The 72,089-nt window shown below is 39.9% G+C and overlaps 2 protein-coding genes across 8 annotated transcripts; one reads left to right on the top strand and one right to left on the bottom strand.

Moving 5' to 3' along the window:
- The first annotated feature begins 2,555 nt into the window (after positions 1–2,555).
- dusp14 (dual specificity phosphatase 14) lies at positions 2,556–12,095 on the top strand. The gene is made up of 2 exons (XM_053646459.1): positions 2,556–2,805; positions 9,901–12,095. Exon 2 carries the CDS (start codon positions 9,997–9,999, stop codon positions 10,639–10,641), a length of 645 nt encoding a protein of 214 aa, XP_053502434.1. The 5' UTR covers positions 2,556–2,805; positions 9,901–9,996; the 3' UTR covers positions 10,642–12,095.
- Positions 12,096–13,523: 1,428 nt separating this feature from the next.
- synrg (synergin, gamma) lies at positions 13,524–57,348 on the bottom strand. Of its 7 annotated transcripts, none has more exons than XM_053646454.1 (24): positions 57,310–57,348; positions 52,572–52,612; positions 51,952–52,082; positions 50,563–50,690; positions 50,361–50,466; positions 50,110–50,221; positions 48,003–48,293; positions 47,093–47,368; positions 45,336–45,410; positions 45,006–45,202; positions 43,123–43,332; positions 42,759–42,886; positions 39,263–39,381; positions 38,943–39,005; positions 35,429–36,223; positions 26,395–26,919; positions 25,204–25,364; positions 24,980–25,033; positions 22,215–22,311; positions 20,775–20,923; positions 20,108–20,218; positions 19,885–19,923; positions 16,817–16,849; positions 13,524–15,003 (listed from the first exon to the last, which is right to left on the bottom strand). In XM_053646454.1, exons 1-24 carry the CDS (start codon positions 57,342–57,344, stop codon positions 14,872–14,874), a joined length of 4,008 nt encoding a protein of 1,335 aa, XP_053502429.1. In that variant the 5' UTR covers positions 57,345–57,348; the 3' UTR covers positions 13,524–14,871. The 7 variants fall into 7 exon arrangements, with proteins under 7 accessions (XP_053502429.1, XP_053502427.1, XP_053502428.1 ...); XM_053646452.1 differs by having other exon boundaries at positions 26,395–26,937; XM_053646453.1 differs by having other exon boundaries at positions 45,336–45,413.
- Positions 57,349–72,089: the final 14,741 nt, after the last annotated feature.

Raw genomic sequence — 72,089 nt, forward strand, 5'->3', positions numbered from 1 at the left:
AAAGACACTAAGACAACTCGGCAAAATACTGTGGCTAAGGCTAAACATAAACTATGAAATAAAACATGGTACAGGGACACACGTCAAGATAGACAATACGTAAGATGAGGAACCAGTGCAACCAGTGACTATATATATATATATATATATATATGAGTGCTCATTAAACAGAAACGTGATACAGGTACAGGTGGTCATGTGACAATGTAGTATGGTGCAGTGGCTGCTGGGAAATGAAGTCCAGAGTTACCTCCTTGATGTATGACAATAGTAAAAGACTACAGTATACAAATCTGACATCTAATTTTTGCAATTCTCTATTGAATAGTTTAACCTCAGTTGGCACCAAAGAATTTTTGCAGCGATTTGATTCGCACATCAAAATCCTCAATCGTCTCCCCGAGGGTAACGTTAAAATTCTCATGCAAAATGTTTGAGTCATCAGCAACAATTTTCTTAGCTTGTCTTAAAACAGATACCTCATACAGGTCTTGTATAGGTCGTTTCTCTTCCCACCCTACAATTTTTTTTGAGCAGTATGTACAAGTCATGCAAGTTTCAATTTTGATTGGACAGTCAGGTTTTCATACCATGCTGTAATACCATATCTTATCACACTCTCAAAAACAGACTGATAACACAGAAACAAATTCTTCTGATTTACCCCAAATACTTTTAAACTTCACAAAAAATATAGCCTCTGCTGCAATCTAGAACACAGACTGTTGATGTGAGAAGACCGACATAACGAATTATCTATGTAAACACCCAAGTATTTTTATGATGAACCCTGTTCAATAATATTACCATGTATTATTACAGGGCTATGCTCCCTCACAGATCTGGGGTCGAAGATCATTTCAACAGTCTTCTATGGGGCTCTGGGGTAGGGTGGTTAATGGAAGTCCTTTCTCACGAGGAAAAAAAACTTCCAAGCCTGCCTAAATCACCCAAACCATGTGGAAAAATGTGTTAGGGTCTTGTGAGACCAAGGTAAAACCTTTCGAGGATAATTCTAAAAGATATGTTTGGCACAAAAAACAAGACAGCTTATCACCTAAATATCACTAAACCTACAATGAAGCATGGTGGTGGCAGCATCATGCTATGTGGTTGCTTCTATTCAGCTGGGACTGGGGCTCTAGTCAAGATAGAGGGAATCATTGATAGCGCCAAATTGCAGTCTATTTAGGCACAAAAACTGCAGGCTTCTGTTAGACAGCTAAAGATGATGAAAGATTTCACCTTCCAGCACAATAATGACATAAAAGCACAGGATGATCTTTCAGACTTCAGTCAAGGACTAGATTTTAGTAGTTTACTTTGAAATGTATTAGCTATGCTTACTCCAGGCCAAAGCAAAGCTTTCCTTCTTTCCTCTCAAGCGGGAAACTCAACTCTTCCTATTGGTCTCTTGGGGTGCTCTCTTAAGGCAAAAGCACTGGGTGAGCCATTGACCCTTTTAGGCTATTTTCTCCTCCCTCATATTACCTCGAAGTCAAAACAGTAAAGGCTTTTATGTTCTCTGGCCAGATAAAATACCTGTGATGAATACGCTTCTTATGAGCTCTACACATAAAGGTAAAGCCTGGCATGGGAACAAGCATTTTTGCACTCATTCAGAATGGCACTTTACAGGAAGACCTGTGAGAATGCAGGTAAACTGAGAAGATATCTCAATTGCCTTTATGTCTAAGAGAATTTTTTTATATGTCTAACAGAATTGCTTTTTCAGCAATTTGTGCTACAGTAGCTCTTCTGTAGGATCGGACCAGACGGGATACCCTTTGCTCCCCACGCGCATCAGTAAGCCTTGGGTGCTACTGACCCTGTCTCCAGGTCACGGGTTGTCTTTCCTTGGACCACTTTTGGCAGGTACTAACCACTGCATACACCCCACAAGACCTGCCGTTTTGGAGATGCTCTGACCCAGTCGTTTAGCCATCACAATTTGGCCCTTGGCTCTTGCCCAATTTTCCTGCTTCCAACACATCAACTTTGAGAACTGACTGTTCACTTGCTGCCTAATAAATATACCCCACCCGTTGACAGGTTAGGACTGATCGGTGTACACTCACTTGGCCCTGGTCTCTTAATCAGACATGCTGACATGTTTGTCATAGCTTTTCCATTCACAATTTGTTTTGATAGTATCAGTTTCTGACCAGGGCATCACTGTCACCTGGATATTTTTGGTTGGTGGACTGTTCTGAACCCAGCAGTGCCATACACTCATACATATGCAACACGCACTTCCATGTCAGTGTTAGTGCTGTGCTGAGAATGATTCACGGCTCACTGGGAGTCTTCAGTTGAAGTGAAGCTGACTGTATATGGAAAGAGATGGGATATAATACCTATATGTGTGTGTGTGTGTGTGTGTGGTCTACACTACACCGTCTGTTTGCCCCACTGACGCAACAAGTAGGCTAATGGCGGACTAAAAACCGAGATTGTCTCACTTTTACAGAATCACTGAAGTGTTTTCTTCTGTGTGTGTGTGTGTGTGTGAGAGAGAGAGAGAGAGAGAGAGAGAGAGAGAGAGCGCGCATTATCATGTGGAGGGGAGGGCGCCCCGTTCTGGTTGCTGAAGCGTTGGCTCTGTTTGCAGAATCGGACATTTCTTGTTGTCACACTACACCTCGTCTCCTCAGCAGGCAGCGCCTCCTCTCCGGATGGAGTTGGTCACAGTGATCAGTCCTGAAGAGAGTAACCTGAGGCTCATACACGCTCACGTCTCGCGCGGTGTTTTCAGGCTTCACGCGGAATCTCGTCCTTTTACCTCAGCGCTTTAAACTGATTCAGGTAAGTTGCGCGCGCTGACAGAAAGATCTGGAATCAAGCTGAGTAGCACGTAACAAGTCGTATTTCTTTGTTTTGTCGCGCGAATTATGTGAAATATTCAACCTTTCTGTCGCAAACAAGTGGAATATATATATATATATATATATATATATATATATATATATATATATATTCCCCTCGAGAATAGACAGCACATCACGGTGTTTAATTCGGTGCCAAATGTGAACCCGTTTCACACCGAATACTGCTTTAACTCTAACCCTGATGCCTGTCTGTTTCCATAATTCCATAACAATTCCATTTGTTCAGCTTTTATAAGTTTCTTGCTCACGCTAGTATTTAAACAGCGCTTAGTTTGTAGTAGGTCGTGGCTACGTGCAGCACCGCATACCGCTGGTGTGGTAACTATGGTAACCACTGGTGTTGTACTTACATTCTGGTTAGTAGCCTGTGGTAGTGTGTGTGGTAGTGTAGCTATGCGGTTGTGACTCATAACCAGTGACTTTTGAATATGAATATTCAATTGACTTTGGAATGTGTTTTATTATTATTATTATTATTATTATTATTATTATAAATGTTTCAGTCATGAGGTCACGGTGGCTTAACACGGTGGTTGGCCCGTTTGCCTCGCACCTCCGTGGTTGGAGGACTGATTCCCGTCTCTCTCCTGTGTGCGTGGAGGTTGCGTGTTCTCCCCGTGCTTCGGAGGTTTCCTCCAGGTACTCTGGTTTCCTCCCCAGTCCAAAGACTGCGTTATAGGCCGATTGGCATTTCCGAATTATCCGTAGTGTGTGTGCGATTGTGCCCTGCGATGTGTTGGCACCTCGTCCAGGGAGTCCCCCACCTTGTGCCCCGAGTCCCCTGGGATAGGCTCCAGGCTCCAAGTGACCCTGTGTAGGATAAGCAGTACGGAAAATGGATGGATGTTTCAGTCATGGGTTCACACACACACTATGATACCTAAGTTATAATCTGGCTGCGGGCATTTATAATCGGTTACATACATATAACACACATTCATTCCTGACACGTGAGACTGCCTCGAGCAAACCAGATCATCACCACATCCATTCACTTTCTTCTAGTTCACCATATTGCAATAACCGGTCTATTGTAAGACTCAGATTCCAGTGGACACTTCATGTCTCATATTAGACTGATGAGAACAAGATGGGGATTAATAGTAAGGCATGTGGAACAGGTACAAGGAGAACCACTTGTGGAAGAAAGAATGGACTGGACTGTGTATAGCCTGTTTTCCATGTTTGGTGTGGAAGAAAGGCTGCCATTTTGCCACAAGCTCAGGTTCCTCCACAGGCCTCTCTTGTTGCCATTCGTGCCTGCACAGAGGGAATTGGACTCCCCAAGAACATACAAACACACACACACATAGCCAGTGTATGCTTGGGTCTCTGATTGAATGATAACATTGACAGCTTAAGGAGTATAACCTGAGTGATGTGCTTGTGTGTGTGTGTGTGTGTGTGTGTGTGTGTGTGTGTGTGTGTTCATAGCTGGGCGTCATGACGCACTCATACTCATATACTCACATACTCGGCATTCTCATCCAGCAGACCTGAGGTAACCTTAGTGGGTAGTGGGTTTGTTCACTGTGAGCTTCACTAATTACATTGCAGCTCCCAACATGCATACTGGGATACATGAATATATTTTGAATTGTTAGAAGACGGAGGTTGAAATTAGGGCTCAGTGCACTGTGTGCATAAATACCATATTCCAAGTTCACGATCCAAATCTTTACATTTCTGGTTGCAGGTTGATCTGTTCGATTTATGATCATGTAAAACTTTCATAGTGTATTTTCATAAATGTTGAAACCAAAGTACAAAAAAAAATCTCTCATAGTCCTTGTTTCTTTGGCCTATGGGCAATTCCAGTATTATGGAAACAACGCCTTTGAACTCGCTTTAACTTGTAAAGTGTCTCATTTTCTGCACAAGCTTCATGTGTCTTGCCATGTGGCCATTCATGTAGACCAAGGTTAAAAGAAGTCATTTAGATATTACAGATATATAGAAATCAATCAGTTTTATGGATATGACCTTACATGGATAGCTGTTGATTTTAAGGACTTTTACAGAAAATATAGTGGGCACGGTGGCTTAGTGGTTAGCGTGTTTGCACCTCCGGGGTTAGGGGCGTGAATCCCGCCTTCGCCGTGCGTGCACAGAGTTGGCGTGTTCTCCCCGTGCTTCGGGGGATTCCTCCGGGTACTCTGGTTTCCTTCCCCAGTGCAAAGACATGCGCTATAGGCTGATTGGCGTTTCTAAATTGTCCGTAGTGTGTGAATGTGTGTGCGATTGCACCCCATCCAGGATGTTCCCCGTCTTGTGCCCCGAGTTCACTGGGATAGGCTCCAGGTTCCCTGCGACCCTGTGTAGGATAAGCAGTACAGAAAATGGATGGATTATATATAATATGAGGGAAACCTGAATGAGGTTTATTGTGGTTTGGTGTATACGCTGCTAAAGAAAATCCAGTGTTACGGATAGTGATGTGATTGTAGAGATCACATGTGTGGGTGGTTAGACAACTTAAAACAACTAAAATGGGAATTAAAAATAAACTAGGTATTAAATCAGATCCCCCTCCAGCGTGAACTTCTGCTGCACTGATGATATTAAACCAAAAAAAAAAGTGTCCCTCTTGATCTCTCTCCTGAAACATGCTGAAACTTGCTGTTTTTTGTGAAAACACTGCTCATAGCTGATGGATTAGGAGATGCACTTTAATTAAACATTCAGTCAAGTAGTAAAATAGAGCCAAGTAAGCCATTTAAAACGCTTTTACTTTATTGTGAACATTTAGAGAGAAAACGAATCATTCGGATAATTTCATTGTATATTGATTCTGTATTGTATTGTCAATAAGCCAAAGGTTCATCACCACCCAACATTGTTAAGAAAAAAACAAAAGTGGCTGATGTGCTCTCTTCTGCTAGAGCTAGATCTGGGAAAGGTTGTTTTGTTCATGCTTTTGACCCAGTTTCACTGTGGTTTCAAGCTGACATGCACGGATCTGCCTGGCCACTGGGTCACAGCAGTACAAACAACACTAAAATTTGTTTGTCACTTAGATAGAGTCAGTATTATGTTTCTCTCAAGGTTCCCATGCCTACCTCGGCTTTCAACTCTACACACAGGCGCCATAGCAACACTTCCATAACATACAGTGGTGTTTGTGAACCCTTTAGAATTTTCTGTATATCAGCATAAATATGACCTAAAACATCATCAGATTTTCACACAAGTCCTATAAATAGATAAAGAGAAACCAATTAAACAAATGAAACAAAAATATTATACTTGGTCATTTATTTATTGAGGAAAATGATCCAATATTACATATCTATGAGTGGCAAGAGTGTGTGAATCTCTAGGATTAACAGTTAATTTGAAGGTGAAATTAGAGTCAGGTGTTTTCAATCAATGGGATGACAATCAGGTGTGAGTGAGGGAGCACCCTGTTATATTTAAAGAACAGGGATCTATCAGAGTCTGATCTTTTCAACACGTGTGTGGAAGTGTATCATGGTATGAACAAAGGAGATTTCTGAGGACCTTAGAAAAATAGTTGATGATGCTCATCAGGCTGGAGAAGGTTACAAAACCATCTCTAAAGAGTTTAGACTCCAACAATCCACAGTCAGACAGATTGTGTACAAATGGAGGAAATTCAAGACCAGTGTTACCCTCCCCAGGAGTGGAGACCAACAAAGATCACTCCAAGAGCAAGACGTGTAATAGTCCGAGAGGTGACAAAAAGGACCCCAGGGTAACTTCTAACCAACTAAAGGCCTCTTACACATTGGCTAATGTTAATGTTCATGAGTCCACCATCAGGAGAACACTGAACAACACTGGTGTGCATGGCAGGATTGCAAGGAGATGTGGTGGAAATTTAGACAAACGCCAGTAGACTCGTCCTCTCAGGTGAAAAAGGTTTATTACAGAAGGATGAATACAAGATAGAAGAATACAGGATAGAAGAATGCAGGATAGAAGAATGCAGGATAGAAGAAAGCAGGATAGAAGATGAGAGCAGTCTGTAGCACTTGTCTCTCACATGCCCTATATAAGTTTAAGATAAGGAGAGCTGGACATCTGCGAGTCTCGAAAAGGGAGTTCTAGGAGGTTTGAGCCAGTTTGGTGGTTTCAAGGACTTAGCAGATGTGCAGACATTCCTGAACTCAATAACATGTTTGTGTCAATGTAAGAGGAAAGAATGTTCTGTACTAATCTCCATGATATAACCACAAGCGGCATTATTCATTGATGAACTTGAACAGAGCTATTACAAAGTAAGAAATTAATCATTTCCCTCACAGAGAAAACCACTGATCTCCAAAAAGAACATTGCTGCCTGTCTGCATTTCATAGTTCATGTGGACCAGCCAGAAGGCTAATGGAAAAATGTTTTGTTGATGGATGAGACCAAAATAGAACGTTTTGGTTTAAATGAGAAGGATTATATTTGGAGAAAGGAAAACACTGCATTCCAGCATAAGAACTGTATCCCATCTGTGAAGCATGGTGGTGGTAGTATCATGGTTTGGGTCTGTTTTGCTGCATCTGGACCAGGACGACTCGCCATCATTGATGGAACAATGAATTCTGAATTATACCAGAGAATTATAAAGGATAATGTCAGGACATCTGTCCATGAACTGAAACTCAAGAGAAAGTGGGTCATGCAGCAAGACAATGAGCCTAAACACACAAGTCGTTCTTCCAAAGAACAGTTAAAGAAGACTAAAGTTAATGTTTTGAAATGGCCAAGTAAAAGTCCTGACCTTAATCCAATAGAAATGTTGTGGAAGGACCTGAAGCAAGCAGTTCATGTGAGGAAACACACCAACATCCCAGAGTTGAAGCTGTTCTGTACTGAGGAACGGGATAAAATTCCTCCAAGCCGATGTGCAGGACTGATCAACAGTTACCGCAAATGTTTAGTTGCAGTTATTGCTGCACAAGGGGGTCACACCACATACTGAAAGCAAAAGTTCACATACTTTTGCCACTCACAGATATGTAATATTGGATCATTTCCCTCAATATATAAGTGACCAAGTATAATATTTCTGTCTCATTTGTTTACTTGGGTTCTCTTTGTCTACTTTTAGGACTTGTGTGAAAATCTGATGTTGTTTTAGGTCATGTTTATGCAGAAATGTAGAAAATTCTAAAGGGTTCCCAAACTTTCAAGCACAAGTGTATGGGGCGAATAATGATTGGCAGGACAGTGACTAATGTATCGTCTGCCCTCATTCAAAAAAAAACAGGCATTACTGCAAGTAGAATCCTTGCAGAATTTGTAATAGGCTGATTTACAAAACAAAAATGTTCAAAGATTCTCACAGCGACTGAACACACAGATTGTGACTGACACAACGATTCCCAACACACCCAAGAAAACAGATGGGATGAGATTATTAAAGTACGTATACATCAGATTGTCTGTGACTAAACATATTTAGAGGAGGATGTTGTGGCAGAGAGGACAGCTAAGACAGCCACATGTTGCTCCTGACACCGCTGTGGAGAGCATGACGGTGACAGCAGGCGCTCAGGTGCAGCCTGCACAGCCATCAGATTTGATTCATATTTAATGTTTCTGCTCTGATATTTCTTGCCTGATAATCAAGGTTAGAAAGCCTTCATCAGAGTGCAGTGGATGCTGTCCAGCACACCTTGCAGGTGAAGTGATGAGGTGTGATATATTACATTTGCAGAGAGAGTTTAATTAAAAAACAAAACAGAGAGAGAGAGAGAGAAGGCAGTTGATCTACATGCAGCTGCAAGCACCCCATCCTCCCTAAGCAGCAGGTGAAAGCACAGGTCGGCGTAGCAAGCTCAGGGCAACGCGTGATGCTAAGCTGCCTTAAGGGACATCTTTATCTAACATAAAGATGGTGGTATCAGCATTTTGCAAATTGTTTGGGATACATTTGGCCAAGTCAGTCAGCTCAAGCACAGAATAAATCATCTGAGATCTCAAAGTGATCTCAAAGCAGAAACACACAGAAGTGCTGTAAAAGCAGTGAGAGGTGCAGGTAAATCCAAGGAATTGAATACCCAGGTTGCCCAGTGGGATACTAGGGAATGATAAATATTAGACTGAGGGAATCAGTGCCTGTTAGAAGCACCCAAAGTTAAGATTATTCTAAAGCAAAGCTCTGTTAACATTAATTAACATTTTCTGTACCGCTTATCCTACACAGTGTTACAGGGGAGCCTGGAGCCTATCCCAGGGAACTCTGGGCAAAAGCCAGGGGACATCCTGGACGGGGTTCTAACCCATCGCAGAGCGCAATCGCACACACACTCATTCACACACTACGGACAATCAGCCTACAGTACAATGCGTGTCTTTAGACTGGGGGAGGAAACCGGAGTACACGGAGGAAACCTCCTAAGCACAGGGAGAACATGCAAACTGCACCCACACAGGGCGGAGGTAGGATTCAAATCCCCAGTCCTGGAGGTTCAAGGCAAACGTGTTAACCACTAAGCCACCATGCCCCTATTCATCCATAACCGATTGCAAAATTTATTTAACTTTTGAAACAGTCAGAAGTTGAAACCAAAGGAATATTCATAAAAGCCCTGGTTAAGTCGTGAAAATAACATTTTCCGGCTGTTCTATGTATTGTGGTCACTGTGTAACACTTTTTTCTTTAGTCTGTGATATCTGATTTCATGATCACTTCCAGATCTTTTGTTAACGAGCCTCCTCCTGGTCCATGAGTAAACAGCACCCAGGCGCGCTAATGATATTGTCTCAGCCCTGTGGAGAGAAGCTGAGTCATTTCGTCATCTAGCATAAAGAGCATGTCAACAGTTTCTGTTTGATATTATGCTGTGGACAAATAGTCCACGTTTATTTCCATTTTTCATTTCCACTTTTAAAGGAAATTAAAATAAAATGGGATTGTTTACTTCGATCAGTACTTCTTGTAATATGTATCCTCAAGATACCTTTGGAGACCTTAGGAGTCAGTAGGTCCTTGTAAGTGGACATTTGATTATTTTCACTTCTAAATTAAACTGCATCCTGTTTGGTTTGTTTCAGATCCACCCGACGGTGAAATACTGCTCAGGATGATGGAGGATCTCTGAAGAACAATTTTAGTTACACTTGAATTGCATATTCTCTATCCCTTCCTCAATGGGCTCCCGCAGCCAAGGTTTCTTCCACAACCAGCATCACCACCATCACCACCACCGCAGCTCCACGATGCCCAGTCCGGCTGTGCCCAGACTGATGGCTGAACCGGGCAGCCTGCTCGGTGGCATTGCCCAAATCACTCCCACGTTGTTCCTCAGTCGTGGTGCCGTAGCATCCAATCGTGGCCTGCTGCTGTCCAAGGGAATCACATGTGTAGTGAATGCCACCATCGAGCTGCCCAATTTCAACTGGCCACATGTGGAGTATGTAAAGGTTCCACTGGCTGATGCACCACACTCGCCTATAGCGCTGTACTTTGACAGCGTAGCAGACAAGATCCACAGCGTGGGGCGGAAGCGCGGCGCTGTGCTGGTGCACTGCGCCGCTGGTGTGAGCCGCTCTGCCTCGCTCTGCCTTGCCTACCTCATGAAGTATCATGGTGTGTCGTTAGCTGAGGCACACGCCTGGGTAAAGGCCCGACGGCCGGTCATCCGGCCCAATGGTGGCTTCTGGCGCCAGCTTATTGACTACGAGCGCAAACTCTTTGGCAAGACCTCAGTGAAGATGGTTCAGACGCCGTACGGAGTCATTCCCGATGTTTACGAGCGCGATCGTAGGAACCTGGCACCTTACTGGGGCATGTAAAGAAAGCAGTGGGGGCTTTTTCAGGAAAAAAAAAATGGAAGGTGAGCAGATTTGATCATTGAACTTTGGTGATTGGTGACTCATCCTGTATCCAGCCACAAAATGCTGTTGATGATTCCCAAACACTGAGACAAATGTCAATGTTGAGTGTCGAACACTGAGACGCATATCAATGTGTTTTTCTCCAGCGGTGAGAGGGAGGAAGACAGACCGAGTTGAGATTCCAGGTGACATCAGCAGTGACCGACCCTGAGCTATTCCTGATTAGGAAGATGAACTGGAAGTGGGAGGCTGAATCAAAGCCTTTAGGGCACTGTAGGAAAGTGATGCAGGTTTCTTAATCTGCTCGATAGTGTGATGACGTGCCGGTTCTTCTGGCATTTTCTTTTTTTTTTTTTCTGATGCAGCAATCTGTTCTCGATTACTGGTAGCATTTTCGAGCATATTTTTGAACAGGATTGGTTACTGAAAGTAACTAAAAGCCTCAAAAAGTTAGACTAGGTAAAATAGTAAACCAGGGGTTCTCAAAGATTTAAATGAATAAATTAACTAATAAAAATATTAGACTCATTATTTAAATGTGTACAGTAACATTTTGGCTATTTATTAAAGCCATAGAACTTTTTATTCCTGAACTTTCCACCAACACATAAGGTCCAAGTGAACATTATTTATAGGCTACTTGTTTTTGCGTTGTTGAGGTTTGGATTAAACCCATTTAAGTGAAAAGTCAAACCAGTCTAAAATAACTATAAGAACTCAATAGCCAAATGTAACAACTTGATGGGTGGCTTGATGATTGATGGTGGGTTGTGATTTTCATGACTGTAACAAACGAAAGAAATCACAGACCGCACTAAAAGAGAAGCTACTAAAAGAGCGATCTGCTTTATGAAATGATTTTAAAGGGAATAAATAAGCATCATCGTGGATTAGAGAGTTTTGGGAATCAGAACTATGGTGCTGCTAAAAAAATACTACTAATAATAATAATTTTAATTATTATTAATTTTAAATAATTCATAAAAAAGACATTTGGGAGCAGTGTAGTTGTCTTGGTATATTTTCTAATTCAATTAATAAAGTCTTTTTTTTTTCAGCTACAAATTATTAGATCCTTTTGATACTTTTGCAGTTTTATTCTTAGTTTACAAATAATTAACTGGGGTTTTTTCCCCTTATGATCATTTCCTTATTACACACTATTTCACATGATTACGACTGGAGAAATGAGCTGGGAAAGTATTCAAAACGTTACATGTAATTTTGTCAGATAAGTCATGGTGTATGTCACGAAATAATATAAAAAGCTGAAAAGATGAATAATGATGTTGAAATTAATAAAGTGTTAGAAGAAACAAACACTTGGTTTTTGGTAACGTTTTTCTTTTTTAATTAATATTGTTATGTTATATGTGAACAGGTTGTTCTAATGGACAGATGAAGACGTTAGGTCAAGTGTTGTATCTGTACATGTGGTTTCTTCTGGCGCACTGCACAAATTTACAACTGGATCTGCTTTTATCTTGCATTTAGCCTGCAGAGTGTTTGTGCTAGTGTTCTAATTACAGAAGCAGTTCCCGAGAACACGCAAGAAAAACTGATTCATTATTATATAATGATTTCTTGAATTGTTTCCCAAGATATTTCCATGTTCTTATCAATTCTAATTATATTTTATACTGCTGATTCCTAAATATTTACTTCCAAGTGTGAGATCAAATTGATCAAGATTCAGCAATAACTGTAACTAAACGGTTCCGGTAACTGTTGATCAGTCCTGCACATCGGCTTGGAGGAATTTAATCCCGTTCCTCAGTACAGAACAGCTTCAGCTCTGGGATGTTGGTGGGTTTCCTCACATGAACTGCTTGCTTCAGGTCCTTCCACAACATTTCTATTGGATTAAGGTCAGGATTTTGACTTGGCCATTCCAAAACATTAACTTTATTCTTCTTTAAACATTCTTTGGTAGAACGACTTGTGTGTTTAGGGTCACGGTCTTGGTGCATGACCCACTTTCTCTTCACGGACAGATGTCCTGATATTTTCCTTTATAATTCTCTGGTATAATTCAGAATTCATTGTTCCATCAATGATGGCGAGTCGTCCTGGTCCAGATGCAGTAAAACAGACCCAAACCACAATACTACCACCACCATGCTTCACAGATGGGAGAAGGATCTTATGCCGGAATGCAGTGTTTTCCTTTCTCCAAATATAATCCTTCTCATTTAAACCAAAAAATTCTGATTTTGTCTCATCCATCAACAAAACATTTTTCCAATAGTCTACTGGCTGGTCCACATGATCTTTAAGAAACTGCAGAAGAGCAGCAATGTTCTTTTTGGAGAGCAGTGGCTTTCTCCTTGCAACTCTGCCATGCACACCATTATTGTTCAGTGTTCTCCTGATGGTAGACTCATGAACATTAGCCAATGTGTAAGAGGCCTTTAGTTGTTTGAAGTTACTCTGGGTTCCTTTGTGACCTCGTGGACTATTACATGTCTTGCTCTTGGAGTGATCTTTCTTGGTCTCCACTCCTGCGGAGGGTAACACTGGTCTTGAATTTCCTCGATTTTTACACAATCTGTCTGACTGTGGATTGGTGGAGTCCAAACTCTTTAGAGATGGTTTTGTAACCTTCACCAGCCTGATGTGCATCAACAACTCTTTTTTTTGAGGTCCTCAGAAATCTCCTTTGTTCATACCATGATACACTTCCACACACGTGTTGTGAAGATCAGACTCTGACAGATCCCTGTTCTTTAAATAAAACAGGGCACTCACTCACTCACACCTGATTGGCAAGGTTCAATAGATTGAAAACACCTGACTCTTATTTCACCTTCAAATCCAGTATTCCAGTAATACTGGCATATTTTTCTCTCATTTGTTTAACTCTGTCCTCTTTGTCTACTTTTAGGACTTCTTGAAAATCTTGTCTATTGTTTTAAGGTGTATGCAGAAATATAGAACATTCTAAACCAAACATTCTGACCAATCAGAATTGAGAATTCAACAGCGCTGTGGTATACTCTTCACTTATGGCATCATTAACATTATCTATCTACGAAATCCTTACGCCCATGCAGAAGTAAAATAATCACTACAACTCCGCAAAGCAGAACAGGACTGAAAACAGGTCGATGAAGTCATTAGCAAACATCTGGACACCTACTGCTTGTCTGTGATTACTATCTGAGGGGAAGGAACGTGCAGACGTGCGTGTACACTCCAAAATGAAAACATCTGCCACTGGGTGCACTCTTGCTGTTATTTCATCCAATTACATTTGATCCATTTTAACCTCACTATTTTATAAAGCTCATTTTATTTCACACGATTGTCTTGAGTTGTTGGAGTGGAAAACATCTGATAGGATATTCTAATAAATAACCATGGAACAGTAGTAGGAATCATACACAGCGTTTTAATAGACATTGTAAGAGACATCACTGTCTTCAGCCATGGATTAACACTCAAAGTATTTGATGTAAATAAGCTGAATTTTTGTCTACGGTAAAGAAAAGAACAAGCCATTTTGAAGTATCATCTCATCATTCTTCAAGATAAAAAAAAAAAACATAATACACATCCAAAATGCTGTCACATTTCAACATCGTAAAAGGCCTCGTTTAACGGTCATGTCTGCTTGTGATGTTTTATGAAATCCACAAAAAAAAAAGTATATAATTACATCTCAGACAAGCCCACACCCTCCATTTCCATCCATTAACATGATCAACAGCACAGCCCTGACGAGAACGAGCAAGAGGAAAATACCTTTCTATATAAATGTCTAAAGGATGTCTGAATTATACATAACTCTTTAATATAGTCGTGATCTATTGAACAAGTGTCCTAAATAAATACTACAGTGTAAATCATGGTTGTTTCACATTCTGCAATTAACGAAAGATTATGTTACACTTCTGTTTATCTGACAATCACAGCTCTCTTTATCTGTCCCATACAGTAGTTAAAAGCCTGACAGCCCCCCGCCTCAAGAGGATATACAATCAAAAATACAAACACAGAAAAGTTAAAGATACATGTCAATAAATTATCCATCAGCAAACATTCACAAAACACTGAGTACCGTAACAGGCCAAGCTGAAGAAGCAAAAGCTAGAGGGGGAAAAGAAAAAAAAAAAAAAAAAAAGAACAATAAATTAAGAAGAAGGAAACGTTCAAAAGCAGGTCAGTGGTTCCGCAGCAGCAGAGAAATCACAGCAGGTCAGGGAGGATCAGGCCAGGAGGCTTAGGTTCTACACAGTTAATCCAGAAATTAGCGCAGCTCGCGTGGTACTGGTGTCCGCCGTACGTCAGTTTGAAGTTATCCGTCTCGGAGTTAAAGGCCTGTCCACGGTGTCAGGGGAGAGAGGAGAAACAGAAAGCGTTTAGGCTGGAGGACGTTCGTTAACATTCGACCAATCAAGATTCAGTGCTTAGCCGTAATCGAAGAGAGTAGGATCTGTTCAGACTGCTGTTGGAGATTACACATTGTCTAAAAAGACAATGTGAACGGAAAAAATTCATCAGCTTTAGCAGTAAATCCATGTATACTCTCTCAAATGTCTTCTCAATTCCTGTTAAAGACTTCATTCACATTACCCATTAGAATGAATTCAAATAATAATAATAATAATAATAATAATAATAATAATAATAATAATAAATATTACACACTTTTGGGACACACCCACACGCACCTAAGGATGGTTTTGGGTTTAGTTAGGGGTATTAAGCATGTATTGGGCGTGGTAAGTGACACTCAACACTTATGATTTAAAGGAGATGCAGACTTTCCTCTCGGTGTCTATATATGGAAGCGGAAAATGAGCGTTGTATATTAAGCTGACTCGACAAGCCAATTCTGCACTATCTTCCTAAAAGCCACAGCTGCTGCTCTGTCTCTGTGTGTGCGCGCGTTCCTAGTGAAATATCCATGACTCATGTGTGGTGAATCATTCCCTCCTACACAGAGAGAGGCTGTAATATACATGAGCCTATATAAATACACGCTCACCAGACAATTTAATAGGAACACCTGTACCCCTGCTTATTCATGCACTTATCCAATCAGCCAATCATGTGGCAGCGTTGCAATGCATCCATCCATTTTTCATACCGCTTATCCTACACAGGGTTACGGTGAGGCCTGGAACCTATCCCAGGGAACTCGGGGTAGAAGGCAGGGGACACCTTGGACAGGATACTAACACATCGCAGGGCACAAGACTAGGTGATTGGATAATTAAACGACTGAGCAAGGGTACAGCTGTTCCTCTACACACACACACATTTCATTTAGCCTATTTTGACAGGTATTTTCTGTAATCATTTTATTCTTATTATTCACTAAAATAACACCCAGGACTTGTGAAGACCTGTGTTTTTTTTTTAAAGCTGTAAAGGACATGTCTGATAATCCTCTGACTTCCCTGTTCATTTAATCGCTTCTTTTCTCTGTATGTTCATTCATTTACATTTATTCATTTAGCAGATGCTTTTATCCAAAGCGACTTACAAATGAGGGAATACAAGCAAAGTGATATATCAAGCGGAGAACAATAGTAGTGCTACCATATAACATTTATAATTGAGTTCTAGAGGAGCAAAGTGTGCAGAGTAGAGGTGTAAGAGCCAGAGTAGTTTGTTTATTTATTTTTTTAGGATAATGTGGGGTTGGCGTTTTAGGGGTTAGTTAGGTGTTCACGGAAGAGGTGGGTCTTTAGCTGTTCTTTGAAGTTTCTGTGGTCTGGATTGAGGTTGGAAGTTCATTCCACCACTGAGGGACAGTTAGTGTGAAGGTTCTGGAAAGGGACCTTGAGCCACGCTGAGTAGGCACTTGTACACATTCGTAATTTGGCCATTCAGCAAGTATATGACAGCAATGGACATTTCCATAACAAAAAGGCTAATGTCATGGCGACATATTCCACAGGGAGTTGAAGACAGGGTAAGAGATCCGCCGATGGTGAAAAGATCAACCAAATGGGACAGAGCTTGGCTTGGTTTAAATGGTTAGACCTATATGTGAATAGCTGTGAAGACCAGGATACAATCCAGAGGAGGATATTTCTATATCAGAGGATATAACAGCTTGTCAAAGCCTTCAGACAAATAAAGAAAAGAAAAGAAAAAAAGAAAAAAAAAGCACAATATTTACCGTTAACTTTGTGCCTGCGTCTTTTGTCAGTGCCTGAAAGTAGCATAAACATTGTCATGGATGTCTGAACCAAAGAAGACTAAAGAAAGTGTCGGGATGGAAAGGAAGTTCGTCACCACGAAGCCCCAAGTGTTTGAGTGCTACAGCCCCTAAAAGCCTCACAGGAATAGGCAACGAAACATTCTCCAAATGATTCGAGTAGCTGAATGTAAATCAAATCTATGCAAATAATTCAAATTAATAAGCTTAAATTAATTATGTAAAGAAACAAACGATGAATACTGTCCATAAATGTGTGAAATAATTTAATCTATTCTAGAAACCTAATAGCATTTTGCAAGATTCCAACATTCTTCAGACACAGTGAATAAAGTCTGTGTTTGTTTCCGGACTAGCAGTGACGAGTCAGGAATAAAACACGACAGGGAGTGATGCTTAGGGAAACTCATGAACTGTGGGGTGGTGTGATGTGATGCAGCCTGATGTGATGCAGATCACCACCCCACAGTGGAGTATTATCCTATAAGCTTTGTGAGTGTTTTATTCCCCTGCTACCACAGCAATTTGCCAATGATGACATTTTACTATTAATTAAACTACGACCCGTTACATACTTTGTATCGATTTCAGCAGCGCTGTGGTAGAACAACACAATGCCAACAAAAGTCAGCTTCAGATCACAGGGAAGAACATGACGTGACTGTGTTGGTAATACTGGTGTACAGTTTAGATGATATACGTGTGACCAATTTACTCAAATACTACTGGTTTGGATTTCATACAAGGATTTAAATAATGTATTCTGGTATAATGTGTATTAACTAGGTAAATATTTGCGTACATTTTTGATGACGATGATATAAAAACAGTCTAGCTTTTAAATAACTAAAATATCTATATGAGGTCTAACTTCCAGCTAGTTGCCCATTCCTGATGATGTTGTTCATGATCCTGAGCCCCTCGGCTGAGATGCAGCCAATCCCAGTCCTGCACACTACAGTCCTACAGAGAAGACCTCCATCCTGAACACCTTTCCCATCAAAAACACTCCTAATGCCCAGCCAAAATGTGGAGTTGTACCTTTCAATTTTTCCAATGAGCAGCTTTTCAGACGTTCAGGTGAAAAGCAGTAAAACTATTTGATTGGACTTAGTGACGTAAGCAGAAGCATTTTTGTGGAAAGGTGATGGATGGTTGGAATTCCTCTGGCCTTTTTCAGACACTAATGTACTATAGCAAGAAGGCTGTATCTCAGCTTTTATTCACTACTACCAAGACATTCATCCATCCATCCATCCACCCACCCACCCACCTATCCATCCATTCATCCACCCCTCCATCCATCCACCCACCCACCAACCAACCCACCCATCCGTCCATCCACCAACCCACCCATCCATCCATCCACCCCTCCATCCATCCATCCACCCACCCACCCATTCATTCATTCATCCATCCATCCATCCATCCACCCACCCACCCACCCATCCATCCATCCATCCATCCACCCATGCATTCAATCCATTCATCCATCCACCCACCCATCCAAACTGCTTAATCCTGTATCCAGAGCCTATCCCAGGAAAACTAGGCGTGAAGCAGGAAGTTGCCAATCAACCTACTGCAATGTTTTCAGGATATGGGAGGAAAGCAGAGAACCCAGAGGAAACCCAGACAGATATGGAGAGAACGTTAAAAAACTACACGGACAGTAACCAAGCTCAGGATAGAGCCCTAGAGCTGTGAGGAGGCAACGCTACCAGCTGTATCAGTGTGCCGCCACCCATTAAATCAACTGCGCCCTTTTGGAAACATCACCCCCCCTAACAAACTGAGGTGCCAAAATGACTCGTTACCATCATCCGACTCTCTAGAGTTATTTATAATAGCATGCATAATAGAACAGCAGCCTCACAGATCCTCAGCAAAGCTGTGTACTGGGAATGAACAGCCAGAGCCAAGAGAATGTGTATCCTGGAATCCAGTGGTGCTTCAAAGTTTGTGATCCCTTTAGAATTTTCTGGATATCTGCATAAATATGACCTAAAACGTCATGAGATTTTCACACAAGTCCTAAAAGTCAAAGACAACCCAATAAAACAAATGAGACAAAAATATTATACTTGTATACGGAAAATGATCCAATATTACATATCTATGAGTGGCAAAAATATGTGAATCTCTAGGATTAACAGTTCATTTGAAGGTGAAATTACAGTCAGGTGTTTTCAATCAATGGGATGACAACCAGGTGTGAGTGAGCGCCCTGTTTTATTTAAAGAACAGGGATCTGTCAGAGTCTGATCTTCACAACACGTGTGTGGAAGTGTATCATGGTATGAACAAAGGAGATTTCTGAGGACCTCAGAAAAAGAGTTGTTGATGCTCATCAGACTGGAAAAGGTTACAAAACCATCTCTAAAGAGTTTAGACTCCACCAATCCACAGTCAGACAGATTGTGTACAAATGGAGGAAATTTAAGACCAGTGTTACCCTCCCCAGGAGTGGAGACCAACAAAGATCACTCCAAGAGCAAGACATGTAATAGTCCGTGAGGTCACAAAGAAACCCAGGGTAACTTCTAACCAACTAAAGACATCTCTCACATTGACTAATGTTACTGTTTAGGAGTCCACCATCCAACACCGAACAACAATATTGTGGGCTGCAAGGAGAAAGCCACTGCTCTCCAAAAAGAACATTGCTGCCCTTCTGCAGTTTGCTCAAGATCACATGGACAAGCCAGAAGGCTAATGGAAAAATGTTTTGTGTAAAGGTCACATACTTTTGCTACTCAGATATGTAATATTGGATCATTTTCTTCAATAAATCAATGACCAAGTATAATATTTTGGTCTCATTTATTTGATTGGGTTCTCTTTGTCTACTTTGAGGACTTGTGTGAAAATCTGATGAGGTTTTAGATTTATGCAAAATTCTAAAGGGTTCACACACTTACAAGCTACAGAGTTTCCATCTAACTGCTATAGACACGGGTCATTTTGGCACGTTGGACTAGGACCACCAGCTTCCCAAAGGCACCAAAACAAAGACCAGTTTGTCATACTTTTTTAAACAGACGTCCAAATGGGTTCTCCTCTTTCTTCTACAAAATAACCAAAGGCAAAGGGCAGAGGTCAGACTCGGACCTTTTGTGACCAAAATTGTGTGAGGTTAGGGCATTTTTGCTGTTGTGATTGTAGGTAAAACATCATGGTGAAGGTAACAGGAATAAGAATAGCAATACATGAATATATCTGGCCTGGTATGACTGTGTATGCAATGCAGACCTTGCTGCGCGAATCCACATTGAGTAGACACACTCCACAAGCCAGCTCCTTTGCATTCTTGATGCCGTGCCTCAGGATACAGGAGGAGAAGTCCAGAGAGCTCTCATCAGGCTGGAAAAACACACAAACACAAACACAAACACACACACAGACACAGAGAATGAATGCCTATGCTCCATAAAGTGATTTTAGACTCCTCTAAGCCTCAGATGGCAGTGGAATTACAGCAGCTGATCCGGTCTGCTGATCAATACACCTGCACAAAAAAAAAAAAGTACAAAGCCTCGGACAAGACAAGGTGCTTTTGGATTGCATGAAAAGAGAATTCATATACTGCCTTCCAACTCCCACTCGCTCTTGCCCAGAGCTCGCTCACTTACACACACACACAGACACCTCAAATATTATCGTCTGCTCTTTGAAAAGTAATATTCTCCCAGGGGTGAACCTCTAGACTGAGCACAAACCCATCTCTCCATTTTTTGTTCTTTTGCTACACAGCACTGACCAGCAATCTGCCTCACACCACCTCAGAGCACAGAAAAAAACTCACTAGAAGACGTCTCGAAAATTGTGTTGAATGACGTTCCACCTGACTGAAAAATGAGATTTGTGTCAAAAAGTTAGGGTGCCTGGAGCGTTTCGTTCCGATGGTGGACCCACTCACCGTGAGGTTGGCCAGAGACATGAAGCCCATGAGGTTGTTCCACACACGGCTGATGTCTTTCAGCAGCTCCTGCAGTTTCTCCGAGCACACGGCCGTGGCCTTGATGCCCAGCTCCACTCGCCTGGCCACACGATACACCTCCACCACACCTGTAACACAAACACACATTTGATTTGGATTCAGTGCCAGGCTGGAATAATAATAATAATAATACTACTAATAATAATAATAATAATACCACCATTGTTAATGCATCTTGATCTGTTTTTAACATATAATCTTCATCCATCATAAAGACTAGTTTTCCTGTAGTTTTTTTAAGTGTCTACTGATACTACTGCCCTGTCACATACACAGCTGCAGTAACAGGGGATATTAATGCACAAGTAAGGTGGGATGAATCTAAAAGAACTAAGCTGTCAGTTGTGCAGTGTGTGCTGAGAAAACAGATCCATATGACCCCAACAGTATTGTTGCACTTGATTAGAGGTCATAACCTCCGAACAGGAAGAACCAAAAAAAAGCCCCTTCAACTCGGAATTCCTAACTCTGGATGGTCTACTCAACTCCGAGTTCCTACGAGTTACATCGAGTCAACACGGCCGCTCACAACATCAGCAGTAAACATAAAAAGGTAGCACTTACCTTTATGTTCTTATACAAGTATATGCTTTAGATCAAACGGACATATTCACTTGTTAAATCGATAACATTGACTATACAGGATGTCATGGAGGCATCAATGTTTTCCCCCTACTTTGTAGCGCACATGCATGGAGGTTGAAAATGACATAACTCTGAGATTCCACCCCGGAGTAGATTATAGTCCTACGACAGCATGTTCGCAATAGTTTAATTCCTCTTATACGACAGAAATATTTACTTATTGTTTATTAAAAGAATTTTTTTTTATCCACTTATAGTTACATTTCCTGTTGCAGGAGGTCTTGCGAAAACAAGTTACCGCTTTCCATAAGCAGCTGTTCCCTCAAAAGTCTTTATTTATTTATTTCTTTTTAATTAGAGAGTTACTGAATAAAGTGTAACGTTATCACCCTGAAAACTTTCCTCTGGATGAAAACGTATCCTTTACCTCAAAGCCCGGATGTGAAGTCTCCTTCCATGAATGGTAAATAAATGTTCCTCGTTACAGAAAGTTTCACCATAGCAACCGTTACATAAGCTGCTTTGTTAAATAACAAATAAATCTGCTTAAAACTTTTAAATGGAAATTATGTCAGCGTCTTCCACAAAGGTCTCTTTGGAGTTAGTTGTTACTATAGAAACAATAATGTATTACAAAATGGCTGCATTAATTAAAGACTGACATTACTGTCAGAGCTGCTGTGATAGAATATTAATCAACACCCTTTGACCAATCAGAATGAAGAATTTACTTAGTGATGTGATACAGTGGATGTTAATCCCAGCAGCTCTCACCTAGTAGGTACTCCATGCCTCGTGCGGACTGGATGACCTCAGTGCACACGGTGGAACTGCTGATACCATTAAGGGTGTTGTTGGCAGTGGAGATCACCTGCAGAGTGAAAGAGAGAAGAAGCAGGGGGAGGTCGAGATGCAATGAAAAATGTTGAGAGAATGAAAAGTAGCATATGAGAGAGAGAGAGAGAGAGAGAGAGAGAGAGAGAGAGAGATGAGCTTTTTTCCCCCTGACACAGATCCTTTGCTATGTAATTTTAAAGAATGTAAAAATCACAGCTATGATTAATTCTATGAATACAATGCTAGTCAAATACTAAGCATATTAGGCAAATGTGTCCCATGAAATTTATTCATTAGAGACATTTCAGCTTTTTTATTCCCGAACCTTCAACTCACAGAATTTAAACCTGTCACACTGTATCGAGCTGCCAAACCCTGAAGAGGAATAATACATAACCCCACTGGTGGGAAGGGGAGAGTACGGTAAAGAACATTTTCGATTTAGTGCTTTCACTTCAAGTCGAGAGGAAAGCACCAACTGAAAGATTGCTACTGTGAGATGGGGGAAGGGTGTTTAAAACACGTACACAACTGTCAATCATTCACATATCGACGGGACTATGTGTCGTTTTTATTGGACGGTGTGGGGGAAGAAGACTTTCGGCAAATTCTCACTTTGTGTTTTTATTCAAAATTATTCTATAATTTTATGCCACTACAAACCTTAACGGCCAAAAGTTTGTGGACACCTGACCGTCACACTGATGTCTTTGTTGAACATCCCATTCCAGGTTTAACAGTTTCGGGAAGAACCACATATGGGCGAGGTGGTCAGGTGTACACAAACGTTTAGCCATATAAACACATCTGTTTTTGTTTTTTTAAAACAAAGCCCAATTAAAGCTCGAGATAAAGCCTTAGAGGTTTATCAAGCGAACATACTTCATATCGCCAGAACACAACTTTGGCTGAAAACATGTACAGTGTTTTTAACGTAGGCTGAGGAGTTTTTGAATCTTTCAATGAATTTGATTATTACTTTGACAGTGGACCTGAATGCAAGAATCCAAGGAAACTCCAGAGCAAAGTGCAAACACAATCACTCACTGAATACAAAGCCTTTTGATTTACTTCACTCAGAAATCCACCGGTATCCTTACAGCATAGATATTGTTCAGTGTTCTGTACAGAAACTGATTATGTTAACGCAGTAATATTACACCGATCAGACAGAACACGAGGCTTGACGTTTTGGAGGTGCTCTGACCCGGTTGTCTCGCCGTCACAATCTGGCCCATGTCGAAATCGCTCAGATCCTTACGCTTGCCCATTTTTCCTGCTTCCAACACATCAACATAGAGAACTGACTGTTCACTTGCTGCCTAATATATCCATTGTCATTGTAATGGGATAATCAGTTTTATTCACGTCACCTGTCAGTGGTTTTAATGTTATGCCTGATCGTGTATTTTCCCCCATTTTATTTATTAGATGTGATTTTGGGTCTTATGCATTACTTTTCTTTAGAGATGCACCGATGATCGGCTGATAAAAGCAATTTTTCATGCTATCGGCCGATAGTTTAAAATCATCCGATGGTCAGGGCCGATTATATCCTGTCGATCAAAAGAGGGCGGGAAAACACATCAAATTCGTGCTGTGTGTAAAGATGATGTCTCTTGTGTGGAATGACGACAAAACTGCAGTTTGTAATCTCTGTAATCTCTGCGCCGATAAAATTTTACACCAGACGCTGCAGCAGTGAAGCGGGAGATTCGGCGTCGAGTCTAATTTTTTTTTTTTGTCGAGCAGCTCGCGTTTAATTAAAGCGCCAGTACACCGTTGAAAGATTTAAATGAAGACGAGTTGACAAAAAAGTATATATTGCACAGAAAAATATATTTGTAGAGTAGTATATTTCATATCCAGTTAATGTTAATATATAAAAAAGTTGATATTATATATTACCAGTTTGATGTTAATGATGAAGTAGAAATGCTTTTGTTTGTGGAGAGTGAATGTGAGACTAACAGGAGGGTTTTTTAGAATTCAGTCAATGTTAATATGAATTAATAACATTAAATAAGTTAATAATCTTACTTTAATCTTTAGAATTTAGTTCATGTGTTAATCTTAATTGGAATAATGTGTTTTCTATTTGAGACCAGTTACTGTGAAACTACTTGTTGAAATGGAGAGAATAAAGTTTTTATTTGCATTTCTTTCAGAATTGTGGAATTAATTATTATTCATTTAAAAGAAGTTATAAAAGGCAGAAATATCTGTACTGTTATCGGCCGATATCACTCTGAATAATCGGTTATCAGTATCGGCTGAGAAATTTAGTATCGGTGCATCTCTAATTTTCTTTTTTTTTTTTTTAAATGTTATATATAAAATATATATAAATATATATGTTATAAGCCCAAGAGATATCTCTCATCCTGTGGGAGTCTGTTGCTTCTCTTGAATATATTAGCTCTTCATATGCACACATACAACACTATGAACACAAACCTTTTTTAAATGATCCTAGGTTATAAGGAGCTAGGATCAGAGCACGGGGTCTAAAATAATGACTACAACAACTTTAAAAGTCGCTGATTACTGATCACCGTCATGCTGTTAAATAAATAAACAAATACACTGGCAACCCCTATCTCTACGCAGTGGAGCCCTGAGGATTAACGGTTTGAAGAGCCCTGGCACTCTTATTTGTGAGGTTTGTGTTTTGACGTGTTTGGGTACGGGTGCAGTGTTACCTGAAGAGCGCTCTCCAAGCACCTCTGCCATTCATATGCGTAGCGCTCACTCTCCTTTGTTGTCGCAGCGGAGAAGAGCGGTTGTAAAGAGTTGAGAAAGGGAGAGAGAATTCAAACGTATTCAGGTGATTATTAGAACATAGTTATGCTGAGTAAATCCAGAAAAGAACCAGTGCATCTGTCAGACTGGGAAAGAGGGACCGAGAGAGAAGAGCAGCTCTGACCTCAACCTCTCCTGTTAAGTCTTTGTACTTGTCCCGGATGACTGGCAGTGCTGGTTTCTCACTCAAGGTGTTGGAGCGATCGCGGAACTGCTGCTCAGGAGCAGGAGAAGGTGTGGAGCAGATCTCTTTCTCCCCTAGACTGTGGCTGCGCTTATGGGACCCTGCAAACACACACACACGCCCTGATTCATTAATGATGTTTCAATTACTGTTTTTCCACCATGCTTCATTTATTATGTGGGTCTCGGTATTTATCCTGTTCTTTAATTGCAACTTTCAGCCCTAAAACGTTGCTACTAATGCATCCAGGACCAGGACAGCGACCACAAATACCTCATTTGCAACAAATGATAATTATGTAGTGAAGCAGCAGGCCAGTGGTGTAGGTATAAATTATTCAGCAGATTTCACACAGAGACGTGTAGTGCAGGCACTAAACACACACACAGCACAAACAGACACGCACGCACGCACGCACGCGCGCGCGCACACACACACACACACACACACACACACTGGTGACACTGAGACAGACATTCACACTCCCAAAAGATTCACATCAGTCTCCAGGTGACCATCACATCACTAATCTTTTGCAGCACAGGACACACTCATCAGATTAACTCACAAACAGAGGACAGGGAAAACAACGAGGCTTTCATAGCAACAAAATCACTCTGACGTTGAGGAGGGGGCGGCGAGAAGCAAATAAGCTTTTATCACTGTGAGGACGCGACAATAAATGACAGCAGATTAATGAACGAGGGGGCTGTTAACGTTTGCTCGTAGCGTTTGTCTGGCTGCGTTCCTCCGTCTCTGATAAATTTGGCAGATTCTTCAGTCACAATACTGCCATCTATTGTTAGCTGGAATAACTAATGGAGCTGCTGACGGCAGCTGTGGATCCGCTACGTGCCAGCCTTATCAGGCCCAGTACACCACAGAGAGAAACTTGGTTCGGTATTGCAAAGACCAGGCAAATCTAACATCCTCAAATGTTGTTATTCAAATGCTAGCCATCTTGTTATTCATATATCATCATACTAGTTGATTATAATGCTTAAATTTTCCTTTGCTTTTATGTTACATCATATTACGTTTCTCAGCAAGCGAAAAAAAAAAACAATGTCTGCTTCTTCAGTCTGCCTTTTTCTTCCCCCAATCCCCCCACCCCCAGTGTGGCTCACTCACCTTGCACGGACAAATCAAATGTGGCGAGCTCATTCTTGATCATCTCCTCGCTGGATTTTGCTTTCGGCTGAGCACTTGCCTTGAGGAAGTCCGATTTGCCAAACTTGGGCTTGTCAGCCTGGAAAGCCCCAAAGTCGTCTGGCACCTCGGGATGTGCGGCCTCGAGACCCGGATCAGCTGCGTCGGACTTTTCTGAAACGGTGCTGGCGAAGTCACCGAAATCGTAGTCTTCTTCCTCTCTAGGTGTGTGCTGGGCGGAGCTGAAATCGGCAAAGTCAGCAAACCCTGCGTCCTCGATGGGGAACGTGGTGACTTTTTCAAGTGTGGTGTGCGTGATGTTCTCCGAGCTTCCAAACGGCGTCTCCTTCTTGTGAAGCATGGCTGAGGACGGGAGACCAGACACAGGAACTCCCAGGGCTTTCGTGCCCTGGCCAGGCAGCGCGTCGTCTTTGTCGGACCAGTCGCAGCCGGTCAGGCCGCTGATGCCGGAATTCCCGAAAGGATCGAACTTGAGATCGTCAACCTCTGAAAGAGAACAGAAACCTGTGTGGTTCCAGATCATAAATCTAAACCGCCAAACCAAACCAAACAATTAAACACAGAATTGATTCCCTATGTTCTTTTTTTCTATGTTGACCAAGATCACATTGTATATGCAGCACAAAAAAAAGGAATTTCAAGAAAGTTAAAAAATAAAATAAATAAATAAATAAATAAGAACCTGCCTTGTTTCTAGGAAATAAGTCTTATTTTTTTGTGTAAAAAGAAAAATAATATTATCAAGCATGATCTACATTAGAAAGGTAATCTCATTTTAAGAACGTATATCTAACTTCGTCTTAATAAGATCCTCCAGTAAAATAAAGCCAGATTTAACCAGTAACAAGCCAGAACAATGGTTTGCCGCTATAATATTCCAGCTGAGGTAACACAATTGTTTCCCTTATTTTAGGAGTAAGCTTGCACTTGCACAACTTAAAGAGTTTACAATAAAGCAGCTGCGTCATGGTTACGCTGAAGTCCACACTGAACTACATTACCCATCAGCCCTAGCATGTCACATGACCATCTCATACATCTCACTTATCACTCACACCTGTTCTGTGTTACCCCTAATAAGCACCCCTATAGAAGTTTTACTTTTTCAGCACCTAATTTTCAAGCGTTTGTTGTTGTCATGTGTGCTACAGCCGCTCTCATAATCCGCATGTTTGTGGGCATGTTTTCACAGTTTTGGTTGTTTGTTTTGCACTTTATTCGATAAAAAATCTGCACCTTCTACAATCCCTGACACTATGTTGCAGAGTTTTTCCCTGTTTTAATAAAAACGGCAAAAATACCAATGCTTATTTTTACTCACTTACTTTTATTACGCTGTTGGAAGAAATTGTTTTATTGTAAGCTTTTCTTTCTTTTTTTTTTTTTGCTAATTATTAAGCTTAGATTAAGGGATAAATTCTTAATCAGCTCAAACAAGAGACTAAAATATTTTAGTCTCAATTTAGTTAACTCCATCTTGAATAACTGTGTTTTCATTGCTTGTAATAAGCATAACCTGCAACCAAAGTTTGGCATTTTTGTCTACTTTTTAAGATCCAATAGCATTTTTAGTGACTAGGTATGTATGCTATTTTCAAGATTTCTTACCGAGACAGATTTTTTTTTTGTTTGTTTAATTTTTAGTAAACTAGATTTAAGTAAGCGTGTCTTGCTTGTTTCAAGAAAGGCATTTTTTGCTGTATGGAAAGTGAACATGACTCCTTCCGGAATTAAACCTGTCCAATGACTTTTGATTAAAACACTGCAGTTGTTTAATACTGCATGTTAAAGACTTACCGAGCTCATTTTAGCGTAGTTTGAACCGATTTGAATTTAAACAGGTTAGGATAATAATTTTAAGTATATATAAAACTTCTATGCCTATATACCTGTGCAGTGTGGAGACAACCTTACACAACAAAATCCCCAGTGTTGAATTCATAGCCGAAGTGTTTATAGTCCAGTTGGACTATATAAACGCTCTGGGGGTTAATTCAACACTAGGGATATTACTGTGTACCTGTGTGACACCTACTGATTACACAGCCTGGTCTACTGTAGGCATGTTTGACCCTGGCCACTACAAATGACCTGAGAAATGCTTTCAGAAATAGTTAACATCAGATAGACACTTGGGGGACACTTTTTCCAGGTACACCTACCATACAGGTGCTGGTCTTTGTAGGTCTGCAGTTACTGACTGTATCAAAGCGTCAGCCTACTTCTACCCTGTCCCTCAATGGAAAAATGACCACGCGCGACAGCAGCCATGTTTCCATCCAAGTTCCGCATTGAACTTACGCAAAAAAATGGAATATCGCATAAAACATTTGCGAATATTCCACTGCTCCGATCCCATGTGTTAAAGAGAACAAAACTGGCACATCTCGCTCGCCACCGTTTTTATTTTTCTGAGCCATTTATCAATGAACAAGTCACATGATTTGCTGAGGCAAAGTCACATGACTTGTTTGATGCACATCGAGGAACTTATTCGTTAAAAAGACTTCTTATCGAATAGTGGCTTAGCGGCTGTGGCTCCGGTGGAAGAACGGGTTGTCCACTAATCGTAGGGTTGGCGGTTCGATTCCCGGCCCACATGACGCCACATGCCGAAGTGTCCTTGGTCCAAGTTGCTCCCGGTGGCAAGCTAGCGCCTTGCATGGCAGCTCTGCTACCACTGGTTGGGGGGTGTGTGTGTGTGTATGGGTGAATAAGAAGCAGTGTAAAGCAATTTGTGGAACGGCTAAGGTTTAAAAAAAAGCACTATATAAGTGCACACCAAAAAAAAGATCCACCTCAGTTGAGCGTATCCGTTTTTTAAATGCACATTTTGGAGATTTTATTCGCATCTGGTGTTTCCATCCTGCATTTTTATCCCAGAATTTGCATAAAAATACGTGGATGGAGACATAGCTACCGCCATGGCAGTGTGTGTGTATGTGTGTGTTCCCGGTAAGACTACATCAGACTTCGCAGTTGTGCTCTGATTTTTAACCTCCTCGATGTCACTGATGAGAAACAGTCCATAAACGTGGATGAAGTGCAAATGCATGTGCATGAGTTTTTGTTTTTTGTTTTTTTTAAGTTGAGAGCAAGTTGTAAATGAGCTACAGGTAATAAACGAGGCCTAGCCCAATGTGTTATGTGACCTTTTCCCGTATTATTTAGTGTAACTGGCGAGTTAGTTCAGTTGATTGGTGTTTTCAACAAAACATGGAGTTCTGGAAGGAGACGGCGTGTGCAGTTCGTACTACAGCCGAGTGATTCTTGTGGCCTAAACAACAATGTTAAAATCATAATCCACTCAAGAAGGCAGCGTCACTGCATTGAAAGATCCAGAACGTAGAGACGGCATATTTCAGCATTCTGAGAGAAAACTCTGTTCGGTTGTAAGTGCTTCTGAGACCCAGCACAGAGTGCAACGCTCTCAATGACTACGTTTACACGGACAGCAGTAATCTAATTATCGACCTTATTCTGAATAAGACAATATTGTGATTAAGGTGTTTACATGAGTCGCATTTAGAATATTCCTTTCATGTTCCCGTGTTACATGTTATAGAACATAGATCGATTAACGTCACACGTCATTACGTCCTCACGCCACGCCGTACGACGTCCCTCCAGAATTTCACGTATCGACATACGGTTGGTCTTCGTTATGGTACCGTATACAGTTTTGGGTGTTTCATTTTCAATTTTTATGAAAGCTTCAAGTGCAGTTAATTATTTATCATGATATACGTGCAAATAAGATGACTGTTTGAAGCCATGGGCTGCGTCCCAAACCGCGTACGTACTTACTATATAGCAGCCGAAATACATGTATACTATACTATATAGTAGGTAAGTACGTGGTCTTGGACGCAGCCGTGCTTTCTTGTTTGCTGTCAAACGGTTGAGCACTGCCGTGTGTGATCGTGTCCGGTCACAAAATGCGGTGAAAACTCCCACACGACGTTAATAGTGTGATTAAGCTGTGTACATACACATCCATAATGCGACTGAAATAGGAGTACTCCACACGTCTTAATTCGATTTGTGTTTACTTTGAGTATGACCTTAATCGGATTAAGGTCATCAATAACCTGTGTTTACATGCTAGTTTCTTAATCAGAGTATCGTCTTAATATCGGATTATTGTTGTCCATGTAAACGTATTGACTGTTGCACATGACTTCACAAAGACCGCACCGTCCCTGGACATTTCACACATGTGGCCCGCCTTCTTTAAATAAATGTAAAATATGTAAGAAATAAAATAAACCAAAATAAATATTTTTAAAAAATAATAATAATAATCCCTGATAAAAAAAAAACATGAAGGAACAGCAAAGCGCTGACATTCAGACTCCAGCAATGTAAAATCTCCTTACCGAAAGAGCCACTATGTCAGTGATTATAAAATTCTACTAATTAACACCTTTTTAAAATCAGTTTATCAGCAGGCTGCGATTATGTGCATTATCTGCCCAGCAAATCACTCTGTATGCTGTTATAAACTAATAACATAATAGAAGAGGCACATTAAACCTAAACCAGCGGGCACTGCTGTCGGAGCTGCTGTTATAGAAAATGAATCTGATGATGTGTTTATTTCACGAGGCGCTCAACAGCGCTGTGGAATAGCTACAGTTAAAATTCATCAATCTTTACTGCTATGAAGGTATTGATGTGCCTTGGAGCTTTTCAGGCTCTTTTCAATGTTCGCTAAATACTAAATAACTCAAATACTCTCGCCACTCTTTTGTGTGTTAACTATCCCAGGCTTCAATGGCTTGCTTAAGTAAGACAAATTGCTGTCATTTTAGATTCCATTCATATTTAGCAGAATGTTGGTTTAGACTTCAGCAGATTTTCTGCACACCATGAAATTTGGAAATATCGTGGACTATACTGTTAAGTACAGTAACGTGCAAAAGTCTTACATCTTACAGAACCAGCCACGGTTTTTCTGGAGACTTTGACTGTTGCACCTGCATCTAAAATAAATCCAGCATCCTTTATTATGGGTTTTTTTTTTCCCCTGGGGGAAGAATAATTTATTTAAATAAATAAATAAATAAATAAATAAATAAATAAAAGTGTTCTTTTATGTAATATACTCGTTTCTTTACTGACATACAAACATCTTTCTAATGTTTGGAAATCTATAATGTTTTTGTACTGACTCGATAAGGTCATGATAGAAAACATGAAATAAAAACAAATCTATAACAAAGTTTGTAATAAGAAAAAAATAGGGTGCCTAACACTTCTGCGCAGTACTGTATAAGTTTCCACTTGAAACTTCAAGTCATTAGTCCACAATTTTTATGCATCCAAGCTTGCTAACAAATACACTGATCATTTTCCTAATCATTTCTTTTTACTTAATTATAATCGGTCGTATTCGTCGTTTTATAACCACGATACGTTTTTTTGCTCGTCTGTATTATTGCACCACATTTTTTTTTTGTTTCCAAAGAAACAACCACGACATGCTCTATATATACGGTTTTGTTTGACACGGCTGCTTGCAGAAACCATTTGTGAAATTGACAAGGAACTTGTGCAGTGTGCTTGTTTCGTGCATGGCTAAATCCACTTTGAGTCGCAAGAGGAAGAAAGAAGGAAAGGGAAGAAGTAAGAACGGCACGCATTTCCGCTACACCAGCATTCATATTTATTACGACAACATTGGCAGAGAGAGAAAGATAGGTCACAAAAAGGTCTGTTGTTACAAGAGCTTTGCCAAACACTTAAAACGTCTTTTTTTCGGTCATTATGAGAATACAAAGGCATGCAGAGTTGGGTGAAAATGGAGAGAAAAGAAAGAAGAAAAAAAAAAAAAAAAAAAAAGCAAGAACGTTAAGAGAGTATCCCGAAACCAGAACTGAGAAGGCACATTGACAGCCTAAAATGTTATCGTAGGTCAAAAGACACATTCTAGTTGTGCTGAAAAAGGAGAAAGCAAGAGAGAGAAACAGATTCATACAGAACATTTACTAAGCAAAGAGAAAAGCGGAATCAAAATACAAGTTTGCAGTTTTTCTCCCTTTGAGGAACTGAAAGCGTCATTCAAATCTTCCTCACGAGAACGTTCAGGAATTTGGTATGCGGTCACTGAATCATCTACGCGTATTCTTAGGACGTTCCATTTTAAATTGCTTCTCAAACAACCGGACTGGATTGTATTGTGCGGCATAGTGTAGATAATATTCTCGCTGCCAGGTACTCAAAGGGTTCAAAGTAAACAAAGAGGACTAGCCTATCAGAGCATTAGATTTGTTTGAGTGACAGGTGCAGAATTAAGACAGCAGAGACAGTATCCTTTTTCTCTCGCCACCTGTATGTGCAGAGCTCCTGTGCATATGCGCTAAGCAGGAACACCACAAGTGGTCCCCCCAAAAAAAATAAAAATAAATAAAGAGTGGGACCTTATTTCATCCCGACATAATGCAGAAAATGAACATATAACATTAGCATATAAAACACTGTGCAGAAATACTGATAGAAAGCAATCTCACATAAATACAAACACAATCCGGAGTATCAATCGAGTCCATCTATTTTGAAAATAAATAAGAGTATATATTCCTGTAATAAAAATACACTATTCATTGAACAGGTGTACATTTACTTGTCCGAAAACAGTACCCATTTCCACAGGTATGTCTAGAATCCTGGCAATATTCTTACTGCTTTCTTGTCAATTTCACAAATTGCAAAGGCAGGCACAAATTGCGGCAAACAAAAGCAAGGTAAGATGAGAAGTAACACGGTGTTGCCCTGTGAGAACCGCTGGAGGCTCCGTTACACGGCAATGAACCCATAACGAACTGAGGACGCATTGTTTTGGGGGCTCTGACTTGAAACAGAGATGCTGGGGAAAAGAGATACTGTCTCGTCAAAGGTTAGCAAGACATCCAGAGCTTAGTGCAGGTGCTGGTTAAATCAATACTGGCCAGTGGTTGAGCAGTGACCAGAAGGTAGTGAGTTCAAATCCCAGGACCTACAAAGCAGCGCATCTTATTCTGCCTCACTTGCTTTTGATGCAAAGCGACTAACATCAGCCAAATGAACAAATGTAAATGTATAACACCTGAGCTCTGGAATTGCTCGCTAACCAGACTAGAGACAGCTGTAGCAGGAATACAACCCACCAAAATAAATAAATAGATAGATAGATAGATAGATAGATAGATAGATAGATAAATAAATAAATAAATAAATAATATGACCAATTTTCATAGAACACAGTCAAGCTCAAGGATGTATGAAGCTCTGAGTTTAGGGCTTTTGGAGCACTGAATTTATGTGACTCTTCTTACGGGGACTTATTTACCACTAGCAGGCGACAATAAGGCAACGGGCCTTTCAATCGATTTACCTCTAGCCCCGTTCCAGCAGGCTCGGAAACACTGCATCTACCCTCAGTGCTTCCTGATACTGGGACGATATCTTCATAGGTTAATGGAATGATGTAATGCCTTGCATGAAAACTAGACGACATGAGCCACAGAGGGTGAGATGTGACGTAAATTAATGATGATTGACCGGAGAGAAGGAAATGATCCATATGAAAGAAGTCCTATTAAAACCGTGCTCACAGTGCACTAACACGCCTAGAAAGAAAAGCCCATTGCCAAGAAGGAGCATCAACATTTCATCAGAAAATGCTGATAGATGCCAACCAAAAGATAATCTGTCTCCATTTTAAATACATCAATATATTAGATACAAGTTACAAATAATTTAAGTCTGGTACTCAACTTAATGCTTCATGTTCAAACTGCAGCAATAAATGTCCTCACTTTTGCCAGATCAAGCTGTGATTCCCAATGACTGGATGTTTGTAAATGCCTTAAGCTGAAAAATGGCTCTGGATAAATAGTGATTAGATCTCAGGGCTGGTTTATAGTAAAGTAGAGTTGGTAATAAACCATGGTTAAAAACGAAAACCCATTTAAACCAATCCGGCAAACCATTAATTATTTGCTGTTGACACCATTAAAAGCTTCATCGTTCTGCTATTTTGGGCGTGCCCCATTTTTTTTGCTCAGGCGTGTAGTAGCAGAGTGTGAAAACGTTGAGCAGTAGTGTTCTACGAGCCGCCGTGGGCAAAACGAAACGAGGCTGCGGGCTGGATTTGGCATGCAGGGGTGTTTGACATGTTCAAGAAAGACAAGTTCATTTGTGGTCATCTCTGGAAATTCTTCTGACTATGTTACCACTTATAAAGAACCTGCACAATACTGAGAGCCGAATCATGCGCTGTGAGCCCAGGGCAGTAAAATAAATTGTGTCACGTCTCTACCCCAGAGCTGAACCTGAAGCCTAACATCCGATGAGTTGTTTTGGGAGAAATGTGGCCACCTGACTACTAGTATGTTTGCAGTTCAGTCGAAGAGCAGTGAAGCTACAGGACATTCATTATAACGGGGACACTGGCGATCATTTCTGACACAAGCATTAGTGTTGGAGAAAAGGTGGGTCGTGACACCCTAAGTGAAGCCGCAGAACAGAGAACCAGTCACCTGATTCATTGTACGCGATGATGTTAGAGGTTGTAGAGAGATTATTATTAGTATTATACTTTCCAATTAGATTTCCAATGTAGAGACCCCACTGCCACTTCAGCCTAAGACCAAGCTTCATTTACATGTGGAAAACCAGAGAAATACTGCTAATCACTAATACTGATCATCTTCAAATAGAAGCTCAGGCTAATCAAAAATGATTTTAAAAAAAATCAATCAATATAGAATTATAAATAAATAAATAAATACTGTGTAAATGGAAGGTGATGAATGAAATGAGATGATATGGTATGTGCCAAGCTTTCTATATATCAGAAACATTTAGCCACTCATATCTAAATACTACTCCTCTCTATATACTGCTGGAGATCTGACTGTAAGAGGGCCATGAAAAAGGCCTGACTGGAGTGTGGAGTGTATATTGGTATGTGTACGTGTCTCTCACCACAGCAAGCGGACTAATTCCTCACCTGTGGCGGGGGGCTGATGAGAGCTCAGGCCTGGCAGGTCCAATGAACTGTCAGATGCACCATGCTTTAGCTCTCCGGCTACGTCTGATAACTTCATGTCCAGCTGCACGGAGAGCGCGTCCTCCGAGTCATCTTTTCCCACGCTGCTGCCGCCAATAGAGGGCAGATCCAATGACTTAACCGAAGCAGAGTCCTCCTTGGCCTGTTTGAAAGCCGCCATTTTGTCTACCAAGCTTTTCTCTTGGAATTTGGACGACTGAAAGTCAGCAAAGTCATCGCTCTCCTTGCTGCTCTCATTCGGCTGCTTCCCAGGGTTACCGAACGACAGGAAGTCGGCAAAGTCGTCCTGTGCCGCTGTTCCTCCTCCCCCAGATCCTCTCTGAGCTGAGGCAGTTGCCTCAGAGGCAGAAGATGAGGAGGAGGAGGAGCCAAAGAGTGCAAAGTCACCAAAGTCATCTGGTTTGGGGCCTGTGGACGGAAGGAGCAGCGAGGGCACCGCGGAGGAAGAGGAGGAGGAATTGGAAAAAGATGGGGCTTTAGAGTCGACAGTGGAAGGTGGAACAATGGAGGAAAAGAGGTCCAGGTCTGACATGTTTAGAGGGTTTTTAGGTTGTGCCAGAGATGCTGGCTGGGTCTGGGATTGAGAGTGAGAGGGGCCGAAAGGAATTGGAAAAGAAGCGGGTTGGAATGTCTTGGCCTGGTCTGGAGGGTCTAGTGGAGAAGTGCTGTTGGCCGTTTTAAAGTCGGTGAAGCCATCGTCGGCACCAACGGACTTGAAGTCAGCAAAACCTTCCCCTGAAGATGGGAAAAAAAATAGGAAGGAAACAATTAAAAGGGTGCTGTGACAGCAGTTCATAGTGGCTACAAAAGGCTACTGACTGGCACAACATTCAAGCCTGGCCAGCATTCAAGCCTCCCTTGACCTGATTTTCTTTTTTTTTTAATTATTATTATTTCACAATCCTACAAAGAAAAGAAAAAAAAAAACCAAGTGTACTTTCAGCTCTGAGGTACATCAGACACTCCAGTTGAAATAAATAAATAAATCACTCAGTGAGTCACTCTGTGCATGAGGAGACTCATAGGGAAGAAAGAAAAAACACAAAAGAGCACCACACAACAGAAGCACTTCAAGCCACTCACATACGTAAACATTTCATGCACGGAGACGTGATTCAGGACATTAAGAGGTTATGCCTCACGGAGATGTGGTTCTCTGTAGAAGCATGTACTGTAATCTCCATATACTGTGTTCTGATCTCATAGGGAAAAATAGCAGTTCTCAATGTTCGGGCAAGTTTTAATCCGTTTTAACGCGATCAGAACAAAATTGTTAGAATGGTGCAGAGATAGAGTTGCTCTATCAAGCTACAAAACATACTCAGTGTGAAGGAAAAGGAAGCAGAAAGAAAACACTGAGTATACGTTCGTGGAAAAGAGGCCAATACCACTGTTAACTTACTGGAGCGCTCAGAGTTGCTCCCATTGGATTCTGTTCTAGTAAGATAGGGACAAACACATATACCTGCATGAACATACGTAACTTCATGTGGAAACAGAATCACATTTAGGCTGAGTCGAAGCCACAACTGCTTTAACAGATGGGAACAATAGCATATCCGATAGCGAGGCCCATATTTATCAAAATCATTGGTGTACTGATATAAAAATCACCGTTTCTATGTTTACACGCAAAGTGCCAACTTTACCATAACAAAGTAAAGTGTGCGAATCCAGTCAGCGTGTGCAGCTTTTTAATAGCATCGGTAACGTGTTCTACAGTGTTTCTTTGCGATTGTTAAACAGAACATCGAGAAGAAGTACTGCAAAGTTGTGTAGTAATGTTGCGCAGCATTTCATAAATGTATAACGTTCAGGCACAAGCATGCTTTGGTTGTTGAAAATAACAGACAATGCACACATTCTGCACTGATTGAACAGATATATATAATACCTTTTCATTTACGTGTTAAAATGTAAAGCCCACTGTTTGGAAATAACTGCACAAGTTGTTTACATTTTATCCAAGCTTTTCTTTCTTTTTTTACTATTATTCTTCCCCGCCTCCGGTGTGTATGTTCTGCATAGGGTTGTCACGGTACCAAATTTACAGTACTCGGTACCAATTTCGGTACCAAAGCAAAACACAAAAACATGCTAATTGAACAACACACTATTTTATTAATAAAGTTAAATATCAATATATAATGTATTTTTAAAAATGCCATTCTGTGTACTTCAAGTACATCACCATTATTAAAGCTACTAGAGTTCTCCAGACAAGAGTAGAAATGTGTTTCTGACTGACTGATATTAAAGACAAACAGTGCTAACCACACATCTGTTCTTTTCTAACACATAAATTTCAGATATATCGCTCATCAAAAGCCTCTGGTGTGTAAAATTAGTGAACCCCATCATGTCCTCCCATTTATTTTACTCCAATAAAAGTTAAAGCATTAAATGGTTAATAAGGACTCCTGACTGTATTAGCGTTAAACGCGCGTATGCTAACATTAAGTGAGCAAAAACGAGGATGTTTTCTTGCAATAATACACTCGAATTAAACTATGCTACAACATTTATAATGCAACCGCTTCCATCATTTTAAACTCACCTGCTTGAATAAATACTGCGGTTAAGCAGCCACTCCTCCTGAAAGCACGGTTAATCTATCAGCACATCAATTTTAGGGGCGTGGCTTTTACACACTTAGCGGTAACACTACCGAAAGCGGAAAACGAGCATCCGAGAGAAATACATGTATTTCGCGTACTATATAGTAGGTAAGTATGCGGTCTCGGACGTAGCCATGGCGACCGGTGGAGCTGCTAATGCTTTGGCTCCAATGTCTTCTTGTTGCACGGTGCACCCATGAAAAGTTCCCGACTGACCACCTGTCAGGCAGCGCGTCAGTACCAGGTTGACCCGGTACTGATGAAAATCTGGTACCGTCAACCTTTTCTCTTTTTAGTACCGACACTTTTGACAACCCTAGTTCTGCATGTACGCCTGATGAAAACGCGTGTTACTGTGGTCAAGCCATATCCTCAAAAAGTTAGTTTGGAGCCCATCCTACTGCTAATCCAATCACAGATTATAATGTGTAACATGGACATTGTTTTCCTGCACAACTGCTTTATGTGCGCGCGCTGATTCCGATAGTAAAAGTAATCACACCCGCGTTTACATGGCTATTACTCTTCTGTTTAATGGAGTATTAAAAGGATATTAACCCACCACATTCAATCAGATCTTTCATCCATTCTGGCTTCAATCGGTTTACTCTATTCCGATCGAGGTGTTTACACGGATGTTTTTTAATCCGATTACGCCATCAGGCAGATCATCAACAGACTATAACGCTGCATGTAAAACAAGCCGCTGTAACTTTGTTACACCATACAGGTTCAGACACGGATCCAAAATCAATCTCTGCAAACATGTATAATTATGGGTCAAGACCTTAATGTGTATGCTGCGTATGCGCTGTGTAAGAGCGGAAAATGCTTACCAAGTGGCTTTCTGTCTGATGGATGCTCCAGCTCTCTGAACACACTGTATTTGTCTCCAAGGTCTAAAACAAAGACAAGTAAACCTTCAGGAAATGATAAAACAACAGTGTGACTGTCTGCGTAATATAAAGTATACACATAATATAGACAACAAATCTTTGAGCAACTCTATTGCGACAGGAATAAAGAAACCCTTACGACAATAAAGACGTCAGTAAGACATTAGTAGAAGCGGAAACTAAAGTACTATAAGGCGAAGGAGGAATACAGAAAGGGTGTGTGTGTGTGTTTGTGTGTGAAAATGTGTTGTGTTCTGTACCTGAGACAGGAGGTGTGGATTCTGTAGGATGCTCCACGGACAGGTTTTTAAACACTGCATACTTATCAGAGGTAGAAGAGGATGAAGAGCCAGACACTGGAGTCAGCATGGTTGGAATGCTGCAACACACAAACACACACACATTCAGGCTACACTAGTTTTTTTTTGGCTTGTTTTTTTTTTTAAATAAATTTCCATTCTAGGTAAAACACCCCAGAGTTGCCACCGACCCATCATTAAAATTATGGAGCAGCTGTAGCTATAGACACTGGGATTGTAGTGAACAGAAAAGCCGTTCTGAATGATCTTCCCTTTCTGCTTTTACCTGATGAACACAGGACCTTTGGGTGCAGTTTAGAAACTGGACGAGCTTAATCAGCTGTTCAATGAAACAGGTTCATTGGCAAAGACGCCAAAACTTAATTAGTCTTCCTGGTGGATTATTAAAAGCTCCTACGAAGTGGCCACAATACGATGCTCTAAGACACTCAGGAGATACCCACTGAGCAGAAACAGATTCTCATAAGCATTATGTAACATGACTGGATGGCAGTGTGTAAAGGTGTATTCAGAACAATGCACTGACAGAACAGACATACAGTGAGGGGAAATATGTAATCTGACACTTTGTCTTGGTTATTTAATATATCTATACACACATGCATACACACAAATATACACACACACACACAAATATACACACACACAAATATACACACACACACACATATATTATATATATATATATATATATATATATATATATATATATATATATATATATACACACACACACACACACATACACATATATATATATATATACACACATATATACATATATATATATATATATAGAGAGAGAGAGAGAGAGAGAGAGAGAGAGAGACACAGACATCTGAAGGTGTATGATTAAATGTTTGAAATCAATGTCGTAGACAAAAATATAATTGTGCCGACAGTTTTCTAATGAAAGAAATTAATAACATTTTATTTAAAAAAACAATATTTTCAGACGGCAAAAAGGGCGTCTACGTACTTTGAAGATGCTAAAATATTAAATGATTCTGATTTATTTTGGATTTTTTTTATCACAACACAATCAAGAAATATAAAGATTTCACAACATTAAAGACCATAAATAAAGTTATGTGTAATAAAGTGGAATGACAGGAAAAAAGTATTGAACACGCTAAGAAAAAGCAGTTCTCTGAGGCAAGGTAAGACAAGGAACCAGCTGAAATCCATAAGTAATTATACCCCCTAGCTGTGCAAATTAATATCAGCTGGGTTAGTAAATTGATGGTCTATAAAAAGGCTTTTCGTTACCAAGGTATCGCACAAGTAACATCTCATGATGGGTAAAACCAAAAAGCTCTCCCAAGACCTTTACAACCTTATGGTTGCAAAACATATTGATGGAATCGGATACAGACGTATTTCAAAACTTTTGAATCCTCCAGTAAACACCATTGGGGTCATTATCCGCAAGTGGAAGCAACATCACTCCGTCATCAACCGGCCACGCACAGGAGCTCCTTGCAAGATTTCTGACCAGGGAGTCATGAGAATAATCAGAAGAGTAGCCCAAGAGCCAAGGACCACTCGGAAAGAGCTCCAGAAACACTTGGAGGCAGCAGGTGCCATCGTCACAGAGAAAACAATAGGCAGTGCACTTCACTACTCACGCTCACACCACAAGACTCCATTACTAAAGAAAAGGCATGTCGAAGCTCATTTAAAGTTTGCTGCAACTCATTTGGACAAGCCTATGAAATACTGGGAGAGTGTAGTCTGGTCATACGAGAGCAAAATTTTATCTTTTTGTCCGTCATACTACACACCATGTTTGGAGAAGAAATTTCCCTGCACATCACCCTAAAACACTATACCAACAGTGAAGTTTGGAGGTGGAAGCCACATGGTGTGGGGCTGTTTTTCATCACATGGTACTGGCAGACTTCATATAATTGAAGGAACGATGAATGGAGCCCTTTACCGAGAGATTCTTGAGAAGAATCTGCTGCCATCCACCAGGATGATGAAGATGAGACGTGGGTGGAGCTTCCAGCAGGACAACGATCCAAAGCATACAGCAAAGGAAACTCTCAATTGGTTTCAGAGAAAAACAATCAAGGTGTTAGAACGGCCCAGTCAATCACCTGACTTGAATCCAATTGAACAAGATTTACAGACAATATATTTGGAAGAATGGGCCAAAAATCACACCTGAATACTGCGGCCGATTAATTTCTTCATACAGGAAGTCCCTTGAAGCTGTTATTACAAACAAACTTTTCCACTAAGTATTAAACAAATTTCAGTTAGCGTGTTCAATACTTTTTTCCTGTGTCATTCCACTTTATTACACATAACTTCATTTATGGACTTCAATGTTTGGATTTCTTGAGTTAATACCAAAGTGAATATCCTCACTGAAAATATATTTACTGAAAACAATGTTAATGCGTTCAACACTTATTTCCCCTACTGTATAAACGCTGCAAAAAATTACAAAAGACATTATATAAAATGGGGAAATTGGGAAGATTTCATGCGGCACAGCAATCATGGTGAAGGTGAAGGTGCTTCTTAGTGGACAACATCTGTAAACAACACCTGGATGGAAAATGCTACAGAGCCATAGCAAAAGACCTTAAACATTCTCATCAGTACATTTGGTTTGATAACAGGCAGGTGAAATGTTCATAGAATCACATCATCCTTGGACAGATGCATCACCCAAGATTTCACACCTAATTGATAAGGAAGGTAAGAAAGACGCTAGCAGTCACTTGAAAAGAGTTGCAGGAAGACCCAAAAGCAGCAGGAACAGCAGTTACATAGAGAATACTAAGCACCGCAATAATCTCCGTTGCTATATCCTAATAAAACTCCCCGGTTAAAAAAAAAGAGGCACAGAGACGCACATCTAAAAGCATTTAGACAAATCAGAACTCTTTTGGAACAATTTATGCTTGTCATGCTTTGGACAATAAGGGTTGTGCGCATGATCCCAGCACCATGTCCACAGTGCAGTACGGAGGGGGGCACATGATATGGAGCTGCTTCTCTGAAAAAGGTACTGGGTCATTTCACACAAAGAGAGCGATATACGGGGACAGATTAGGAGAGGAGAACTGAAACTCGTCAGCCAAGAAACTGAATTTAGAGAGAAGATGGACATTTCAACATGACAATGACTCCAAATGACTCCTTGCATGGTCTAGCCAATCTCCTGACTTCCCTTTGACAATTAACGGTAGATTTTTAAATTGGAAGTACATCAGAGGGACTATCTTAACTTTGGGGAATTGGAGACAATTTGTCAAGAGGAATGGGACAAAAAGCTGACTACATAAAGCTAATTACTTCTTACCATGAACATCTCAAAGCTGTAAACAGTGTCTTTGCCGAAACAAACGTGTCTGATACTTATTTCTCCTCGCTGTAAATGGAGAATGGAGAACGAGTGACCAGTGTTCAGCTCTCATACCTGCTTTGAGAGGAGGTCACGGTGGGGAATGCTCCACCTGTCTCTCCTTGGAAATCTGTGAATGAATCATCTCCAGCTTTTGGAGCCTCCTGAAAGTCCTGGAAATCATCATCATCCACTTTGGTTCCCTTTGGGGGAAAAAAGCAACATACCAGTGCATAAGCTTTCTTTGTCTCAAATTGGACAACTGTTAGAGTCAGATTAAAGGTACGAGAGCTACTCGACAAGTTAAGGTTTACAGACTTCCCCAGAATTAGCTGTTCCGATACTGGAACTCAACAACTTGTGCAAGATTTGATACTTTGAGGTGTCTTCAAACACCACAGCAGTCAGATATGTCGACACATGTGTTCAAGCAAGTTACCTGGACAGGAGGGAAGTTGGCGATGAAGCTGTTGGAAGGTTGTGCCAGTGAGTTGGAGGCCATGGGCATGACAGCAGGCGTAGCAGGGGGCATTATGGGCTGCTGGTGCGTCAGAACGGTTGGCATAGTCATAGTCAAAGCAGGCAAATTGGGCACTGGAGGAGTAGGGAACTGACTCAGGATGTCCAGGCTCATCGCTGGAAGCCCACTCTGGAACAAAAGACCATCAGAGCTACACAACAGTAGATTCACAAACTAATTCATTTATATCTAAGACCTGATTAAAAAAAAATATACAATACTGAACTGTGTTTTAAACAGCAGCATTGACTGATCTTTAAACACTGATCCAAAACCAATCACGTTTGTGGGTTCTGAGAGTGTTGTCAAACCGACACATAAAGCTTGTCATAAAAAAAAAAAAGGATTAATTTATCTCACAATGTAAACATGCTGTCCAGTAGGGCTGCAACGAACAATTATTTTGATAATCGATTAATCCGTCGATTATTCCTTCGATTAATTAAAAGGCCTATTTTTATTTTCTGTATTATTTATTTAAACGTTGTTTCACGTTCTGCCCAATGTTTTCCTTCAAACATTGTGCAAATTGACGCCTAAGAAAAAGGTATTAAATGTAACTGTGTAGGCTACGCTATAAATTGTACAAAGGATTTTTTTAAAAAAATATTAACGTTATATTTTGAAAAAAACAACTGATTGTCCACAAGCTATAAAGCAGAAGTTAAATCACTGTATTAAAAATGCTAAGAAAGTTTGTGCTTTTGTTTTTTCTAAGTGTTAAGTGGTAAGAGGTTGAATGTTCTGCAGTAACACACACATTCACTCATTTAAACACAGTAACATGTTAATTTATTCTGTAAATGTATGACACTTCTTACATTTCTATACAATTACATGTTATAACTCATTACAGTTACCACTCACATAAAAACACCATTACTTTTGTTTCTAAATATAGCATCAAACAACATATTTGATCAAAATGAATATTTTAGTCAGAGTTATTGCGCTTCCTTTCTATCGTGTGCTGTTTGATTGACGCGCATGCGTGGACTCCGCTCGTTCAGTGAAGTTTAATGGAGATTCTCTCACTGTCAGGCCTTTACGTAAATTGGAAATACTGCCGTGAATTTGTAACATGTACAGATAAGGATATAAAGGTAAAAGTGTCATTTCTGTGCTGAAGAAAACATGTCTGGAAGACATTAAACAGCACACGTATCTGTCGCAGCGTCTGACACGACAAGCTGCATTAATACACTTACGAGTTTGTTTGAAGCGCTTTATATAAAACATTCTCATGTTTTGGATGACCTGGATCGTACACTTTTCCTGCAGCAGCTCACTCTGTGAGCTCAGATACAGTTTATTCTTTTAAATGAGTTTTTCACCATTGTGAAGTGACCTCACTGACGAGGTTATCCACAGTGACGTCACAGACCCAACTCATCCATAATGAAATTCATTCTCGATTATTTTAATGATCAATTATTATCGATTAGTTGTTGCAGCCCTACTTTGCAGGTAAGTATTTACATCATGGGCAAACATTTTCTGCCTTTCTGATCAGCAAGTATTAAACCTCCTTCAACCCTCGGCACACCTCACTTCACCAGGAGCAGACTGAGAGGTTTTCCTAAATTATTCATTAAAGGCGAATTCCATTTTTTACATTCATCACCTGTAGCACAAATCCCCCAACCCCAAGCTCCCTAAAGATGACAACTTACATTACCAAAAAAAAAAAAAAAAAAAAAAGCAATGATAGCTCCGCCCACCCCGAGTGGTCAGCTGTTGCGTTTGCACTGAAGCATTTTGTCGTGCTTTAAAACAATATGTTTGCATCAACTCTATGTTACCTGTGCTACACCGATCAAGGCCAGCACGGTGTACAGCTCCTCCTTGGTCAGCTTGCCCGGTGTGGTACGATTGGCTGAGGCCCAGATCTGACCCAGAGCCTCTCGGGGCAGCCCCGATGACATCAGGATGGGGTAAAGTTTGGCTGTGTCGATACCTGCTGGAGTCATTGTAAACTCCAGAACCTTCTTGAACATCTCTGTGCAAAACACAGAGACACACAAGCACACAACCCTTAAGAAAACAATTGTAAACAAAAGAAGGCACACACATACCAAAAAACAAACAAAAAAACAGTGCTAAGACATTAAATGGACTCCATTTCTAATTACCTGGAACAAGAGAGTCGTTGTAGAGCCAGGCTGGCAACAAGGACTGCATTTCTTGTTGGGGATAAACACCAACACCTGCTTGTAGTAAGAGAATGATGCAGTGAGAGGTGGAAGCAGAATCTTAAACTAAAGCATGCTGTTCATCACATCTCCTGCAGTACTCAGTGCAGATGTTTCCCCCATTTCTTCAGCAAGACTCTCTCGGACAGCACGGATTAAGTAGCCGTTTTCATTGATCTGAAATCATGTCATGTTAGTTCATTTGTAAAAAGACAAGAAACTGCTGATCAGTATGATCCCTATAGAAGTTGGCAAGCACGAGAAGGCCAGCAATGCAGAGACAGAGCACAGTGTGAGCAGGCGGATCTCCAGAGGATCTCCAGGGACAGTGTCCAGCTCTCCACACTGTTAGTAAAGCAGGTGTCAGGAATCTCTAACGAGGATTGGCTTGAGGGAGGAAAAACTCCCTGCACTGGTGGAAAAGTGGGTTCGTTCCGAATAGTTCGAGAAACCATGCGGTCATTACCTTAGGAGACGTCACTGAACCTGTCTATTTATGCTTAGGAAAATGATGTTAGACATCCAGGACTGGGCAGAAAAGTTTATAAAAAAAAAATAAATAAATAAAATAAATTAAAAAAAACACAGCTTTCTTTTCCCGAAAGAATTTCTCAATCTTTCTTTTTTTTTTGTATTCAGTCACATTCCCTATAAAAAAAATTAAAAAAAAAGTTTGACACATCTTTTAATCCCATAGATACCACAGAACTGTTTAATTTTTCGAATTGGTCTTAAGGTGTTGATTAATTTGCCAGACAAATGACAGATTTTATATTAATCTGATCATTCTAATACATTATCATTTCTCTAGTAACAGCTAATTCATAGAGACTTGCATGGCCAAGACGCTACAGAATCTTAGAATAATAAAAACTGGTTAAAAAATGTACCGTTATTTTAAAAAAATAAAATAAAAAAATAAAAAAATCCACAATTGTCGATATGGGGACATTTCTGTAGAGACCTTTATATAATAAGCAGTCTCCAGTGTCAGATCTTTGTAACGGTCAACAAGTTTTCTTTAGAACGGCGTGCGTTCTCATTTATCGGGAACATGACGAGCTGCAGTTTTTTGTGTTATTAACTTCAAAAGAAAGGTAAAAGAGAGGCTGGTGAGGGAACGACTGTTCATAGCCGCTACAGCGTAAGTAGTAAGAAGAACTCATTTGTTTTGCGGCTGTTCCACAACATTAAATGTATTTTTTTTTTTTTTTTTTTTTTTTTTTTTTAAAGTATCCTTCTTTAATAAATAAAAAAATGTCATCCTTGACAACTCGCTGCAGTATAAAAGGAATACAACGTTTTGGGATGTGCCGTTATTGGGAATTATGTGCCGTTATTGGATAAAACAGTACCTGCGCTTTGTGATGGACCGCATCACACCACCCGGTCATTCATTATTTCCCCATTACAGCACACCCAGCCATGTTTTATTCCCTACCGGACATTCAGCTCCTAAGCACTAGGATTCGGTTAGTAGGAAATTTGTTTATGTGTCGAGAATAATCAAAACATATGCATGCAGTGGAGATTGTAAATAAGAAAAGCAGAGCCCCATTGGAAAACGCATCCTCCACAAGAATTTGCAGAAGCACTTTATGATTAGTAGAGCGAGAAAGACTGAGAGCACAGCTGCAAGTTGAACTCCGCCGAGTTTGAACGACAGACGTGAGGTACACGAACTGCTCTGCTCTCACCACTAGCACTTGATGACTGATGGAGCGGAGCTTCTGCTGCTGTGGGAGCTGGGGAAGCAGCTGGAGGCTCAGGAGTCTTCTCCACAGTGAAGGCAGCACTGAGGTCATCGGCGCTCTTGGCCCAGTTGCGAGCTTTGGAGCTACTCTGGAAGCGTACTGATACTTGAGGTCTGGGAGCCAGTTCAGACATGACCTGGCAGGGCTTAAAGTTAACCTGAGCCTTCTTATCGGCTGTTAGATCGCACGAGGAGAAGAGCTTCTCGTCCAGAGACGGGCCTGAAGAGCAGGGCAAGGAACTGCTAGAGTTACCATTGGAGCTGAAAGCATCTCTAGTTTTATCATTGATACCTTTATGCAAAGTTTAGTTCTAAACTTAATTCGGCAAACTGTCTGGAAATAGTCTAAATTATGCAACTTGTAGTTTTAAAGCTTTGGATTGGCTCTGAACTCCGCAGGACGGCCTAAGCGAAGCACCTGACAACATTACATTATAAAGTAATGGCCTTCCTGGACACACTCAATATGAAACCATATGAAAAATGATCAACTATAATATAATAAGCAAAAGTTTCACACTGTCAGGACATTGTTACTGTTACATACAGAACTGTTGTGACTGTGCACTCCAGAAGGAGCCAAATGTCTCAGTGAGAACATGACTAGCTCGTCAGACTCTGCAGCACTAACAGCAGCGCATCAGATACCTACAAAGGTGGGGAGCGTCCACAGCTCTCCTCCAGCTCAACGTTATGACAATGAGTCAATGATATGACTAGGATGTGACTTGGACACACATATATGTTGCCTATAAATGCAGCTCTTGGGTCATAATCAAAGCAGCAATCACATTTCAAGCGCTAATGAGAATGAGAGATGAGGAAATAAAAATAGAGAATGAGACAGGCGTTACCTTGGAACGTAGATTGGGAGCTGGAGATGACAGAAGAGTGGTGAGGGACAGTGAGTGTGGGCAGAGAGGGAGCAAGGGAAAAGGAAAGAGGGCTGGAAGAGGGCCGCTGCCCAGGTCCTGTGTCTAAAGGTGACCTACTGACACCTGAGGAAGAGGAGGGCAGAGGGAGGGAGGAACTGGGAAAGGAGGCCTCATTAGGGCCTTGTATAAAGTCACTAAATTCATCATCCTCCTCTGCGAAAGCAGGGGAGAGGGAGTGTGGTGGGACAGAGGAGTGAGATGGTGATGAGTCTGCAAACACAAACAAAATAGTGAAACAGGCACAACGCACAGCACACACGGTGTGTTTAACGGATGAACTACAGTGTCACAGGGGACAGGAAGGGGTATTTTTACACATACATGTGAAAAATTAAGTACACCCCATGGAAATTGTTGGCTTTTTTTTTTATCATAAGCAAACATTTGAATATCTTTGAAACAGTGTCTATTAATGAAGTTGATATACTTCATGATATAACAAAACCAAAAGGAAAATGAGCTTTTTCGATAATTTAATCAACAGAAATACACAAAATAGATAATATAAGTACACCCTTGGCCTCAGAAGTTAGTATCGCCCCATTTAGCAGAAATAACTTCATGTAGACGTTTTGCATAACTGTGACTACTCTTCCATGCAATATTCTTTCCGTTGCAAGATGTTTGAGGGTTTTCTTGAATGTACTGAAGGTTTAAAACCCCCCCCCCCCCAGAATATTTCAATGGGATTTAAATCCGGGCTTTGACTAGGCCATTCCATAACCCTCCATTTCTTCTTTTTGATCCATTCCTTGGTGGATTTGATAGTGTGCTTAGGATCATTATCCTGTTGAAATGTCCACTTTCAGACCAATGGCCTCACATTATCTTCAAGCACTCCTTGATATGATGCAGAATTCATGGTTGAATCAATGAAAGCAAGCTGTCCAGTCCCTGAGGCAGCGAAACAACCCTAAACTATAACATTTCCACCACCGTGCTTCACAGTTGGCATGAAGTGCTTCTCCTGAAATCTTCAATTCGTCTGTCCAGAGCACATTATTCCAAAAGGCCTGGTCTTTGCCTATATGCTCATCGGCAAACGGTAGTCTTGCAAAGGCTGTTTCCCGGCACGCCTCAAACGCAGGTTAAATTTGTGCAATCTCATTATGATTGTATAAATCATGCACTTTGACACCAACAGTTGCAAGAAATTTTGGGTTCTAGGAGACTAGAACCCAAATTGGCAGTCGTTTGAAATCTGCACCATTTGTAGATGATTTTCCTCACAGTGGAATGTTCCATTTAAAATAATTTGGAGATCCTTTTAAATCCCTTGCCAGATTAACAGACATCCACAACCTTTTTTCTGAAAGCCTTACAGAACTCTTTGGCATGATGACTCCACACACTTCAATAACAAAGGGAGCACCAGACACTAGATATGAGAGGGGTATGAATAAGACCGGCTCCACCTGCACTCCCTAAGCAGGTTCTAATCATTGGCACCCAATCCTGAACAACTGATTCTAATTTTATGGATTTGAAGGTGTGATTAATGTAGAGGTGTACTTACTTTAAATTGTGAAAATTACTACAAAATGTCAATTTTGTGTGTCATTTGATAGAGTGCATCACCTTTATTAATAAGCAATGTTTCAAATAGGATCAAATGTTTGCTTGTTTACAAAAACCCCCAAAAAAACACTATTTCCATGGGGTGTACTTATTTTTTCACATGACTAAGATGTGAAATTTAATTAGTGACATTTAAATGGGGGAAAAAAATAAAAGCATAAAGGCAAGTATGGACAAAGAACAAGTTTGACCAATAAAGTAGAAAAAAATATACATAATAAGCTATTTCTTGTGGATATAAAATAAGAGTTGAATCCAACACAGAGAGATCATGAGAACAGAAAATCCTGTACAGAGGGGGGGAAAAAAAACACTAGAGACAAGACACACTTAAACAGACTAAACATAATAAAGGTTATGTATTGACAATGCTACCGTCAATCACAAGCCTTTCAGAGAGGGTACAATGTTCTGAGGTTGTGCTGATGAGAGCAAGTCAGGACTGTACCTGGTTTCTTAGATTGAGAAGATGGAGTGGGATGCATCTTTGCATCTCTGCTGAAGCCATCTAAATTCCCTTTTATGGCTTCCAGTGCATCATCTCGACTCTTCTCTCCAGTCTGTACGGACAATAGCGGTTTGTAATAGTTTAGCTCAATACTATGCAGTAATACCATGCTTAATAATGTAACGTGTCAAAATGAAGAACGCGACTTCTCTATCTACAGACTTGGGAATAATGAGGATTTCAAATCTCACTTTGGGTTTGACGCTGCTCAGGAGACGCAGTTTCTGCTTCTGCTCTTCAAACTGCCTCCTCTTGCGATCTTCCTCCAGCATGCGCTGCTGCTGCTCCAAGCGCTTTCTGTATAAACACACATTCAGCCGGAACCAGAATGAGTGGGGAACTTCCACAGCGACACGTTACAGCTGTGCAGCGTGTGACAGTCAAGAGACTCACTGGTGCTCCTCAGCCATCTGTTTCTGCAGGTCGGCAGGGTACTGTGGCCCCGCAGCCCTCATTCCCATGAACTGGGGTTGACCCATGAACTGCATGCCTGGTGCCTGCATCCCCATGGCCATGCCACCCTGTACAGACACACACGAGAGTTCAATACACCGTGTTATACCACAGGTTGAATGCTCAAATCTGATTGGTCAGAAGGTGTGCAATACTCCTGTTTAACAGTATGGCTCGGACAGGATCGACAGGTTCATGTTAAGGCGCTCATTCTAACACGTCAAGGTTTCTACAGAAACAGCTCATACAAAGAGACATGTATGGTGGACGCTCAACCAAATCTGAGACTAATAATAAACAATTTTTTTTTTATGTGTTGTTGTTTAACAAAGTAAATCATAATTGTTGCCATGGTGATGAGGTATTTATTAAACATTTATGGAAGGCGTCTCGGTTGTACGTACTTTGTAAGAAAGTTTCACTTTCTGGGTTCTTGGTAAAATGACAGAGCGAGAGAGAGAGAGAGAGACCGAGACCGATAGAGAGAGACTGATAGAAAACGTGAACGAGAGAGATAGAGTGAGATAGATAGAGAGCAAACGAGAGAGAGCAAGAGAGAGAGAAATAGATAGAGCGAGAGAGCATGAGAGAGAGAAAAAGACTGTGTAATGCAGCTGTAACAGGTGAGAACAGGAACTAACTTGTGTCTCAGATATTCCACAACATTAATGTAATCAGACATCATCATTCATTAATAAATGAAACGTTGTATGTTAGCAAACTGCTGTGGTATAAGGGGAATGACACTCCAGAAGGTGCTGTTATATGAAAATAATGCACTTCAGGTGGGTCGTGGCACTCCGCATGAGCGTTCTTCGGCATCACACCTCCCCAGAGTTCACTATTTTCGTATGACAGCACGGTCTGTCATGTGTTATGCCTTTAGTAAATCTGCTTTTCCCACTAGCAAAATCAATTCTTAATCCATACTTGCTTGTACTGCTAGAATTTTACTTATGATTCAGATACCATATTTCAGTCCAGGAGCACCTGGATTTCACAACTACAGTACACACAGTAGAAAATCTTAGGATTTCACCATGTGAAGGGTTCTCCCAGGCCACCATATACATACACATACATACACACACACACACACACACACACACACACACACTACCATAAATGTATGAAAATCTTGTTCATGATTACATTATGACTGCATACCATGCCACTTAGGATGAAAAGGTGCTCACATATGATTTTATACTCATTGTGACATCACTGAACATCCTGATTTTATTTACACGATCCAAGCTAAAATCACATAGTGGGCACTCAGCATTAAGTGCTCTGCAAAATGAAAATCTCTCTCTTCTTAATAACAACCTGCATGGGCATCGGTCCGGTAGGCATCTGTGCTCCAAAATTCATTCCCATCATGCCTTGCATGTTTGGCTGCATGACCGGGACCATGGGAAATCCCTGTTGCTGCTGCTGTTGCTGCATGGGCATCATTCCTGTCAGGAATCACACGACAGTCAGAATACCGAATGCTTAAGATTCGTGTTACAGTGACAAAAGTCACAGCTCTGATTAACAACACTACTTATAATACAGTTTGCCTCAACAGTATGTACAAATATTTTCCACAAACTAATACAGATGTTAAAAGGTCTGTGCAAAAACACTTCAAAGAAAAGACTAGACACTAAGAGTCAAAGGTCAGTTAGGAAAATCACCACAGCTCAAATTCTATTGCTAAATTTAGTGTTTTTAACCAAAACATCTGGAATGTGTGGCATACCGTGCACACACACACTGTCGTTTAAGTGGATCACGTCATACTTTATCATGACATTTCAGAAATAAAATAAATAAATGATCGTTTCAGAGTGGATGTTTTCTACAATCTACAATCCTATCCTTTATACAAAAAAAACTCATATTTAAGATCCAAGAAAGCAGCTGCAACATACTGCCAGAATGCTTATACACAACCATCTTACCTTGTGGTGGTCCGAGTCCCCCTCCAACAGGGTACATGAAACTGGAAAGAGATTCAGACAAAAGAGATTAGCTGCTTTGTTGCTAGTTTTGCACTAGTACTAAGAAGCTAAATATCTCATGCGTTCTGTTGATCAACCAGGAGACAATATCACTTTGTAAAAACAGCTGGACAGCTGCATACCATATGGCCAAAAGTATGCGGAGACCTGTCCATCGCAACCATTTGTGCTGCTCAACATCCCCTTTCAGAAGTGCTGGTATAATAACCTCCACTCTTCTGGGAAGGCTTTCCACTAGATATTGGGGAGTGCCTGTGGGGGGTTTGTGTTTATTCAGACAAGAGCATCGGGCACTAGTGTTGGGTGAGAAGATCTGGGGCACGTTCCAGTTCACCCCAAATGAGTTCAGTGGGGTTGAGGTCAATGCTCAGCCTTTTTAAACCGTGTGTTCACGGAGCTGGCTTTGTGCACAGGCGCACTGTCGTGCTGGAACAGGTTTGGGCATACAAAGACATCCTGGACAATCGCGTGCTTCCAATTTTGTGGCAACAGTTTAGGGAAGGCTCGCATATGGATGTGATGCTCAACTGCGCACAAACTTTTGGCCATACAGTGCAAGTCACTTGGACAAAATCATCGGCAAAAGAAATAAACAAATGTAATGGCAGCTGCAATATATGGCCAAAAAACACCAATCCTCGGTTTTCTCTTAAAGCGCACCCATTATGGTTTTGAAACATGCCTAATTTTGTTTAAAAGGTCTCATACAATAGATTTACATGCATTCAAGGTAAAAAAAAAAGCACTTCAATGTGCTCATAGTTTAAACTGCAGCATTACCTTTTCCCCCCAGTGTCAAAAACGACTCGTTCAATGATTCGTTCTAAACTCCTCCCTTCAGAGAGCATACTCTTCTCTGATTGGTCAGATGTCCCAGTCTGTTGTGATTGGTCTACCGCTGTCAGCGTGTTTCAAAAAGCAAACACCCACTACCGTAATGAGTTTCAGATCCGTCTGTTCGCGAGCAGCCGATGAAGACCAGAGGTGGGGCTTTTTGTTACAAACCTATGTAGGTGAGTACAGGAAGTAAATCTGGAATCACTAACGACTCATTTCAGCTGTTCAGAATCAGTTCCTTCTTTTGGGAGTCAATAACGCTGTTGGTCGTGCGCTTTGATTTTTGAAACTTTGCAGATATTTGAAAAAAACATAATAGGTGCACTTTAAAGGTCACACTGAAATGGAAGAGAGAGCTCGGAGTGAAAGATAGGGTATCGGAGGACTAAAGAGGTCAGAACTACCGTACTTGTAGTGCTACTGAAGCAGTGACTCAGGTCAGCAATTTGGATTGCTTGTGTAAACTTCTTTGACATGTGCAGATTTCAGTCTTCCAACAAAACATGATAATAAAACCTCAGAAAAGCTAAGGTTCTTATAAACTTGTTAAAACATTATGGAGCTGCTTTTCCTAATGTGGCTTCACAATAAAGAGATTCAGCCAGAGAGGGAACATTTCTATTATTATTATTATTATTAAAAAGATTATGATCAGCCATGGTCTGATATAGACAAAGCTGTGTACATTTTGTATATGCGCCCGTTTCTCTGATCGACCATGCCGACGGTGGTAGTAGAATGCAGCGTTAACGACGGTGTGATGTAAAACTCTCTGGGAGGCCACTACACCAGCTTTTGGCCCAGAGCAGCTTGATGATGCACCTGCTATCTTACAGATTTACAGCTTTACTCGGCTCCCGGTGTAGCTGTATCGCTACGCAAAGAACATAACAGTGGTTCAAGTCTAAAGATGAACACTGAATGAAATTTGCGGTCATCTCAGGGCCGGAGGAGTTTCCAAGCATTCACCATCAACAAAAACAATCAGCTAACCTCATCATCCTCTTCGCTACGGTTTTGAAAGGGGAAAGAAAATCTTCGAGCTAAACTTACTTAACCTCTTAAACGGAATCCATCGACAGGTCCAGACTTGCATTCCTCAATCTCTTAATTATGTTGCTTTTAGCATTAACGTAGAAACAATCACTGAATATTGTGCTTTAAGATGAACACCCAAATAGAAGCAGAACTATAAGGGGTATCCTATATAAACTCTTGTACAAGATTTGTTTTAGAAACTTTGTCTTTCAAAGAACTGAGTATTCATTTAAGAAATTGATCAGCAATTAATTCAGCAATTCATCCTGATCCATCCATCCATTTTCTGCACCACTTATCCTAAACAGGGACATGGGGAGCCTGGATCCCAGGAGATTCGAGGCACATGGGGGGGACACCTTGGGCAGGGTGCCAACCCATCACAGGGCACAGTCTCCCACACACACACACACACACACACACACACACACACACACACACACAATTTAGAGACGCCAATAAGCCTACAATGTATGTCTTTGGACTGGGGGAGGAAACTAGGGATGGGCGACATCTTATCGTTTGCGATATACCGGTAGAAATTCACCCCACAGTAAGAATTAGTCTTCCCGCGATAACGATAAAGCCTAGTCGATGACGTATTTCTGTGTGCGACGGTCTGCGACTCATTCTCAGCTCACGTGCAGAGCGAAAACAAGTACGGCGGAAGGTGGACGTGAAGCTGAGGAGGAGTTTATTGCTAAATAAGGAGCTACCTCTACAATCTGGAACTGGTTTGGTTACAGAAAATCAGTTTTACTTTTAGATCAATGTTTGTGTTTCTGAGGCTCTCAAGACTGCATGCATCACCACTTGTAGCTAAAAACAGTGGTGAATGGTACGATATTTATATCATCACTGATATCGTTATCGCAATAAATACCAGAAAATATCGTGATATAGTTATAGGTCCATATCGCCCGTCCCTAGAAGAAACCCTGAAGCACGGGGAGAACATGAAAACTCCGCATACGCATGGACATGAGAGGCAAACGTGCGAACCACTAAACCACCGTACCCCCCTTCATCCGGGATCACTCGTGACGAACGCAATGGTGTTTTAAACCACCTCGAAAGCGACATCCCCTCATTGTGCCTTTCTAACACTGGTATGGCTTGAGTGCTTAGCATTTAGATCAGGTTCCAGTCCCAACCGGTTCATCAGCATCAAGAGCACCAGGTGAGCTGTGGTCACGCTGACTTCACACGAAAAGCAAAGGAACAGTAAGACATTGCTGCTACGGTGTATTTCTGTAGTTTTGATCACAGTAAAAATCCTCACTCTCACTCAACACATCTCAACAAAGATTCCTTTTCCAAGTCATGCGTGAGAGAGCATCAAAGGTCAGGTCAGATTTATGCATCATTTATAAGTATGTAAAAGTTGCTGGTCTACTTAAAGGTACGTCAGTGTTCATTCAGCGCATTATCGGTCACGCGGTTTCACCAGCGGATCTCTTTTACCAGGCGCCGTGGTGCGTGGAGCCGATCATTCATTATTGAAGCCGTTCACCAGAGGCTGAAGCTTGGCCGGTAAATAAATAATGAGACCAAACTTTGAGATAAAGAGATAGACCGAGGTCGTCGTAGTGTTACTGAATTCAGCACACTAAACAGGACAGAACCAGCAGGGCTGCAGTTTTATTACCGAACTGAAATGAAACATGTCGAATAAACACATATTTGAATATACCCAAATCAAATGTTTAGACTCCTTACCTTTTAACCTAGCTGGTGGAAAGTTTAGAATAATACAATGAAATAAATATCATGACTAAAATCATTAAACCGTGCAACTATGGTCATAAAATGAATCAATAAAAGGAATTATATTGAACTCTAAAGGGGTTGTGTTGGTGAAAATTCCAGCAATAAGAGGATTCAGGTTTCACTGTCCACACACACAGTTTAAATCAACCAGTTTCAGAGAATGTCTGAAAGAAAGGTTTAAGTGTTAACAGAGCTGGGCTTCATCCAGTCCCCTTCATCAGCTTCAAAGCCGTTCACCAACTAATGCTTATAGGCATTTTCTTTCCTCTTGTTTTTGTGAAACAGAAAGACTCGGGTCACAACCAGAACATTCGAGAGCCGTGAAAATAAACACGTCCATGTCTATTACATCCCCGAGCTTCTACATGGTACAACCAGGCTTCCAGAGCTGATGAATGAGAAGTGAAAGCGGCCTTGTGGCCTTTCAGACCCGCTCCTGTCCCCGACTGTCCAGCTGAGCTACTGAAACCAGCACCGCTACATCATCACACTGATCTACACGGCGTCTCAACACGGTTACAGAGGAATAACAAACCCCAGATCATTGTGTGTAGGAACCTGCTTGTGTCTAGGAACCTGCTTGTGTCTGGGTGTCGTCATGAATCGGTGAGCTGCCTCACCTCTCTCCTGTCTGTCTTGAGAATCACCCGCTTTAACATTTAACAAAATCACCCGCTTTAATAGCCGTCCCTCACACAAACAGACCGTGTCTGCGACAGCTGACATGATGACACTGCTGGCCCCATGAAACAGAACAATACGCTTAATCTGTTAGCATTGCTAGCCTGTTAGCTGTGCTAGCCTGCTGTATAGCAAACTGACAACCGAAGGCTAGCTAGCTTAGCCGTCGAGCTAGCCAGCCAGCACAGAAGATATTACAAACAATTGAGCGCCTAACACTAAAAACAACCTTTAAACGACCGGTTAAATTTATGAATACACATTTAATACTGGAACACACAGAGTTACATAAAAACAAAAACAAAAGGAAAAACAAAGCGCGACAAACGGTTAAATAGACAATTTTCCGTACCTGCCACCTCCCCCTGATCCGGGCCGGAGCGCCATCTTAATCAACTCTGTGAAGTGACGTCATGCAGGGCCACTTCCGGGGTCACCTGTAGAGCATCGTCGTCATTATTATTACTATTATTATTATTATTATTGTTGTTGTTGTTATGTTATTGTTGTTGTTATGTCATTATTGTTGTTGTTATTGTTATTATTGTTGCTGGTGTAGTTATTATTACTGTTCTTGTTGTTGTTGCTATTCTTGTCATTCTAGTCGTATATCAGTACACATTAGAAGGAAATAGCCTTCTCCAAGGCTTTGGTGCGACGTTACAGAGGTCAGACAGCAGTTTACACAATCAACAACATGCAGTGCATAAATGAAGGGCGTCCAAGTGGCAGTACACAATAGGCAAACAATAAATACAATAAAGTGGACAGAACAATAAATATATCAATGGGACAATGCAGTAAAATCAACACAATCCATTAAATATAACACACAACAAAATGGTCCCTGCTGGAAAAAAAAACAATAGAAACCATTACAGAAATTCTAATGGTTTCCATTACAAACCATCAACTGTTAACCATTAAACCATTACCAAATGGTTTCCATTATGCAGGAGGATGTATTGATGGTATCTACTGGACATAATGTGCCACCAATAGAAGGCAACAAATTACCAGTAGAGACCCATTGGGACCATTAATTTTTTCATTAAAACCAATACAATTCCCATTATAAACATTAAAGGCATTACAAATTCTGTGAGGGATTCTATTGTTTGTTTGTTTTTGGCAGGGGTGCAGTGGTGAGTAGGGAATAATCATCATTAGCAGCATAAACGTCCCTGAGTTATGGAAGTAAAGTGACAGTGCTGTAACTGATCAGTAAAACTCATTCCAGTGCAGTAATGTGAGAAACAAAGTAAGGAGGTGGGGTGGTTAATGGTTAAAGTATTTACTGAGTTGGTGAGTGATGGGTTGTGTACGTTAATTATACAACTCGTTATTGTTGTTGTTGTTGTTAGTGGTGGTGGTGGTTTTTGCACCTGACTTGGAGGTCTGAGGTCAGAGTCTGTGTGTTTATGTGTGTGTGTGTGTGTGTGTGTGTGTTTTAAATGCATGGTGGAAATAACATATATATATCATATATAATATATTATACATATAATATATATATATATATATATATATATATATATATATATATATATATATATATATATACATATATACATGTACACACACACACACACACACACACACACATATATATATATATATATATATATATATATATATATATATATATATAAAGCAAAAAAAGAAACATCCTCTCACATTCAACTGCTTTTATTTCCAGACTATTTCCTAACATGTAAATATTTGTATTACCATAAAAAGATTCAACAACTGAGACATAAACTGAATGAGTTTCACAGACTTTTCATGAACAGAAATGGAATAATGAATCCCTGAACAAAGGGGGGGGGGGGCAATATTAAAGTAACAGTGAGTATCTGGTGGCCTCCAGCTGCTTTAAATACTACAGTACATCTCATCCTCATGGACTGCAGCAGATTTGTCAGTTCTTGCTGTGAGATGTTCCTCCACTCTTCCACCAAGGCATTTGCAAGTTCTCCATCACATCTGGGGACACACACAGTTACATGTAATTTTCCACTGCAAGGATGATCAGCTCTCCTTACTGTCTCCCTGTAGCACTGTCTTAGGCGTCTTACATTACAGACATTGCAGTTTATTGCTCTGGCCACATCTGCAGTCCTCATGCCTCCCTGCAGCAGGTCTATGGCATGTTCACGCAGGTGAGCAGGAACCCTGGACATCTTTCTTCTGGTGTTTTTCAGAGTCAGTAGAAAGGTCTCTTTAATGTCCTAACTTATTGTAACTGTGACCTTAACTCCCTACCGCCTGTAAACTGTTAGGGTCTTAAGGACTGTCCCACAGGTGTAATTAATGTTCATGGTTCATTGAACAAGCATGAAAAACATTGTTTAAACCCGTTCCAATTAAAAGGTCTGTAAATCTTATTTGGATTTCACAAAATTATCTTTAAAATACAGTCTCCTGAAAAAGGGACGTTTCTTTTTTTTTTCGCTGAGTTTTTAAACAGGAACAATAATAGTAGGATAATTTCACTTTAACAAACTGGTTTGTGTTTGTTGTAGCTAAAATGTTAATTACACAGTGATGGTTTGTTGAATCCAGGGGTCTCATTTATCAACACACAAATCTGTGCATTAACAGTGTGAAAGAAGTTTTCAACACAGTGTGTGGGATTTATAAAAACAAGCATTTCTGCGTAAGATTGGGATTATAGAGGGCATTTCCCGATTATCACTGAGTAGGATTATGGCTACAGCGTTATTTGCCATCATTTCTCTTGACCAGACCTTTATCGACTTACTTTTGTGTCTGCGCTTCTCCATGGACCAACAAAATATGGCCAAAAATTTGTTGACACCTGACCATCACACCCATATGTGCTTTTTGAACACCTTTGCTGTTATAATAAGCTCCAGTCTTCTGGGTTTTTCACTAGACTTTGGAGCATGGCTGTGTGGATTTGTTTTCATTCAGCTATAAGAGTATTAGTGAGGTCAGATATTGATATTGGGTGAAGAGTCAATATTCCAGTTCATCCCAAAGGTGTTCAGTGTGGTTGAAGTCAGGGCTTTGTGCAGGCTGCTGCCGTGTCTTCACAGAGCTCATCATGTACACAGGGGCATTGCCGTGCTGGAACAGGTTTTGCCTCTTAGTTCTAGTTCTAGGGAAATTGCAATATTATACAATTGTGTGCTTCCAAGTTTGTGGCAACAGTTTGAGAAAGAACCACATATGGTTCAGGTGATGGTCAGATGTCCACATACTTTTGGTCATAAACTGTACCACCGTATATGTGTCTATAACTAAATGAGCAGCACATACATGACGAACGCTAGGCCTAGATTTTTATTAAGATTAATTGCTTGTGTATGTACATTTGATGAATCTGAATTTCATTGTCCGAACCCTGAGGGTGTTTAAAATCTTTCCACTGAGAGTTGACGACCCAAGATCCTTACCGGTTTTTTTTTTTCCCAGAAGCGAAGCCAATGTTATTTTTAAACACAAGATGGGGCCATTACGCTAGCAACCCATTCAGTCTTGGCTTCTCAGATGAACAAGTGAATGGTTTTATTAGATTACTTCCGGCTTGCCTTTTTGACACACACACACGCACACACACACACACACACACACACACACATATATATATATATATATATATATATATATATATATATGTATATATATATATATATATATATAGTTTCTGGAGACTGGGGACAATTAAAAAGTAATAGAAATTATATAATTTCTATTACTTTTTAATACATATATATATATATATATATATATATATATATATATATATATATATATATATATATATATATATATGGGTAATTCTATAATTGCGGATCTTATGTCCGTGGGATATATCTTTAATATATTTTCATCAATATATAGCACCAAATGTTTATTTTCCTAGCACAAAAGTCTATTTTTCCAAAAATGTGGGGAAAGCTATGTTTTTTTATTTTAAAAAAGGAGGCTTATATCACATACATCAGCTGTCCGATTTTGTAAAGTTGCTCATTCTTCTAAGCATGAACACTACCTCAAATATGAATTAATTTCATAAGTTTGCCTTTAGAAAGCTAGATTATGAAGACATTTGAGTGTGTATTACAAAATTTCAATTCAATTCAGTTTTATTTGTATAGCACTTTTAACAGTGGACATCGTCCAAAGCAGTTTTACAGAAATATATCAATTCAGGATATAGATTTTACATGTAGGAATTTATCCCTAATGAGCGAGCCAGAGGTTACGGTGGTGAGGAAAAACTCATTAAGACGATCTGAGGAAGAAACCTTGAGAGGAACCAGACTCAGAAGGGAACCCGTCCTCATCTGGGTGACACCGGACAGTGTGATTAGAAATAAATACACCCCTTCTATAAATGTGCTAATACCACATGAATAAAAAGTGTTTATTGTGAAATACCTTATTTTATGTGTCCGAAAAAAAAATTGTCAACTAAGATACCCATTACAAAAATCCCCTTCAAAAAGGGATGTTTTTTCCCCAGAATCACAGAATTTGCACAACATGATACAATTTCCTTAAGGACTAGGAGGTATGCCCTCTCTCTTTTCCTAAATATTTATTAAAATGGCAAACCTGTGTGGATTCATTGACTGTCAACAGCACAAGTATTATAGTGTGGCACAAGTATTATTGCTTAAGATTTTTACAAGAAATTTTGACTAAACCTTGCGTTATGTTTATGAAACTGCATTTCTAAAGATACCATGTGCTAAGTAGTTTCTTAGCCTCCATGTTGAATATAGGCCCAAAATGCTAAAAATGTCAACTAAGTTACCCGTCAACTGTGTTACACAGTAAAGGTAACATAGTGGAGAATAGATTACATCGATGGCATTTTATGCACATGTTCCTACAGATTTCAACTGTTATCTTATTTGTAAGATAAAATCAAAAAGAGTTCCTCAACACTACCTGAGCAGTCATTTAGAACATTTTGAAATTGTTCAAAGGCCATTAAATGGGATATAACATTCTTGTGACATGAGTTCTTCATATTCTATTTGGCAAGTACAGTATAGCACCTATTATAATTAAGTGATACCAATTCCAAACTTTAAGGTAAGAATTGTTGTGTGTCCCAGGGAAATGGCCAGATTATCCGCTGCAGAAAAGCAATGCCGTTACCGGGCTCGGCGAGATTCTGATCCTGTGAACAGGGAGGGTTTTATTTATTTATTTTTGTTAAAGGGCCATCAGAAATGGAGAGAGTTAAGAAAGCAAGGGAGAGTCAAGACAATAGCTGATTTGACAGAGAGAGAGAAGCGCAGGAGATGTCCTTATCAGAGGAACGTCAAGTAGCAGAGCAGAGTGAAGAAGAAGCAGGCTGAGGCTGTTATTACTCCACCACAAAGTCCTGAGCCTGGTGTAAAGTCTGCTCCACAAACACAGTCATCAAGGTTAGAAGGTTGAGAAGTACCTAATATGTTATGACAGTGAGTGACTAAAGGATATGAAGATGCTGTTCAGGGTAGTATATAAGATTAAAGTCACCTCTGGCTTTCTCATTAGGGATACATTTATACATTTAAAATCTATATTCTGAATGTATATGTTTCTGTAAAACTGCTTTGGGACAATGTCCACTGTTAAAAGCGCTGTACAAATGAAACTGAATGGAATTAAAGTGCAGCATTCTACTCAACTTTGTTTTATATGAATCATTAGTTTAGTCTCAAGTATTAAACTTGTGTCCATTTCTGTCTCTTTCTCTTCTTCTCTCTCCCACGCCCTCTCTCACAAACACAGATATACACACACACAGTTATATTGGAGTTGGAGATTCCTTTGGAGATTTTTCTTTTCTTTTTTACATTTCATTCAAGAACTTGTTTAATAACAAATAACAAATACATTTTTAAAAAATTGTTATATAATTATAACCCGTTGACTTACTTATGTGAAACTAGAGAGGTGTTATGTTAATAATAATAATAATAATAATAATAATAATAATAATAACTGTTGTTTTTGGTAAGTGGTTTCATAATCTACCAAATCAGTTGGCTATTTAAATTCTAGGTATCTTCCCAAGCTGTGAGAAGTGACTTAATTTGTCCGTAACATCGTTGACTGGAATAAAAAGTCATTTTTCATACCAATTTACATTGTAATGTTTCACACATTTTCTCATAGGCATTTTTCACATGGAAAGCAGCATGTGAGGTTTTATTTTTCCCCGTGATTTTTTTTCACATGATTCATTTATTGTCATGTTACATTATTCACAGGTTCAGATACGAATGGCTAATCTTGCAGTTTAACTGCACGTGCAATGGATTCCCTTGTGTGCTCGAGAATTTTAAACGAGTGTATATTTTCAAAAATAAATGAAAATCGCAAAGTAGAATATCAAATCATGTGTTAAAAATGTGTTTTCAATAAAGTACATGGTGAATTGTATTTTCAAATGACTTTTTGTTGTGGGTTTTTTTTTTTTTTTTTTTTTTGCATTTTCCATACTGTCCCAACTTTTTTGGAATTGGGGTTGTATTTACAAAAAGTAAAAACAAAACAAAAAAAAAAAACCAGTGACCTTGTGTCTTTGGGTGTTTAATGTATTTAATGTCCAACAACAATTTTAATTTTGAAGCCAAAGGCATGAAGCAAAGTGTATCTCAAAGTGTACAAAGCTATTTTGATTCAATTTCCAATGACTTATCATATGATTTATCATTATGATGAATCTGTGTTTGTTCTCCCAGACGTCTGTGCCACCTCAATCTTCAGCAAATCCAGCTCAGAAGACGGGAAGCTTAACTGCAATAAAAAAAAAAAAAAGCAAAGAAAGCCTGCAACCTGGTGGTGAAGGAAAGCTGTGGTGAGGATGAAGCAGCGGCTAAGATTTAAGAGCTGTTTGGACCTGTGCACAAGATCCTGGACAAACTATCACCACAGAACTTCCTGCAGCAGATAGAGGAGATCACTGAGCTCCCCATCAACACTGAAGACAGACTCAAAGCAAAGTCATGGAAATCATCTACAAAAAAAGTTTTCTGCACTCAGGCTCTCCATCGCTTGCACTGACGTGTGCCACTATCTCATGAGTGTGAGTGCTGCCTCATTTAAAGCTGATCAATTCCTCAAAATACCAATAGATTTAATAATCTGTGGTGTCTGACACATGTAGAGTAAATAGGGTGTGTGGTTTGAGAAGATCCACAGCAGATACAGTACTTCAGACTTTGTGTTAATGTTGCTGTTTTTAACATTTTTTTTTTTTTCAAATTAATTTATGCTTATTGTACATGTCCAACTGGAAATTTCAACCTCATGAAAGCTAAACGTCTGTGTGACTCTCCGGACACTGCTGCTTCTTTACTGCAGAAGCAGAAAACTGTGTCATATACAGTGATTTCACTTCCAAATACGGAGAACTAGACACTGACTGGATCAAATCTCCAAACAAAGTCATTTATAATGAAAAAGTCAATTATCATTATGGTGGCACCACACAGTACAAACAACTAACCAGTGAAGAAAGTAAGAAATATGTTAAAAATCTATTGGAAAACACCAGAGATACAGTATCTCACAAACGTGAGTACACCCCTCACATTTTTGTAAATATTTGATTATATCTTTTCAGCATGATAACGACCCCAAACACACCTCCAAGTCGACCACTGCCTTGCTAAAGAAGCTGAGGGTGAAGGTGATGGACTGGCCAAGCATGTCTCCAGACCTAAACCCTATTGAGCATCTGTGGGGCATCCTCAAACGGAAGGTGGAGGAGCACAAGGTCTCTAACCTCCACCAGCTCTGTGATGTCATCATGGAGGAGTGGAAGAGGACTCCAGTGGCAACCTGTGAAGCTCTGGTGAACTCCATGCCCAAGAGGGTTAAGGCAGTGCTGGAAAATATTGACACTTTGGGCCCAATTTGGACATTTTCACTTAGGGGTTTACTCACTTTTGTTGTTAGCGGTTTAGACATTAATGGCTGTGTGTTGAGTTATTTTGAGGGTAAGCAAATTTACACTGTTACACAAGCTGTACACTCACTACTTTACATTGTAGCAAAGTGTCATGTCTTCAGTGTTGTCACATGAAAAGATATAATCAAATATTTACAAAAATGTGAAGGGTGTACTCACTTTTGTGAGATACTGTAAGTAGTAGTAGTATAAGTAGTAATAGTAGTAGTAGCATAAGTAGTAGTAGTAGTAGCAGTAGCAGTAGTAGTAGTAGAAGTAGAAGTAGAAGTAGCAGTAGTAGTATAAGTAGTAGTACAAGTAGTAGTAGTAGTAATAGTAGTATAAGTAGTAGTAGTACTAGTAGTAGTAGTAGTTCTAGTAGTATAAGTTGAAGTAGAAGTAGTAGTAGTAGTATAAGCAGTAGTAGTAGTAGTCGAAGTAGAAGTAGTAGTACAAGTAGTAGTAGTAGTATGAGTAGTAGTAGTAGTAGTAGTAGTAGTAGTAGTATAAGTAGTAGTAGTAGTAGTAGTATAAGTAGTATAAGTAGTAATAGTAGTAGTATAAGTAGTAGTAGTAGTAGTAGTAGTAGTAGTATAAGTAGTAGTAGTAGTAGTAGTAGTAGTAGTATAAGTAGTATAAGTAGTAATAGTAGTAGTATAAGTAGTAGTAGTAGTAGTATAAGTAGTAGTAGTAGTAGTAGTGTAGTAGTAGTAGTAGTAGTAGTAGTAGTAGTAGTATAAGTAGTAATCGTAGTAGTAGTAGTGTAGTAGTAGTAGTATAAGTAGTAATAGTATTAGTAGTAGTAGTAGTAGTAGTAGTAGTATAAGTAGTAATCGTAGTAGTAGTAGTGTAGTAGTAGTAGTATAAGTAGTATTGCCATTCATATAATGCAGCTTAATTTGCTTCAGACAATAATATTTTTTGAATGCAACAATATAAATAACAAACCATATAAAAATTAAACCATAATAAAGAATTTACCATAACAAAATTAATGTAACAATACTGATCGTTCTGATTAAAATTGATTTCAGAAATAAGAATTACAACTGAATTCCTCATTACTAGTTTATGTGCACTTTAGTGGCAACGGGGTTGAAATGGTAAAAATGTACACTAAACATCTATAAAACATATTTACAGTAAAGTGGTAAAGTGCTGTAATATCTTACACAGTATAAAATAACATTTGCTCATTTGGCTGATGTTTTTGTTTTGTTTAGTTTTTGTTTCTAAAGTGATTTACAATTGATGCAGGATGTAACTGAGCTGAAGGTTAAATCTCTTGCTCAAAGACCCACCCATGGCAGTTTGGTGGTGCTGGGATTGGAACACACAACCTTCTGACCTGTAAATCAATGCCTTAACGGCTGAGATGCCTACTAGCTTGCGTTGATTCAATGCAGTCTTTTAGTGTGAGTTAATTCAGTGGTGAAGGAGGCTGAATCCGTGTGAGCGAGCTGAGCTAGTTGTGGTGGCTCATTTGTTTAATTGGGTTCTCATTGTCTACTTTTAGGACTTGTATGAAAATCTGATGATGTTTTAGGTCATATTTATGCAGAAATATAGTAAATTCTAAAAGGTTTACAAGCACCACTGTATGTAAGATACTATAGCACTTTACTGTAAATATGTTTGACAGTTGTTTACTATAAATCTTCACAGAATTTTACTGGTAACACTCTTGCCACTAAATTACTGGAAAATGTACAATAATATTTTATTAGTGTGGCTACATTTTTAACATTTTTATTCTATTATTTTTGTAATATTGTTTCCTTCTATTAGTTTCTGTACCAACAAAAATAATTTCAGGGTTTATGTTTTACATTTATGGATGTTTTTTTTGTTAATCCAGGTGACAGTCCTATCAGATATTTATTGTAGTTGTGCTATCTGGTTTGACAGATATGTAAAGTTGGGTGTTGTCTGTGTACCTGTGGAAATTGACACCACATATTACTAATTTTACAAATTAAAATGTAAACATTAAAAATCTAACCACTACCGACGAACATTTTCTATTAGGTAAATACATATAAGAGCACTTCAGAACATTTCCTGACATCCCAACATATTTTTGCGAGTTGTAAAATATATACTAAGCCACAAAAAATAAGGTTTCCTTATACATCACTCCCTAACTCATGATGGCATCTCAATGTAATATTTCTAAATACAAAATGTTCTAAACACAGTACAGTGAACTACAGAATTTATGGGCACCCTTCAACAGCTATCATCTATTTTGGTTGTTAATTGTTGTACAACCCCAATCTTCTAGAACTGATCAAAGAAGACACGTTTTAAATGTTATAGAAATGTAAAAATGATCTGTGAATAGAAACACAGTGCAAAAGGGAGAGGGGCAAAGAGCTGGGAGAATCAAGCCACCAGGTAAGATGGATATTTCATTTGTTTAACAGCCCATTCAATTGTCTGAATAGGATACATTACATAACTATTAGGATGTGGCGAGACTGTGAAGGATGCTGTTACCCTACAGAGAGCACTGGGTTTAGCTTGAGGCCAGCCACGTCAGGCCCCATCTGAATACAGTCAGGCTCCACCGGTGGCTCTCTGACCCAGGTGAACATTAACCCACCTCCCTGTCTGAGCATCTCACCAATCACCATAAATCACTACAGTCTTCACCCGAGCCTCACGACAGCATCAGCATGCCAACTGCTATCTGTCACAAGCCCTTTCTACTGTATGATCAGTCTCCCTGCTGAAAGGGCCAGAAAAGGCCCAATTCATTTACCCCTCCATTTACAAACACAATGGCCGAAAAGAAGCTTTCTCATTCTGCTTCTTTCTGTTTCTTTCTGTGATGCTGCTTGGAGCTTTGCTGATGCAAGAGCTCACAATGGATCAAATTGTTGAAAAATGTGAGGAATTCTTTTTTCTTTTTTTCTTTTTTTTAAGGCTCAAAAACAATTTTTAAACATTTTACACCAATTTAGTTGATAAAGATGATTCTGTAATGACTGTTGGCTTGTTATTGTCCTAAATTCATTCATGTCCCAAGCAGCTATACTGTAGTCTACTAAACAAGGCAATTCATGTTATTTTGTTGTCTTCTAATGTGAGCAATGCATGGCTGTTCTCCTTCATATTTACAGACTGATTAACACAATAACATGAACATTAGTCATCAAATATTAGGATGCTGTCTACAGTATTGAAGCGTCTTTGCAGAGCTTGATCGAAAGTCTACTATGTAGACATCAAAACTATCGATGATTGAAATATATGGCTCTAATATTAATAGTAATGCGGTTTTACATCAAAAACTCCGGTAGATTCATAATATTAATGCTGATTCTGTATTCTTAGTGTGCTCTGCTTAATTACTGATTCATCCATATGAGTGGGATTTAATTATTCATGATAATAATCATTAAAACCCTGTCCAGGGTGTACCCCGCCTTGTGCCCCATGCCTCCTGGGACAGGCTCCAGGTTCCCCGTGACCCTGAAGGATAAGCCGTATTGAAAATGGATGTATGGAAGGATAATAATCATTAAAACAAATACTTTTGGTTAAGTGAGTTTCAGTAACATGTAATGAAATTTCCTGTAAATCATAAGATGACATATAATATTTAAATATATTTTAAAGTTACTCTTGATTGCTTAATATAAATGCAGGATTTTGCTCGTCCATCCTAATATGGGCCAGTACCATGAATGATAATCAGTTACATACAGTGGATATGTATGTGTTACTAATATGAATGCAACGTCGAAGAACAGTTCCGATCTCAGTTTGAACCAGTGTCACCAATTAGCCACGGCAGAGTGTGCCCCTGTGACCTCTGACCCCTGCTGTGCTCTCCTGCACATTAGCCCTTTGGGGCCCAACTGGAGTTGATGTAGTACCTATTCTCTTCAGGCTCCTAAACACGCAACCGCATTCATCCCTAAACTTCCATTTTCTGTTCCTTTGTCTCTTGGCACTGTTTTCTGGGTGTCCAGCTTGATCCTTCTGTTGACCTCTGTGTGCTCCGTGGAAGTGGATACCCATTGCTCGCTCTCCTACTGTGCCTGCTCGCCCATGCACCTATACTAGAATGGACTCAAACTGAATATAGGCTATTTTTTGAATCAGATAAATTAGCAGAAGACTAACCAATCAGTGCAAATGCTCAGAGCTGGATTGTAATGAGTGTGAACAAAAGCATAAAGGCATATTGTTTTTAATATCAGAATACATGATGATGAAGTTATGTACCAAACCTAATTCATTATCTGCGTTGTTTAAAAACAATTGTTTGGACACATGCAAATGGAACAAACCTGATCAGATCTCCAGACTGGATTTTATTTCCCAGGGCCATTGTGTGTGATTGTAAATCTTTTACTTAATGATTATTTTTATAATGTTTCATTTGAATATTATTATTTATTAAGCTTTGATATCTAGCTTTTGTTTTATATACCTTGGTAACACTGTACAGAAGAATGTACTCAATGTGTTTCATGGCAATTGACTCAAAGAAATAAAGGAAATGTCCAGTGTTATCGAAAGTTAATAATAACATATTCATTAAGAGCACCTTGAGCTCTCAAAGCATTAATACCTGCATTACACACAGAGACTGAGATCTAATTACATTGTGGCTGATATCATTTGGTGCCTTCCAAGATATCTGTAAGTGCTGCCTCTTTCAAACTGAGCATTCACACACAATGACTTTAACAGTGTAGTTGCCTGTATTGTTAACTCAGTGCTCCTAAAGGATGTTAATAAGCATTGCTCTCTCTCCTCCGCTCCGAGGCTCTGTTCCATTCACAGAGCTGCAGTAAAAAGAGCAGCACTAAGATCTTTAGAGGCTCCCTGCGTGCAGTATCAAAGGCCTCATTGATAACCAAACAGGGAGGCATCCCTGGGTTACAAGTGTATACTCAGCAGGACATTCTCTTTCATAACCATGCATGCCACTCTTTAGGTTCATTGAGGCAAGGGCAAAAAGGGCCCAATCATCATGTTTTAGGAGGCGCTATCACATTAGAGCTCCACATTGTCCCAAAACGAACAAATGTTTGATCTGCTCATTATCGGCATTAACTAATCCTCGGCTAATTAGTCAAATAAAGAGTGTGTTTAGCGTATAGAGAGGAAAGAACAGGGTGTGGGTTCCTGTTCTTTAAAAAACTAAATTGTTTAAATCTCTTTCTTTTTTTTACATTTAGTCCTGCCCTTCAGAAGCTACAGAAAATATTTACATGTTTCCCAGAAGACAAAATTTATACCAATCAACCTGTTCAAAAGTTTACACACCCCCCGCCCTTGAGCATCAGTGAATGTTTGCACCTTTTGTAATAGTCGTGTACGAGTCCCTCAGTCGTCCTCAGTGTGAAAAGATGGAGCTGAACATCATATAGCCACCGCTGGAAAGGGGTCAAATATGTAGAAGATGCTGGAAAAGTAAAGACTGTGCAGGATCTGAAGGATTTTTCTGAAGAACAGTGGGCAGTTTAACTGCACAGAACAAACAAGAGACTCATGAAAAACTCTCACAAAACATAAACAGAGTCGTTAATCATCCAGGTAACAACACACAGTATTAATAATCAAGCGTATGTAAACTTTTGAACTGGTTCATTTGTGTAACTTCAGTTATTATTGTGTCTTGTGGACTATATGTAAACTTCTGTTATGTGAAATAGTGTATTCAGGGCAGAACTAAATAAAAAACTTCATGCAATTTTTATGATCCCTCTTAATTATTCTTGTTATTAACATTTTGCAGATTCTGCAAGGTGTACTGGATGTAAACTTATGACCTCAGCTGTGTCTCACTTTGGAGGTCTTTTATTAGTAAATAATAATGTAATGCATAATCACAGTGTCACAATGAGCAATTCAATATCCAAGCAGTTTATAAGTGTGACTGAGAGAAACCGTAACTATATTTACTGCTATATTCACGTGCTTTCTATCTATATTTGATTAGCCTGATCAATCTAATCGTGCAGATCACAACTATAAATCCGCACAATCGTTTTGTGTAGTAATGCAGGTTATCAGGAAGCATTTGTAATGACACTGACACAAACAGTAGGCTGGAAGCATTTGGATGCAACGTTATTGCTAACATTATTGTAACACACACATCCGCCCACTTCCTTCTCAGCTCGTCAAGTCTCCTGAATAGCTAGAGTTAGACGGCCATTAAGACTGTCTTTAGGTCACGCTGTAATATACTGTAGGGCAAAAACATCACTATCACAAACAGTCTTTATTACATAATTTTGCCAATACCATGTTTCACAAACAATATGGCATCATTCTTTATTATTAGAAACCCGTTTGTGTGGAAAAGAGGTCTGAAGGTTGTTTATTTTATAGAAAATAATTCAAATGCATAAATATGATGTTATCATTCCTTCAGACGATTCAGATTTGTTTCAGTTGCATATCAGTTATAAGTAGAGATGCACCGATACTAAATTTCTCAGCCGATACTGATAGCCGATTATTCAGGGTGATATCGGCCGATACCGATATCGATAGTTTGGTGGTTCTGCCTTTTATGCCTTCTTTAAATGAATAATAATTAATTCCACAATTCTGAAAGAAATACAAATAAAAACTTTATTCTCTCCATTTCAACAAGATGTTTCACAGTAACTGGTCTCATAAACAGAAAACTCATTACTCTAATTAACATTAACACATGAACTAAATTCTGAAGATTAAAGTAAATTATTAACTTATTGAATGTTATTAATTCATATTAACATTGACTGAATTCTAAAAACCCTCCTGTTAGGCTTCACATTCACTCACCACAAACACAAGCATTTCTACTTCATCACTGAACATCAAACTGGTAATATATAATATCAACTTTTTTAATATATTAACATTAACTGGGGCGCACGGTGGCTTAGTGGTTAGCACGTTCGCCTCACACCTCTAGGGTCAGGGATTCAATTCCCACCGTGGCCCTGTGTGTGTGGAGTTTGCATGTTCTCGCCATGCTGCGGGGGTTTCCTCCGGGTACTCCGGTTTCCTCCCCCAGTCCAAAGATATGCAAGGTAGGCTGATTGGCATGTCCAAAGTGTCCGTAGTGTATGAATGGGTATGTGTATCTTCATTGTCACCCAATTCAAAGTAATTCCAAACAAGAGACATCTTTACACACAGCACAAAATCCATGTGTTTTCCCGCCCTCTTTTGATTGACAGGATATA

This window comes from Ictalurus furcatus, chromosome 17, assembly GCF_023375685.1.
Source record: "Ictalurus furcatus strain D&B chromosome 17, Billie_1.0, whole genome shotgun sequence".
In the NCBI taxonomy this organism is placed as follows: Eukaryota; Metazoa; Chordata; class Actinopteri; order Siluriformes; family Ictaluridae; genus Ictalurus; species Ictalurus furcatus.

What these genes read in the sequence shown, in the direction of transcription:
- dusp14 (XM_053646459.1), top strand. Translation starts at nt 9,997, where the DNA reads ATGGGCTCCCGCAGCCAAGGTTTCTTCCACAACCAGCATCACCACCAT.
- synrg (XM_053646451.1), bottom strand. Translation starts at nt 57,344, where the DNA reads ATGGCGCTCCGGCCCGGATCAGGGGGAGGTGGCAG. An exon ending in CCTTGATCGGTGTAGCACAG is followed by an intron (nt 43,333 to 45,005) that starts GTAACATAGAGT and finishes CTTTTGTTCCAG; the next exon opens with AGTGGGCTTCCAGCGATGAG. An exon ending in ACGCAGGCACAAAGTTAACG is followed by an intron (nt 15,004 to 16,816) that starts GTAAATATTGTG and finishes CACCGTGGACAG; the next exon opens with GCCTTTAACTCCGAGACGGA.